General features: G+C 43.6%; 1 protein-coding gene across 2 annotated transcripts; it reads right to left on the reverse strand.

Moving 5' to 3' along the window:
• Positions 1-4,440: 4,440 nt before the first annotated feature.
• SEPSECS (Sep (O-phosphoserine) tRNA:Sec (selenocysteine) tRNA synthase) lies at positions 4,441-44,030 on the reverse strand. Of its 2 annotated transcripts, XM_083630583.1 has the most exons (12): positions 43,828-44,030; positions 40,202-40,356; positions 34,870-34,988; positions 34,614-34,772; positions 33,302-33,455; positions 26,607-26,709; positions 20,496-20,625; positions 20,283-20,374; positions 8,377-8,470; positions 7,215-7,305; positions 6,302-6,329; positions 4,441-5,540 (listed from the first exon to the last, which is right to left on the reverse strand). In XM_083630583.1, exons 1-12 carry the CDS (start codon positions 43,939-43,941, stop codon positions 5,469-5,471), a joined length of 1,311 nt encoding a protein of 436 aa, XP_083486709.1. In that variant the 5' UTR covers positions 43,942-44,030; the 3' UTR covers positions 4,441-5,468. The 2 variants fall into 2 exon arrangements, with proteins under 2 accessions (XP_083486709.1, XP_083486708.1); XM_083630582.1 differs by having other exon boundaries at positions 4,441-6,329; positions 43,828-44,020.
• Positions 44,031-72,089: the final 28,059 nt, after the last annotated feature.

Raw genomic sequence — 72,089 nt, forward strand, 5'->3', positions numbered from 1 at the left:
ACCTCACAGAGTGTTTGTTGTGGGGGAGGAAGAGAAAGGAGAATGTTAGCCGCTTTGAGACTCCTTCGGGTAGTGATAAAGCGGGATATCAAATCCAAACTCCTCCTCCTCCTCCTCTTCTTCTTCTTTGGAGTCACTTCCCTTTAGAACCCTTCTAAACACCAGTACTGATGATATTTTAGGGTTTGATAAAAGCATCTCTGTTCACTTTTCTGGGATTTAATGCCAGGAATTAATTAATGGTGGCCCTGGGGATTATCAGTAGAATTTTACATTTCTATTCCTGAGATTTTATTTTATCATTTTAACTTGTACACTGCCTTGAGACAGGCTGTAATAGGCAGTATAAAGGTAAAGGGACCCCTGACCATTAGGACAACTCCGGGGTTGTGGCGCACATCTCGCTTTATTGGCCGAGGGAGCCGGCGTACAGCTTGCGGGTCATGTGGCCAGCAGGACTATGCCACTTCTGGCGAAACAGAGCAGCGCATGGAAATGCCGTTACTTTCCCGCTGGAGCGGTACCTATTTATCTACTTGCACTTTGCTGTGCTTTTGAACTGCTAGGTTGGCAGGAGCAGGGACCGAGCAACAGGAGCTCACCCCGTCATGGGGATTCGAACTGCTGACCTTCTGATCGGCAAGCCCTAGGCTCTGTGGTTTAACCCACAGCGCCACTCGTGTCCCTTAATAGGCAGTATAAACTTTTATAAATAAATAAAACATGTTCTCTCGATTACCCCCATCAGAATTATTTTTGTTTTGGAACCAGCTTGTATGAAAAGCAGGATAGAAATTCAAGAAATATACAGCAACCCAACCAACTGTAAATGCTGATGTAAGACGGGAGCATTTGGTAAGCTTCTGGGCTTTATCCCTTTCTGCGAAAACTGATGATTACACAGTATAGATCACTTGGCTTGCATATGTTAAGGTGCAGTGCCAACCTTTTTACATTTGCAGCCTTTTTTGCTTCCTTGACACAAGGCTGCTTGCTGCATTTGGTAGGTTTTTATTTCTTCTCAATGTTCTGTGCTGCAGCAACTTCCCAAAACCAGAAAGATGTTTGCACATTTATATTATTTTTTTGCATTGAATAAAGGGATTCTCTTGCATTCCCAGGTTTTCTATTCAGTATAAGGACAAAAGTAGATGCAACACTGAATATGTCTTCATCAGGCACAAGGAGGACACTATTTTCCTTAGAACTGCAGAACATACTTTCCTCCCATACTGCGATCCCAACTAAAAGCACCCCCACATACACACAGAGCTGCTGGTAGCCTAAAAACAATTAATGTAACTTTAGGAATGGGGACTTAAATTTGCTTGCTTCCCAATTCCTTTCTCATTTCTTTTGTGCCATACCTTTTAGATTGTAAACCTGCAGCCAGGAACCACCCTTGTTGTTTGATCTCCTATCAGAGTTTGATAGGTTTAAGGCACCTACTTTATTATAAATGCTAACCTTTACATAGCTATAAAGGATTTGAAACTTGACGCTGAGGTCCAGCGCCGAGGGCCTTCTGGCGGTTCCCTCATTGCGAGAAGCAAAGCTACAGGGAACCAGGCAGAGGGCCTTCTCAGTAGTGGCGCCCGCCCTGTGGAATACCCTCTCATCAGATGTCAAAGAGATAAATAACTACCTGACATTCAGAAGACATCTGAAGGCAGCCCTGTTCAGGGAAGTTTTTAATGTGTGACATTTTAATGTATTTTTAATCTTTGTTGGAAGCCGCCCAGAGTGACTGAGGAAACCCAACCAGATGGGCGGGGTACAAATAATAAATTATTATTATTGTTTTATAAAGATGGAAGTTGAGGTCTTCAGGTGCTACTCCTCCCAAAGCTCCCAGGAATCACATCACATACACCACCCTAGCTAGGAAGAGTTACACCAGTCCACACCCTCCTTACGACCAATAATCCATGGGACTATGAGGACTCACATTTGTGAATGTAGGGACATTAATGCCTTTTACCAAGTGCGGTTGGTTTGACAGCTGTGGCCATTCCTGGACCGGGAAAGCCTTGCCACAGTAGATCATGCGTTGGTCATTTCAAAACTAGATTACTGCAATGCACGCTATGTGGGCTTTCCTCACACTTGATCTGGAAGCTGCAGTTAGTGCAGAATGCTGCAGCACAATTGCTGACAAGGGCAAGGCCTTTCCAACATATAACATCTGTGCTCAGAGATCTGCACTGCTTGCCGATTTCCTATTGGGCCAAGTTCAAGGTGTTACTATTAGTATATAAGCCCTTAACAAGCTGGGACCAGTTTACCTATGAGATCGCCTTGACCTGCACGTAGCTACTTGGCCACTTTTATTGGAGGAACTGGCACTCCGACAAGCGCCACATAATACCCGTTCTGCATTTGTAAGAATTCAATTGTTTCGTGTGGCAGCACCTGCACTGCCTCTTGAGATCAAACAGGTGTCTTCACTGTAGCCTTTTAGGCACCTGATAAAAAAGTTTCCTGTGTAGACAAGCCGACCCACATGCTTAGAAAGTTGAGCCGTTTGTTTGTATTTTAACTTTTGTATATTTCAATGTACGGTTGTAAATTTCCCCCAATTTTACTGTCTTATCTTTTGTAAACCACTCTGAGTTTTTGTCCACAACCAAGTGGTATATGAATTTTATGAAAAAATAAAGACCATATTTTTCGCTCTATAGGACGCACCAGACCATAAGAGGGGGAGAACAGGAAAAAAAAATTCTCCCCCTCTCTGCTCAGCGCCCCTTCAGTGAAGTGGCAGGAGAAACGGAGCCCCTTCCATTTTTCCTCCCGTTTCACTGAAGGGGCGTTGTGCAGAGAGGGAAAACTGTGCAGCGCCTCTCCAGCGAAGCGAAGCCTGGAGAGCAAGAGGGATTGGTGTGCACCGATCCCTCTCGCTCTCCAGGCTTCAGGCGGCTATCCGCAAGTCTTCGGAGCGCAGCGGGAGTTCCCACTGCGCTCCGAAGGCTTGCGGATAGCCGCCTGAAGCCCCCGGAGTGCAGTGGGCGTTCGCACTACACTCTGGGGGCTTCAGACGGCCATCCGCAAGCATTCGGAGCGCAGTGGAACTCCCACTGCGCTCCGAAGGCTTGCAGATAGCTGCCTGAAGCCCCCGGAGCACAGCAGGAGTTCCCTGTGCTCCGGGGGCTTCAGCAAAAGCAACACGACGCCTCTGGAGCGCGGGGGGAGCTCTCCCTCTGCGCTTCGGAGGCTTCGCGTTGCTATCGCTGAAGCCAAGGAGCCGGCATTCGCTCCATAGGACGCACACACATTTCCCCTTCATTTTTGGAGAGGAAAAAGTGTGTCCTATAAAGTGAAAAATACGGTAAATATGTAGGATCTATCCAGAAGGGCTGGCGCATTTCCACTTTGCTGACCTCGCATCTCCACTTCTGCACCCCAGTATAGAGCAGCAACACAGGCAACCATCTGCTACTGCTGGAGCCAGCCCTGGCGATCTGACACAGTTCAGGTGGCCTGGGGTTGGGAGTGGTGCATTAGGTTAGGGACAATAAGAATCACCTTGCTTGAATAGATTGAGATCTATCCAACTCACTCATTTCCAACTATGGCTAGCCATCAGATATCTCTAGAAAGCTCCTAAGCACAACATGAAGAATAAAACATCTGGCAATTTGACTATTAGTTATAGATGCAACTATCCTCCATGAATTTAACCCAACCATTTATCAGCTTTGGTGGGAGAACCAACGTTTTCCAGAAGTTGTTCCAGCTCTCCACACCAGTCATCGTTTTTATAACCCTCCAGTTCCCATCAGGACCAGCTGGAACAGCCAAAAATCAGGGCTAATGAGAGCTGCATTCCAAAATATCTGAAGGCCCCCAGGTTGGGGAATATTACTCTATCTGGCTTAAAGAGCAGTATGGTGTAGTGGATGAGTGTCAGAGTAGGGCCTAGGAGACCAGTGTTCAAATCTCCACTCAGCCAAGAAGACTACTGGGTGACCAGTCACTGCCTCTGAGCCTAACCTACCTCTCGGGGTTGCTGTTGGGATTAAACGAAGGAGAGGAGAACCATGTACACTTCCTTGAGCTGCCCGATGGAAAGGTGGAATATAACTCTAATAAATGAATATATAAATAGCAGAGAAGCTAAAAGTTCCTAAATGTTCATAGCCTTAAAGGGAATTTGCCTACTTAAGAAAATTGCACAATTAGCGTGAGCTGTCACATAATGTCATCAGCTTCCACGATGGTGAAAGCTGCCTTGTGGGAGACTTTATATAAAAGAGCTATCACATTACCATAAAAGCTGCACACCAGCCCTAAGCACAGGATTCTCAATTGAAATGGTGATATTGCACACATAAATGAAGAGGTCTTTTGAGTCATCCTCTCACAAATGATACGAAAATCGGGGAAAAGTGAGTTTTGGTGGGTGGCAAGGTGAGGGGTAGAAAATATTCACCACAAAAAACCAAGGAAAAACTCATAATTTATTCAATTAAGATGACCAGAGTGCCCACCTAAATTTACCTGAGAACATCCACTGATCGCAATTACTTATTCTCATGTCTACAGCAACCCGTTACAAATCAAACTCAATTATTTGAATTAAAGCTCTTAAGTCTAAAGAATTCAGAGGTTCTTCAGCATGCATAATAACCTTGTATTGAGTCTTGTGCGTGGGCGACCTTTGAAGCTGTCTTGTTCTCACTGGCAGAACTACACATCTTTTACCTTGCTTCCCTTATAATAAAGTTGATACTTCACTTTAAGCCGCACCTAAGGGTGCTGTGTGAGTGAAAATGGAACAGGAAGGTTGCAGCAAATAAGGTAGAGTGTAGTTATGTATGTCGTAACATCCCATATAACCAAGTTTGAATGCCAGACCGCAAAATACAGATGCGTAACACACAAATGTTATCTAGATGACTTTTCCTGACAAGAGAGAGAACAAGAAACAAACATTGCACCCCACGTGCCAATAGCACAATAACTCAGTACTGTTGCTGCAACAGTTATGAATCAGTCACTGAGTATCCTGGCTCCGTTATGCATAAATGGCAATCACACATATACTACAGTTGTAGTATACTGTTACAGGATTACAAGCAAGAATAGTTACTGCCATGTATTCTTTAGCACATAAAGGGTAGATTTATACGCAACTTCCATGGCTACCATTTCGTTCTGCCTGAATCTCACACCACTTGAGATAACCTTCTAAATTCGCTGACCGTAGGCAGTGCTACAATGCTAGGGGCCAACCCAGAAGTGGAAGGAATGCTAGCTGACTCTGACGATAACTCTGGACTTCAGAATTGCGTTTTGGTGTTACTGTCATAATATGGAATCCAATACCCGGAAAGCAGCAATGCATAATAACATATTAAAATCAGCTCAGGGGAGAAATGGTCCCCCTTTTGAGGCACTACAGCAGTGGTAGTCAATATGGCATCCTCCAGATGTTGTTGTACAACTCCCATGCCCCTGACCGTTGACTATGCTGGCTGTGGCTGATGGGAGCTGGGAGTCCAACAATCTCTGCACATCATGTTGGCTTCTCCTAAACTCTAAAACAGAACGCAAGGCACCATCACAGGGCACCATTATGCTTCCATCTGTAAGAGGTCTGTTGAGTCAAAAAAAAGCAAAGCCTACTGGACTACGGATGAATTAAAAATGAAATCCCTTTCCGTTTTCGCTCACATGCAAAATGGAGCTCATAAGGTAGAGAATAACCTGTTATCACTGAATAACCTGCGTTATACAGAAAGGAAAACTCCCTAACCAATGAACTGGTTTCTTAGGTGAAAATAAAGCCACGCTCCAATATTTATCATTCACAAGGAAATGTGAATGTGTAAACATAAAAAGGAAAGTGCAAGACCCACTGAAATGAATGGGAGCTGCACAACAGCACTTGCACACCTTCCATTCATTTAAATGGAATTAATGCATCACAGGAATGTGTCCTGCATCACTTAACATTTTGGTTATTTCTCCCCCATTAATTGTACTGCAGGTTGCATGACATGGCCCTGATAAAAATGCTGAACATCCTAAGTTGGGAAGAATCTTCCTTAAGCTATTTTTGGTCATCTTCTTCGACTAAATTGCACTTTTCCATACCGGAGGCCACTTCTTCATTCAGTGCTGGGGAACCTTTTTCATCGTTCTTCCCTTTGCTTAGAGCCTTCAAGCACTTATCAAGTCTTTTCAAGAACACATCAACATCTTCTTTCGTCATTCCAATGGCTGAAGCAGCATTGAGGTAGGCACAGTGGTATTTGTTTGTATGGGCCATGAAGCCTTTGAAAGTGTAACCACTCACTGTTTGCTGAGACCCAAGGGGAACGACCCTGAAAGGGGAGGGGAAAAGGGAAAAAAGTTACATACAGAAATACACCCAGAAATGAAACACAGAACAACCTAATTTGTTGAACTTTTCCGGGGTAATTATGGTGACTTAAAGGAAAGCAAGGGACGCGGGTGGCGCTGTGGGTTAAACCACAGAGCCTAGGACTTGCTGATCAGAAGGTCGGTGGTTCGAATCCCTGCGACGGGGTGAGCTCCCGTTGCTCGGTCCCTGCTCCTGCCAACCTTGCAGTTCGAAAGGAAGTCAAAGTGCAAGTAGATAAATAGGTACCACTCTGGCGGGAAGGTAAACAGTGTTTTCGTGCGCTGCTCTGGTTTGCCAGAAGCGGTTTAGTCATGCTGGCCACATGACCTGGAAGCTATCTGCGGACAAACGCTGGCTCCCTCGGCCTATAGAGCGAGATGAGCGCCGCAACCCCAGAGTCGGTCACGACTGGACCTAACAGTCAGGGGTCCCTTTACCTTTTTAAAGGAAAGCAAACCTACTAAGGGTCCAATCCAGACTCCCAACCACCAATGCTGGCAGTCACTGGCTGTGAGACCAACTTGGGATCCAGTTGATCCAGGGCCAGCTCAGCCCTTGGAATGCCACACTTTGCAACCTTCTGCAGGCAGGATACTACCAACGCCCCACATAAGGGAGGTTTGGGTTCCAGCTGCCCTCACCTGGGAGTGAGTGCCACTGAAATCAGTGGGATTTGCTTCAGAGTAAACATGCACAGAACCAAGTTGCATGCAAGCTCTGTCCTGCCAACCTCTGCATATCTTTTGGGTCAGTTTTGAGACTGGCTCCAACTGAAGTGAGGCTTGCTCCCGGAAAATTTGCTTCAATTCGTTTTTGAATCGGAGGCGTTAACGGAAGTACTTACCTTGCGCCAGACACTTGTCTGGTGAAAAGCATAGATCCAAGCTGCGTGACAGCTGTCCCACTTTGTTTATCTAGCTCTCTGAGCGACATAGCTGAAAATACAAGTTAAGAAGGTTACTGTAATTTATAATAATTCCTTTCTACAGCAAACACTAGTAGAAAGTTTTGGAAAAGTGTGTGTGTGTGTGTGTGTGTGTGTGTGAGAGAGAGAGAGAGAGAGAGAGAGAGAGAGAGAGAGAGAGAGATGCCTAAGTGTCCCATTCATATGGGGGTGGGGGGAAATCAGCCTATTTATTTATTTCCAACATTTCTATACAGTGGTATCTCGGGTTAAGAACTTAATTCGTTCCGGAGGTCCGTTCTTAACCTGAAACTGTTCTTAACCTGAGGTACCACTTTAGCTAATGGGGCCTCCTGCTGCTGCCAGACGATTTCTGTTCTCACCCTGAAGCAAAGTTCTTAATCCGAGGTACAAGTTCTGGATTAGCAGATTCTGTAACCTGAAGCGTCTGTAACCCGAGGTACCACTGTATTAGTCTTAACCACATCTACTAGGGAGTTAGGCTTCCTAGCAGGGGTGTCATCTTGCCCTCAGGATTGTGGGTACCCGCCGCTGCAGTACAGATGTCACACGCACACACCTGCACATAGAATTAATTTGTTCCAGACTTTTAAAAACAACCCCTAAAGCAGCAATTTAACATGAATTTTACTATCTAACGAGACCATTGATCCATAAAATGAAAGCAATAATCAATGTACTGTACTATAAAATAAATAAGACAGTACAGTGGTACCTCGGGTTAAGTACTTAATTCGTTCCGGAGGTCTGTTCTTAACCTGAAACTGTTCTTAACCTGAAGCACCACTTTAGCTAATGGGGCCTCCCACTGCCGCCGCACCGCTGGAGCACGATTTCTGTTCTCATCCTGAAGCAAAGTTCTTAACCTGAGGTACTATTTCTAGGTTAGTGGATTCTGTAACCTGAAGCATCTGTAACCTGAGGTATCACTGTAATTCCCATTAACAACAACAAATCCTTCCCTGGACAGTTCAGAAGTAAAAGTCACAAACGACATTTACCATGATATGATCACCCTCTGCTTTATTACACTGCAGATTTCTTCTCTGCAGATGCAACCATCCCACAATACTTTAATTACCTAAGGAGATGGGGTTGTGAGGTGTTTCCAGCAGCCTCTCGTTGTAAGCTTCCGCTAATTTCTTCACATTCTCCGAAAGGTAGGAAAACATTTCCTAGGGGGAGAGAAGGGGGATCAACTGCTTTTAGTTCTTTTTTTGGCTATTCTTCACCGGAAATTTGTGTCTTCACGTTTGCCACCAAGTATTTCCTACTTAATATTTAGATTACCGTATTTTTCGCTCTATAAGACGCACCAGACCACAGGACGCACCTAGTTTTGGGAGGAGGAAAACAAGAAAAAAAATATTCTGCATCTCAGAAGCCAGAACAGCAAGAGGGATCGCTGCGCAGCGAAAGCAGCGATCCCTCTTGCTGTTCTGGCTTCTGGGATAGCTGCGCAGCCTGCATTTGCTCCATAAGACGCACACACACATTTCCCCTTACTTTTTAGGAGGGAAAAAGTGAGTCTTACAGAGCAAAAAATACAGTAATCCATTAAAACAAAAGCAGCAGCAAGCAGGTTTGAGGTCAACAAAGACCAGGCGCTGCTGGCTAATCAAACAGCATTGAGGAAACCAACAGCAGTGTCTTCCCGCATCTTTTTACAGGAATTATTATTATTATTATTATTATTAGTTTTTAATATTTAATGCTGCATTGTTTTTAACACTTGATTGGGAGCTGCCCAGAGTGGCTGGGGAAACTCAGCCAGATGGGCGGGGTATAAATAATAAATTATTAAATTATTATTATTTTACAGGGACCAGCTGAAAGGATGTCGCCAAAGACCAGGGAAACTTAGTTGGTCCCAGATAAAGCTTGTATCCCAAAGTAGGTGCTTTCCCCCCCTGGGAAATCTGTGTTTTACCACTGAATCGGAGCAAATGGCAGAAAACCCAATTGCTGTTTGCTCCGATTCAGCAGCACAACACGGATTTTCCTGGGGAAAGCACCAGGAGGAGGAAGAAGAGTTTGGATTTGATATCCCGCCTTTCACTCCCTATAAGGAGTCTCAAAGCGGCTAACATTCTCCTTTCCCTTCCTCCCCCACAACAAACACTCTGTGAGGTGAGTGGGGCTGAGAGACTTCAGAGAAGTGTGACTGGCCCAAGTCACAATAAAAGAAAAGGAAAAAAAAACACTAGGACACAGACTTGTGCCTAGAAACACAGCACAAAAGGAAGTCTGGATGAGTCCTGAGTTCAAATCAAATTACTGTATTTTTCGCCCTATAGGGCGCACCGGCCCATAAGGTGCACCTAGTTTTTTTGGGGGGGGGAATAAAGGGGAAAAAATTATCCTCCCCCCAGGCGCGGGGCTGGGGCAGGGGAAGCCCAAGCTTCCCCCGAGCCCAGCCCCCAGAACAGGCTGCGCTCCCCAGGTTTCGGGCTGCAGGCAGCTGTCCGCAAGCCTTGGGAGCCCGGCGGGAACTCCCTCGGGCTCCCAAGGCTTGCGGATAGCTTCCTGAAGCCTGGAGAGCGAGAGGGGTCGGTGCGCACCGACGCCTCTCGCTCTCCAGGCTTCAGCGAAAGCCTGCATTCGCCCCATAGGACGCACACACATTTCCCCTTCATTTTTGGAGGGGAAAAAGTGTGTCCTATAGGGCGAAAAATACGGTAATTTCTCAGTCAGTGTAGTGGCATGAAAAATTTTGGAGGCAGGGCAGGGATTAGACCAGCCTCCTCTCGCAGATCCAACGTTATGAGGATTGAAGAGCAACCCATGTCCCACTCCTCACAAAAGCCAAGGAACAATATACACGCCATGGATAGTGGATTTGGCAGAAATCTTCACCCCTTGGCTAATCCCCCAAGCAAGACTACCACAAGGACGCCCAAACAAAGCAGCTTTCAGAGCTGAGCTTTTAGGAGCTTTTCGCAGCAGTAAAACCAGCTAATTTAAAACCAGGACGTTAAAGCTATTAATTAATTGTGGCTGGCTGACTGAAGTGACATGGTGAAACAAGGGGGAACGAAACAGTAAACACCCATGATTTATTAAATGATCTGCCTTTCAGAATTATATTTTTCCCCATTTTAATACGCGTCTAGATCTTACAAGCAGCTAACTAAGCAGTTTACCGTACAATAAATTAGTAGTGCCATGTATTCGGCAATAGTTTTTGTGAGGCCAAATCCATATCTAACCTCTATTAGAAAATCTGGCTACTCTGTGAGGAATTTACGAGGACTCCCAACACAAGTTTTACTTAAGAGAAATGTAACCGAATTCCATTGATTTTTCTGCATTGCAAGTGCTATATTTAACTCAAGACACAAAAGGATCTTATCATACTAGAAGAGTATTGAACAACTTAAGCACTAAAATGCCAGCTAAATTTCCAATGGGGGAAGTGAAGAGATTAGATTAAAAAGGCAAGTAAAACAATGCTTTATGCTAGATCAGCAGCGTTTGAGGGGGGGAAAAAAAGTTAGCTCTAAAATGTGTGGCATATCCACAGCTGTTAAACAAGTACAACCGAGTATGGATTTCAACAACCAGTAACCCAGAGATATTCACAAATTGCAGTTTTCACACAAAAGAAAACAGATGTCTCAAATGTGTGTGTGTCCCTTGTTACACAGTTTGAGTGAGTAGACGTGTTGAGTGAGTTATTTTCAGGAGCATTCGGCTGACTCTTTGTTAGAACAGAACCATATGCTACTCTGATGTACGGAGAAGCCAGGGTTTGGCAGTATGAGAATGAGCTTTGGGGTCACCTACTTCCCCCTCCCCTTTCCATTCCTTTTTCGTGCCAAGATTAGAAACTTCTAATCGCTTTTTGTGGCAACGTTTGCCTATCTAGATGAAGTGGCAAACCAATGGACCACAAAATGGAATCCAACGTTTTCTCTCTGCCTTCCTCCTTTCCCCATATGCCAAGATTAGAGAGCCAGAGTCTTGTGCCTGGTGCATGTTCATAATGCCAACCATGGTTTAGTGCAGGGGTCAGCAAACTTTTTTAGCAGGGGGCTGGTCCACTGTCCTTCAGACCTTGTGGGGGGCCAGATTATATTTTGGAAAGAAAAAAACACCAAATTCCTTTGCCCCACAAATAACCCAGAGATGCATTTTAAATAAACACACACATTCTACTCATGTAAAAACACCAGGCAGGCCCCACAAATAACCCAGAGATGCATTTTAAATAAAAGGACACATTCTACTCATGTAAAAATACGCTGATTTCCTGACCGTCCGCGGGCTGGATTTAGAAGGCGATAGGGCCGGATCTGGCCCCTGGGCCTTAGTTTGCCTACCCATGATCTATACTCTGGGTGTTAAGTAAGTGGGGAAGGGCTTTGGTTTTGTGACCCTTAGATTCTGGAAATAGATCCCTTGAGAGGCAGGTCTAACCTCTTTGCCACTAACCTTTTCAAGTCTAAATCAGTGCTTTTTTCCTAAAAAAAATGTTTAGGGGGTACTCTCATTTTCCTACTCATTGAAATACTGCCCCTCAGTGAGGCCAAAGTTAGATTCACAAAATGTTTAGGGGTATGCGTACCCTTGCGTCCCCTCCTGAAAAAAATCACTCGTCTAAATTAACTTGTTTTCTCTGCATGGTTACGTGTCATGCGGCTTTTCTGCTGATTGCACTTTAATTGTGTTGATCCTTTTAATTATGTTGCGCTTGTTCCATTCTTTAATATAATTGTATACTGCTTTATGGGACCTGAAGGTTCCATAAAGTGGCATACATTTTAATATATAATAAGCTTCTGGAGCAGTGCTGTTTGGCCTGTGCTTGATTTGTGTGAATGGAAGTTCCCAGTGTGCAGACAAAGCCCTAGACATGTGAGGTTTTCTTTTTCTTTCATTTGTAATCATTCACTTGAGCTTAATAGTGGACATGGTTTAGTGTTTCATCTAACTAGACTTTCCAAAATCTTAAGTGGAGCTTGAAAAAAAAAACCCCAGCAAATGAATGGTTGGGATCCAAAGAGCAATGCACAGGCGCTTTACTTACCCATAGGGCATTTTCTGCTTCCTTTCCAAGTATCGCCCCACCACTACCATAATAGTGGCTGCTGGAAGGAAATGATCTTTCTCCACCTGTGCAGGTGTGAAAGGGCTATTCCACACAGACAAGTGGGGAGTTTGGATCCTGCGTCATCTCAACCAGACAAGACAGATTACTGATAGAAAAGCCTGCCGAAAAGCACAACACAGCTCCTCCACTGCACAAGAGTTGCATGAAACTACTATGATAGACAGTGCAGTACAGTGGGTAAGGCTAGGTGGGCTAGCAATACCTGCATTCAACTATCCACTCAGCTGTGGAGCTCAATGGGTGGTTATAACTGGGATGGGAGAAGGATAGATTGCCATTTTAGGAGCAAACACTACCTAGCCCCTAGGCAGCCTGTTTATTTGTCAACAGTATTACAAAAGCACCGAAAGCCTCCAGTACTTTCTCTGGCCTTGCAAAAGGCTGTCATGGATCCATTTATCGCTCACGGAGGTGGAGAGCATGAAACATGTTCCTTTGCGTCATGCAGAGGTAGGAGGAATCTGGGCCGAGCTATCAGGTTCTGCTGCAGAGATTAACCTCCCCTCTGCAAGACACTGGCTAGGCTCTTTATTGATGCGAGCTCAAATAACCTGCAATAAGATTTGACATGAGGATAAGGCAAGAAAAGGGAGAAAATTATTCTGATTTTTTTTAATAGCCTGGCTTCTTTTTTTGAGTAGGTGTAGTGGAACCAATATAGAAAAGAGCACTCAATGTCAAGCTATAAATAGCTCCTGCTGAGAACATAATAGCTGTGCCTCAGCTTTCACAGAGCAAAAGGCAATAAACCACCACTATTAAATTTTACCATTCAGGAACACACACATTCGAAGTACACTAAAGAAAAGCAAGGTGATAGTTCTTATTTCTACAACAAATCTGAAACAAGAAACTGATTCACAACATTTAGAAAATAATGCTTATGGAGCAGAACTACTGTTTCAGTGAAAATATATGGTTGGGTTGCTTAGATTTGCTTCTTCACCAAAATCGTTAGCATCTAATTCTTTATTCGTTATATTAACTAAAGCAATAACAAATGAGTGACATATTAATCATTTTTAAAGATATATGGTCTTCATTGAGCTTTGTCATCTACCAAAGCCAAATTATTTGTGGTTCCAGGCAATTCAAAATGAACCTTAGTACCTGTGGTCCATTAATTCCTGCTAGTGCAATGGGACTTTTTTCCTCCTCTCTTCAAGTGCACTATGCTGTCCCCAGATATTCTTTGGAAGGTTTGAGAAAACACCAGAACAGAATAGTTTTTTGGGATGGTGTGAGGAGAAAGGTCCATTGGACAAGCAAAATCCTTATGCTGACAGAACCTTAGCCACAGCTCTACATTCAATACAACCCTAACTACAGTGGTGCCCCGCAAGACGAATGCCTCGCAAGACGGAAAACCCGCTAGACGAAAGGGTTTTCCGTTTTGGAGGTGCTTCGCAAAACGAATTTCCTATGGGCTTGCTTCGCAAGACGAAAATGTCTTGCGAGTTCCTGTGGGGGTTTTTTCCTCCCCCCCTTTTCCCCAAGCCGCTAAGCCGCTTATCAGCTGATCCGCTAAGCCGCTTAACAGCTGATCCGCTAAGCCGCTAAACAGCTGATCCGCTAAGCCGCTAAGCCACTTATCAGCTGATCCGCTAAGCTGCTAAGCCGCTTATCAGCTGATCCGCTAAGCCCGCTAAGCCGCTAATGGGCTTGCTTCGCAAGACGAAAAAACTGCAAGACGAAGAGACTCGCGGAACGGATTCTTTTCGTCTTGCGAGGCACCACTGTACTGACACTATGAATCTAACCCTCAGCTTTATAAAAGTATAGACTGACTTTTGAAACCTGTGTGTATGTGGACTGGAACAATACAATTGTTTTCATTTTTAATAGTATATTGGCGAAGAATCATTAGGAATTTCACTTACCAGCTGCACTGGCTCCCAGTGGAGTACAGGATCAGGTTTAAGGTGCTGGTTTTAACCTTTAAAGCCCTATATGGCCTAGGACCCTCGTACCTACGGGACCGCCTCTCCTGGTATGTCCCACAGAGAAATTTACGGTCTGCAAATAAAAACATTCTGAAGATCCCAGGCCACAGAGAGGTTAGGCTGGCCTCAACTAGAGCCAGGGCTTTCTCGGCTGTGGCTCCGATCTGGTGGAACACTCTGTCACAAGAGACTAGGGCCCTGCGGGACTTGACATCTTTCCCAGGGCCTGCAAGACAGAGCTGTTCCACCAGGCCTTTGGTAATGGCGCAGCCTGACCGCCTCCTCTGGCAATCTGCACAGAATTTTGCTTAATGGTTGCCATCAATTTGATTTTAATTTGATTTTAATTAATTTTATAATGAATGTTTTTAGAATGTTGGATTATTTTGATTGTTGTTAGCCGCCCTGAGCCCAGCTTCGGCTGGGGAGGGCGGGATATAAATAAAATTTTTTATTATTATTATTATTATTATTATTATTATTATTATTAATTTTATGCCAAGGTGCCACTATGGGACTTTACTAGAACAATTACAAATTAGCTGTTCCTGCTGGTACCTAGACCACTGCGCCTCAAATTTCTGGCCAGACTAGTCTCAACATTTCTGTATTAAAGACTGGTGCGTATTTCCCTCTTCTCAGACTACCTTTAACATGTAAGAGTAAGAACATATTGCCCTTGCAGGAGCTTTCCCTCCCTGCTTCTTCAACACGAGTCACTGATCTGCCTGGGCCTCCTGGCTCGAAGGAAGCAAACTCTGTACAACGACTCAAGCAGAGAAGAAATTGGCAGCCTCCTCTGAGTATGGTGGCGAAATCTGCCATGGATTTTCAGCAGGAGTGACTGACAGATCCCATCCCATCTGATGCGGTCAGAGCAGAATTGACATCAGCTTTCCTCACATCCCAACACACACACACACACACACAGAGAGAGAGAGAGAGAGAGAGAGAGAGAGAGAGAGACACACTTTGGGAGGAGTTAAGATCAGAGCAGTGAATCATGCAGTGATGTAGAGAGTGGCTTCCTTCGTATATGCACGCATGTGGGGTACTCTAAATTCACATGGCGCTTATCTTATTTATATCTTGTGACATGCACTGCTAAGAAACTACCGACCTAGACACAGTATATCTTGACATTCTTATTGCAACAGCAAATGGGGAGGCTGCGCCACATGTCACGTTCAACCATTTGTCTGCAGGCCACAGGTTGGAATTTTTTTGTTTTGCTTACACAAAGCAACCACACAATGGCACAGGCGTATTAGGCATGAATTAGAGAGGCTTCTATTTTAGGTAGCAGCGAGTCACTTTGTTTCTGCCTAACACGAGAATAGCTCTAAGCTTGCAAAACAATAAAATAATATATTAAATATTCAAGAGTTCAGAGATGCGAGAACTGAAGTAACATGCATTTGTCAAGAATCCCTTACATCAGCAAATCAGAAGATCTCCCACATCACGCTAGAATGGGGGAAAGCAATGATACAGTATTTGTTGATGTACTGCCAATTCAGGTCAATTATTAGAGATTCGTCAGATTTCCACAAATGCATTTCAGTTAAAGGAGAGGAAACCTTGCAAATATAATCTGGCTACCATTTTGTTTTCTTCTTCTTCCTCTAGGTCCCAGATGCATTTTGATGTCCCAAGTTTTGTTAGCCTACAAATACTCCCAGAACAGACCCTTTTAAAAAATCCCAATGCTTGAGAACCACTCTATTAAGCACCCTCTCCCACATATAAACACATTCCCTGAAGTGTTGCAGTCCAAGAAAGGGCAGCGACACGCATATAGCTGGGTCTCGTCTTACTAGTTTTACAAAGTTAGGAACAAATTTAGGAGATTCTATTATGAGCGAGACACACAGCGGGGATGCCAAATTAAAATTGTACTTCCAATTGTCGTTTTTGTGTTTCCTAGAGTTTAAAGATGTTGTGGTGTGATTAATGGGTTGTTGATCAGCTAGGCCCTCTGCAACTTCAAGTGCATCACAACACTCACAGTTCTTTTCCCCCTGCGCAGGGCTGGTTGTTGCACTGCGACTGCGCTTGTGGACCTGTTTGATTATTTTTAGCTAGGAATCAATAAGGGAAATCATACCCTATTGATCTTATTAGGCCTTGTTGCAGCCTCATTTATCACAAGGTGATGGCATCTCAACTGCAAGACTTGGTGGTGGTTTGCAGTGACATTCCTGAATTACTCTCATCATTTCTGGCAGGGAAGTGCTGGGTGGTTGCTTGCAGTTTTTGCTGCAAGGTCCCATTCCCCAAACATGCTGTGATCGAGACATGTCCACTACATGCTGCATTAACATCCAGCTCTCTTTTCCCAACGGTCTGACGTAGACCCAGCACACAGTTTCATTTGAGGCTGCGGTCAGGCACCTAACGCAGATAAACCAGGGTGACAGCAAATCAAGGCAAGCGTGGAAAAAAGATACTTGCAAATTTGAAATTAGAGGGCTAGGTAATCCTATTATCAGAAAAATCTTATTGGGTGGTCTTGGGTATGTCTAACCTATTATAGTCTAAGACCATAATTCAAACCCCAGACAGAATGGAAGGGCTCAGTGGGGTGGCATACAATACAATAATAATACAAAAATTATTTATATCCCGCCCTCCCCAGCTGAAGCCAAGCTCAGAGCGGCTAACAACAGTAAAAGTAACACAATTTACATAAAAACACAATTAATTGAAATACATTCTAAAATCAATTCATTCTAAAATCAATTCAGAATCAAATTAATGGCAACCGTTGGGCTAGCGTTCTATAAGGAATACCAAAGGAGGGGGTCAGACTGTGCCTCGGCCAAAGGCCTGGTGGAACAGCTCTGTCTTGCAGGCCCTGCGGAAAGATGTCAAGTCCTGCAGGGCCCTAGTCTCTTGTGACAGAGCGTTCCACCAGATCGGGGCCACGGCCGAAAAAGCCCTGGCTCTGGTCGAGGCCAGACTAACCTCCCTGTGGCCCGGGACCTCCACGATGTTTTTGTCTGAAGACCGTAAGGTCCTCTGTGGGACATACCAGGAGAGGCGGTCCTGTAGGTACGAGGGTCCTAGGCCATACAGGGCTTTAAAGGTTGTGACTCATGCAGACCAACCTGCAGCTTCCAGGATGGAAGGCACCAGGTTGGTCAGAATGTAATGCTAAACCATGACTTAGAACTACATGGGCAAGCCTGAGCAAAGCACCAGGCTCTCATGGCAGACTTCAGAAGGGCAGGGTGATCCATCGTCCAAACCCGGTTTGAAGTCTATATAATTTCTGTTTCATAATTTTTGACCTGGCAATATAACCCGAATCATGATATGCATGTGTGTTTGTGTGCTATGCAAAAATCACCACGTGGGAAAAACCGTGAAGCCATTTCTCGGTTCTTGCAGCCCCCGTTAACTCTGCTGGCACAGCTCTCCCCTGCCTCCTGCAGGGGCCAGCGAATCACAAGAGCAGGTGCCGGCAACAATCATGATGCGAGAAAAACAGTGAAGCCAGCCAATGCCTCTACATAGCTCCATCCTTATTTCAGGTAAAGGAAAAGGGACCCCTGACCATTAGGTCCAGTCGTGGCCGACTCTGGGGTTGTGGCGCTCATCTCACTTTATTGGCCGAGGGAGCTGGTGTACAGCTTCCGGGTCATGTGGCCAGCATGACTAAGCCGCTTCTGGTGAACCAGAGCAGTGCACGGAAATGCCGTTTACCTTCCTGCTGGAGTGGTACCTATTTATCTACTTGAACTTTGACATGCTTTCGAACTGCTAGGTTGGCAGGAGCAGGGACTGAGCAACGGGAGCTCACCCCGTAGCAGGGATTTGAACCGCCGACCTTCTGATCGGCAAGCTCTAGGCTCTGTGGTTTAACCCACAGCACCACCCGCGTCCCCCTTATTTCAGACATCGTGATATATTGATATATCACAATGTTTAGCTGGTGATATATTGCGGTGTTGAAAACCAGATACCACCCAGCTCTAGACTTCAGCCAATTTACCTTTTAGTTTCAAAGAATCTCAGCTTAGTGCTATTTGTGAAAACCTCTCCTCTTCTCCGAGGGGAGAGGTTGTGAGCGGGTCTTGCTTCCCATGCTTCACAGTGGGCGTGGATGGCCCACTGCGTCACAAAGTGTCTCTGACCTGCGTCATGCCCGGAGCCAGCCAATATGGCTGGCGGGGGGGGGGCATAGTTTGGCGCTCTTAAATGAGCGCAGGACTGTGGCTCAGCCTGTTTGTTTCCTGCACACACAGATCTCCCTCCCTCTAGTCTCATGCATTCCACACCTGACCTTGCTATGGACCTCGGTTGGTCACCTTGGTTGTCCAAGGGGCCTGGTAGGAATTTTTTCCACTTGGCAGATTGGCACCAACCATTTGTTTTTTCACCTACCTCGTAGCAAATTGTCACCGTTGGAAAATGTGTTATGTGTTGGAGGGGAGGTTGTGGCCATCACCTACCCCTCCTCTTGAAGGGTATTCTGTTAAAGGAATCCAGTGGTCGTGATTCCTGTCTGATGCCCAGGTAGTGGCTAGGGCCATGGCCCGACCCCAGTGACTCTAGGGGAAAGCTTCCAGTTGATTTGCATCAACGATCTCCCCCTACAGGTTGTTAACCCTTGTGTGCCTCCCTACAGAGCGGGCAGGAGTCAAGTATAGTCAGTTTGGATCCAGTGCCTAAGCCAATACCACTCACATTCTGTAACCAATAAAGTTGTGGCCTTTTTTAGCCCATTAACCTAAATTACTTGTGGCCATGTGTCTTATTTCATCACAAAGCGGGGAGCGGGGCCTCGACTCACAACAAGGAATCTTGGTATAGAACAAACAACCATTTGCTAATCAAGCTGGAGGAGAGGCTAATGTTCTTCCTGGGGTGGGGAAGAGAGAAATAAGTTATAAATCATTTCTTTTCTCATTGGGGTGGTAAAAGGGTAAAGGGACCCCTGACCAATAGGTCCAGTCGTGACCGACTCTGGGGTTGCGGTGCTCATCTCACTTTATTGGCCGAGGGAGCTGGTGTACAGCTTCCGGGTCATGTGGCCAGCATGACTAAGCCGCTTCTGGTGAACCAGAGCAGTGCACGGAAATGCCGTTTACCTTCCTGCTGGAGCGGTACCTATTTATCTACTTAAACTTTGATGTGCTTTCGAACTGCTAGGTGGGCAGGAGCTGGGACTGAACAATGGGAGCTCACCCCGTCGCGGGGATTTGAACCGCCGACCTTCTGATCGGCAAGTCCTAGGTTCTGTGGTTTAACCCACAACGCCACCCGCGTCCCTTCTTTCTCATTGGGGAGAGTAAGCTATTTGAGTTTCTTTCATAACCCATGATCTGAAGTTCGTTTGATTGGCAAGCTACCATTGTTGTAAATCAAGATTCCTGGTTTGAACATTCCTGGTTTGTACATGGGAGAAAGCAAGAAGAGGGGGGAGTGCCCCAGCCTCACTGAGACTCATCCATGTAGCGCTGAACTGTGGATGAACTTTGCATGCATACCAGCCCACTGTGGAAATATGGCACATCCAGTGGTACCTCGGAAGTCGAACGGAATCCATTCCGGAAGTCTGTTTGACTTCCTAAACATTTGGCACGGCTTCCGACTGGCTGCAGGAAGCTCCTGCAGCCAATCAGAAGCCACGTAAGCCACGTCAGACGTTCGTGTTCCAAAGAACGTTCGCAAACTGGAACACTCACTTCTGGGTTTGCGGCGTTCAGGAGCCAAAACGTTCGACTCGCAAGGTGTTCGGGATCCAAGGTACTGAGAAAATAAAGCCTTGGTTGCCAGCCCATTTAAAAACAACAACAAAGACATAGCTACAGGCCAAACAAGAAAGCTTCATGTGCCTATTGCAGCTGAGGCTCCAAAAATGTTTGTTACATGTTTATTACAACTTAAGATGTAATTTGCCATCAGTTAATTTTGAAATATTACCTTTCTTTCTTTTAGCAGCTGCTGATACCCCTTTGTGCCCAAGGTCAGCAATGTAATGAGAAGATCTAATGAAGGAGAGGCTGATGCTCTTCCTGGGGGTGGGGAAGAGAGAAATAAGATATAAATCATTTCTTTTCTCATTGGGGAGAATAAGCTATTTGAGTTTCTTTCAGGGTTGTTTCCTGAAGAAAAATCCATTTAAAAACTATATACCTGGGTACATTTTGCTGATCTCCTGTATGAAGGAGTCACTGAAGCCAGCAATGATAGCACCACCTACTGGAACCATGAAGTTTTTGTCCAAACTTTGCACAAACGCATCAATTCGACCTCTTCGTGCTCCCTAAAAAGACATACACAGAATCAAGATGAGAACCAAGGGGACTGATCCTTAATATATGTGATTAAACAAGGAGCTGGTCTTCAAAAAATCCAGTTTTAGCTTATTTTATATCTACTGCTTTTTGTATTTTTACTGTTGCTATGATAATTGCTTTTGTTTCTGATGTTTTTGATCGGTTTTATATTTGTTTTATGGTTCTCTTTTGCCGGCTAATTAAAAGATAAATAAACCCAGTAGGCGGATGAACAAAGTATTAGTCAAAGCCACTAACCATCAGTACAGCCTACCAGGAAAATTAGAATTGTCAGTCCTTCTTGGCACATATTTATTTAAAGCAACTCTTTAGCTGCAAAGGCTCCCAGACAGCTCACTAAAATCGACAGTCTGCCTCCAAAAGAAAAAGAGATAGGGAAGGAGGAGGAAAGAAAGGAAACTCAGGCATTTGTTCTTAAACGTCTTGAAGTTTTTTAGAATGACCAGTTGGAAGGGAAATAGTTCTGGGAGAGGAGGAGCCAAAAATAAGTGTGTTGCATAGCTGTCAACTTACAGATTTGAAAATAAGGGACCAGCAGCCTCGAAAATAAAGGATCAGCAGCCAAAATAAGGGATTTTCAGAGCACAGGTATGTTCAGCTTCTGAGCCCCTCCGAGCCAAAGGCAGAAAGCCCAGCCAGCAGCCAAACGAAGCCTCAAGCGGTGGTTCCCACAGTGCAACAACCCAGCAAAGGGGATGCAGCAAGGAAAACCACTGTCACCTCTCTGCTGGGAAGCGCTGAGCAAAGGCGAGTCCCCAGGCAACGTGGCCGATTTGATCGGCACAAGGCATGCAAGCTCCACCCCCCAGTTGTTCTTAGAGTCCTTATTGGGTGAGCAACGCAGCCAAGCAACACAGCTGGAGCCTCCCTGGCCGGCAGGGAGGGAGGGAGAGGAGCTGCTTCCTTTGAAACCTGGGAAATTTAAGGGACATCATCAATAAGGGACAGCAGAGGGACACGGCGCTGGGATAAGGGAGTTTCCTGCCAAATAAGGGACGGTTGACAGCTATGATGTGTTGTCAGCTGAACTGAACTGACACTGAGAATGGCCCTGCTTCCGTAGTAGCCTGATAAAATGACTCCTGCTCAGTGACAGTTGAGGGAGGGAAAGAACCAAAGGCAGCTAAGTCTCTTATCAGGGTCTTGCACAATTCCCATTCACGTCAATGGAGCTTGATACAGGAGAAGTGTCTGGTAGATTGTGCCCAGGTTTCTTTACAGGGGCTCCTTTGTTCCTTGTTAAAACTATTTTGGAAAACCATGTTAAACAATAGAGATTAAAACCACAGGATGGGTCTCTTGCAACACCACTCTTCTCCAAAACGTGCCGCGAGGTTTTAGCCACAAAATTCGTGTTCACTAAGAGACCTTTCTGTAAGATCACAAATGCATATCTCAATTTACAGTTGGAGGATCACCTTCTCTAAATTAATCTGCATTCTCAAGCTGAACTGTTTAGGAAGCGCGAGTCTTTTAACAGAAAGATTTATTTACATTAACGTATTTCTAGCCCACTTCACCAAGGCGACTTAGGAGGCAGCTAGCATTTTAAGAATAGAAAACATGCTAAGATAGAACAGCAGAATAAAATAATCCAGCTAAGATCCTAAAATCGGCAAGGAATAAAACAACAGAACAACATACGCTAAATTAGAACATCTGTGCAGATAAACATATCGTCCCCCACCACCCATTATAGGCACTAAGTGTGCAGTCAGATGGTGTGTGCTCCACAAGCAGGGTGCCAACACATAAAAGGACCTGTTCTCCTGTTCCCCACCTCCTTCTCCTTATCTGGTGGGAGAACTCAAGACAATGACCATCTCAGATAGCATCAGGGGATGCATTGTCCCAGAGTTGATCCCAAACTACACAGGGCTTTATAGGTTATGGTAAAACCAGTCCTTTGAATTGTACGTAGAATTGCACACAGAGCCATTCAGGCTGCATCTAACAGCACCTCCAGTCTGTGACCTTGACCCTCAAGGAGTGGAAATCTATTCAAAAAGGTTTGAACACTTATCTCCCAGGTGTGGTCAACCATCTACCAACACTACCACCCTGCCTGGATTGAGCTTTAGAGTGACATTCAGCTCTATTTTGAGTACAGTGGTCTTTGGTTTACAACCATAATCCGTTCTGGAGGTCTGTTTGTAAACCAAAACAGGTTGTAACCCAAGGCGCGCTTTCACCAATGGGGCCTCAAAAAAAAAAAATTGGTCATAATCCAAAAAAATGGGTTGTAATCCAAAAAAGGTTGCAAACTGGGACATGCACTTCCGTGTTTGTAATCCAAAACTTATGCAAACCAAGACGTATGCAAACCAAGGTACCACTGTAGATCCATTGAGATTAATGAGCACAACTAAGTTATATATTAATTTTAATAGGTCAACTCTGAGTACAACTTAGTTGACTACCACCCCAAGAACCCACATGTTTACTATAAATTGTGCATCTCCCATCAGCAAAGCAGATCCGTTTTCCCAATGCAAAGCAGAAAACATTTAAAAATATAAGTAAAAGTGATCCCTTTGAATGTCTTAACATAAATCATAAACAAACAGGAGCAAAACAGAAAGCACTGTGCAACCCAGTGGACTAATGGACCAATTGTGCTACTCAGTATTTTCTTGACAAGGCTATCATTAGAAGTGATTTATTATTTCCATTACAGGTGATGTAGAAAGTTAAATTGTTCTTCACATTTTGATCTCAGCATTCCTATGTAACAGTGGAGCTTTCCACAATACAAATGTTAATTTGGCTACAGCCAGCTCTGAAAATATGTTTGTGAGGATGGGAAGAGTGGTGAGTGTCCGGCCTATTTCTTGTTGATTGTCTGCCATACTACTGTCTTCACACGCATCTCATTTCTGGCGTTCAAGGCCTGAGGGGAAAAAAGATAGGGTGGGCGCAAGACCCACCTGGTTCCGCAGCGCCAGTTCTTACCTTCCTCAGGCAATTTAATAACAAGTCTGTGTTACAGAGGTCTCTCATCTTCAAGTTCTTTCATTAGATAATTCTTTTATCTCTGGAATTTTCTGCCCTGACACATCAAGATTACCCCCACCCCACTCGGTTCTATGTGGTGCAGCCACCGTAAGATCGTCCCTCCCCAAACCATGTTTTGTAAATCAGGATCCACCCTTGAGGGTGTATACCTACCTCAAAGCAAATTCCCACAATCCTGATCTTGTTGGTATTAATTATAGTTTTGTTCTGCGTGTGTTGGCGCTAGCTTGTTTTCTCATCCGACAGAATCTAATGCCAGAAGCTGGAGTAGGTTAATATCAGTGTATGTTGAACAGTTAGGGAAGGAAGGTGTCATGGGTGCTGTGACATAAGGGATACAGGGAAACAGATCCCACACCAAGGTGAATTCCCCACTTCAAATATTGTAATGCAACCCTTGTTTTGCCGTATGCCTTTATCCACCACAGGACAAGAATTGTTGTTGTTGTTTGGTCGTGTCCGACCCTTCGTGATGCCATGCACCAGAGCACGCCAGGCACTCCTGTCTTCCACTGCCTCCTGCAGTTTGCTCAAACTCATGCTGGTAGCTTCGAGAACACTGTCCAACCATCTCGTCCTCTGTCGTCCCTTTCTCCTTGTGCCCTCCATCTTTCCCAACATCAGGGTCTTTTCCAGGGAGTCTTCTCTTCTCATGAGGTGGCCAAAGTATTGGAGCCTCAGCTTCACGATCTGTCCTTCAGGGCTGATTTCCTTAAGAATGGATATGTTTGATCTTCTTGCAGTCCATGGGACTCTCAAGAGTCTCCTCCAGCACCATAATTCAAAAGCATCAATTCTTCGGCGATCAGCCTTCTTTATGGTCTAGCTCTCACTTCCATACATCACTACTGGGAAAACCATAGCTTTAACTATACGGACCTTTGTTGGCAAGGTGAGGTCTCTGCTTTTTAAGATGCTGTCTAGGTTTGTCATTGCTTTTCTCCCAAGAAGCAGGCGTCTTTTAATTTCGTGACTGCTGTCACCAAGAATTGCATCTTTCCAAATGCAGCTTTTTAAAAGTTCAGATTCCATAACTACGTATGTGATTAAAATATCCTTAACAAACAGATTTCAGCAACAATCTGAGCCACATTCCTAAAATCCCAAGAAGTCTGGCCTATCTTAACATAGGGGTCACCCCCAAATGGAGGGAGGGGGGAGATCAAGAAAGCAGAAAGCTTATGAAAACTGGCTAGCCAGATGGCTAGACAAGGACTACTGATGCAGAAAAGTTCCACAGTATTTATACTCATACTCAAGATAGGCAGTTGGAAAGGGGCACAAGACTCTTGCCTCAGCAGGCATCTCCATCACATGCTGCTAAAGGGCAGGTGTTAACTCAGTCTGCTGCTTCTGGCTGCATCTCCATAACCGATACATCAGCGCAATCACACAGAGACAACAGCGGCAAATCTGAGCAGCTCAACAATTTAAAGGAGCTCAAATTTTGCAACAAAGGAAGTTTCACAAACAGTGACATCGTTTTGCATGAACAATTGCTGGTGGCAATAGCCCCCAAATTGGGAAAACCATATGCGAGAGCTCAAAATGGCCTTAATATTGGGTGAATTTATTTGTGGGCTGAGCTGCCCGTCGGTTTAGAAAAATTAGATGGATGCCAATTCATACGCAGGAATCACATTATTAAACAACAATAATAAACACCTAGTATTTATATAGCACATTTTCAGTCTTTTAAGACATGTATATATCTTTACAAAAAATCTCTCATGTCGGTATTATTATCGTCACACACCCCAGCATCATACTGCAGGTGCAAAGTTTGGACTGGTAGCAGCAATTCCACCTTGCAAGGGGGGGAGCCCATTCAGATTCCCTATCCTCCAGGAGACTGATTCAGGAAACTGAGGATTCCTGAATGTTCCGGGGGGGGGGGGGCGGTCTTCCAGTGGAGAAAGCTGATGATCCTATAGAAGCCCTGGTTTTCTGTGTGAGTGTCTGGAGGCGGTTGGAGGATGGATGGCGGCTAACAGATTGAGGTTGAATCCTGACAAGACAGAAGTACTGTTTTGGGGGACAGGGGGCGGGCGGATGTGGGGGACTCCCTGGTCCTGAATGGGGTAACTGTGCCCCTGAAGGACCAGGTGCGCAGCCTGGGAGTCATTCTGGACTCACAGCTGTCCATGGAGGCACAGGTCAATTCTGTGTCCAGGGCAGCTGCTTGCCAGCTCCATCTGGTACGCAGGCTGAGACCCTGCCTGCCCGCAGACTGTCTCGCCAGAGTGGTGCATGCTCTGGTTATCTCTCGCTTGGACTACTCAATGTGCTCTATGTAGGGCTACCTTTGAAGGTGACCCGGAAACTACAATTAATCCAGAATGTGGCAGCTAGACTGGTGACTGGGAGCGGCCGCCGGGACCATATAACACCAGTCTTGAAAGACCTACACTGGCTCCCAGTACGTTTCCGAGCACAATTCAAAGTGTTGGTGCTGACCTTTAAAGCCCTAAATGGCCTCGGTCCAGTATACCTGAAGGAGCGTCTCCACCTCCATCATTCTGCCCGGACACTGAGGTCCAGTGCCGAGGGCCTTCTGGCGGTTTCCTCGCTGCGAGAAGCAAAGTTACAGGGAACCAGGCAGAGGGCCTTCTCGGTAGTGGCACCCGCCCTGTAGAATGCGCTCCTACCAGATGTCAAAGAGAAAAACAACTACCAGATTTTTAGAAGACATCTGAAGGCAGCCCGGTTTAGGGAAGCTTTTAATGTTTGATGGACTACTGTATTTTAATATTTTGTTGGAAGCCGCCCAAAGTGGATGGGGAAACCCAGCCAGATGGGCGGAGTATAATTAATAATAATAACAACAGAAACACAGTATTGCCAGCTAGAAAGCTCCAAGTTTCAAAGTCTGGTGTAAAACTCTAGTTAATCTAGAGACACAACATCCAAGATAAAGGTAAATGTCCCTTACCTGCTGAATGAGATGCATACATTTGGAGGACTGGACTCCATATGCATTATTGACAATGTGGGGGATGTCATATCTTGCACAAATCTCGGCCAATTCTTCCAATCTGCAAATATAAAATTGAAATTTGGGCAAACACAGTCAAGGAGAGAAAAGTAATAGAAGGAACCTGGGAGGAAAGACTGAAATAAATTAAAAGGAAATGTAAGGGAAACAAAGCAGAGTATCTCAGTTAGCCTCCTACTGCTTAAGATGGGATAGAAACAGTTCAAACAGTTCAAATAGCTGCATAACCTACAAGGGGATTATGGAAACCCGGTGACATATTTGGCGTTGACTTTGAACAGATGAGCATATCACCAAAAGCTTTTGCAGCTTCCTAAGTTTCATGCTGTTTGAGACCAAAGCCCTATGGTATTAGTTCAAGAGTTATTTAGATGTTAGCTAAAGTTGCATTCTTATCTATTTTTCTAATGAGTATTTGGACTAAGAATTCAGTTTAAAAAGCACTTATTTTACAGTCCAATACAGTGGTACCTTCGTTGTCGAATTTAATCCGTTCCAGGAGTCTGTTCGAAGCCCGGAGCCGTTCAAAAACCAAGGTGCGGCTTCCGATTGAGTCCAGAAGCTTCCTGCATTCAATCGGAAGCTGCGGAATACATTTGGCTTCTGAAAAATGTTCACAAACCGGAACACTCACTTCCGGGTTTGCGGCGTTTGGGAGCTGATTTGTTCGGGAGCCAAGCCATTCAACAACCCCGGTACCACTGTAGTGGTAATTATATAAACATAGTTGTAATTATTTAGAGGCGTTCAATTTCTTTTTAAATCACAACCTTCCCATCTATCTAGATTTCGACTTCAATGGGGACCAAACATATAATGCAGGCATAGGCAAACTCAACCCTCCAGATGTTTTGGGACTACAGCTCCCATCATCCCTGACCACTGGTCCTGTTAGCTAGGGATGATGGGAGTTGTAGTCCCAAAACATCTGGAGGACCGAGTTTGCCTATGCCTGATATAAAGTCTGTTGTGAAAATTAAATAGTTCAGGACATATTGAAATGATTTAAACCAAAAAAAATCCAACTTTCTGATTAGGGCATTTTGGGGGGCAGGGGGAAAATATGCCTACTAATTGAATGCTAGAACAGCTGAAATACTTGAACAGTACCTAAAGATCTTAGGGTGCAGCTCCCATGTCTTTTATACTACAGAATCTAGGTCTAGTTATGGGAACAGCTGTGAAATTAAGGACTATGCAGCTCCATAGGTGCTTCTTCTCCTGACCCCTCCAGCCCCCTGGGAGCCCTCAAAGTCAGTGTGGGGAGCACACAGGAGAAGGAAAGAAAACGGATGTCCCAATTTTTTTGTCTGATTCACTGTACAGCTGCAGCGCTACCAAGAACTGTATACCGCTATAACATCCTGTCTACTGGACTGCCTACATATGTACAATTTTCACAACAATTAATACGATTCATAACCTATTGTGTCATTGTGTAATGCTCAATTTCATGACACTTTTTTTTGCTTCTCATTCATTCTTTAACATAGGAAATCAGGCTTAGGTTCAATGTACCATATTTAGCAGGGGGATAACGGATTTGGTTTTAAGAGAATGTAAATGTAGATTCTAATGGCTTTTTCAAACTCAGAAACAACTTAAAACCAAGTTATTTTAGGGAGCACTTGGTATAATTTCATTTATTCAAAAATCCATTTATATAAAATCATCCATTTTTAATCCACCCTGGCCCAAGAGATGAAAAATTGCGCCTCTGAGCTATAAATCCAATCCAAGCTAATTTGGCAGCAATTAAAATTATCATTCTCTTCCTACAGCCTTAGTTTAAATGAGCTGGTAATCTATGTGCACAAGCAACTAATCCAAAGTTCACTCTATTCTGAAGTAGGTCTTTACTACTGTAGTGAAGCAAGTGGAGGAGTATGAAGCCTGAACTGCAAAAATCAGGTTATTATTTAAAGTACCAGTGGGGGGGGGATAGGAGAAAGGGTTTCAAAGGGTACACAGCCACACACACACACACAATCAGAGATAAAACAGTATTATGAAAACTACCCCCCCAATTATCTTTGCCCAAAAAGAGGTACACCGATAAGACTAAAGTCTCAAAAGGGATATACGATTATTATAAGCCTGGGAAATACTGGTGCAGTAGATAGCATGTTGAACATGTATCAGAGAGGCTTGGGGTCAAATCCTCATTCAGCTACGAAGCTCACTGTAGCCTAGTAATGTTCAGACATAATGCCAAACTGCAGTATGATGGCAGTTTAACAATGAGCAGACACAAGCTGCAGGTTTCACATGCCTGCTTCCTCTTCCTTTTCCCAAAGTGTGGGGTGATCAGTGCTTGCCTACAAACCAGTACCAACCCCAAGTGAAGCCATTCCAAATATTGTTTTTAAAAATGTTACAGCCCATTTACTAAGCATGCCCTGCTTCAGTAGCCAATGCAAGGTAGACTGCTGCATAGCAACTGAACCACCACTTTTCTCAACATTTAATGGTTTGAGAGTTCGGGCAGCAATCATTAAGTTTGATGTTATAGACTAGGATGTCCTCCTTGCAGGAACCTCAATTACTTTTGCTCTTGGTTGCAGGAGCTTTGAACAGTAGGTTGCAGAGATGCCATTGTTCAAAGAGATTCAAAGGGCCACTCTCAAATGTATTTAAAGTGAAATGCGGAAGGAAAAGAATGTTTTAAAACCATCTGCTGTGTGCTTTATTTTATATAGATATGTAAAAGGTAAAGGTACCCCTGACTGTTAGGTCCAGTCATGACCAACTCTGGGGTTGCAGCGCTCATCTCGCTCTATAGGCCGAGGGAGCCGGCGTTTGTCCGCAGACAGCTTCTGGGTCATGTGGCCAGCATGACTAAGCTGCTTCTGGCGAACCAGAGCAGTGCACGGAAATGGCGTTTACCTTCCCGCCAGAGCGGTACCTATTTATCTACTTGCACTTTGATGTGCTTTCGAACTGCTAGGTGGGCAGGAGCTGGGACCAAACAACGGGAGCTCACTCCATCGCGGGGATTCGAACCACCAACCTTCCGATCGGCAAATCCTAGGCTCAGGTAGATCTGGCTACTGAATGTTTGCAGAATGTAGTAGTTTAAGAATATGGGCATTTGCCATCTCTGGTTTAGAACAACAGCTGGAAAAATAGGTCGCAATCCAATCAACAAGTAAGGTGCATTTAGAACCACTCAAATCAATGTGCACACCTATTTCTGGTTTGGTTTGCATTGTAACTGCATGATCTTATACATGCTTACTGAGAAGTAAGAGTTCAATGGATTGCAGTCTAAGGGTAGAACAAGTGAGCTGGCTGAGGAGATAGGTGCTCCTGAGAAATAATTATATGAAGTATGAAACTTTGGAGGAAGGAATACAATTATGCCTGAACTTTCCTCAGGCAGGGGTCCCTAACATGGGAGTTCAAATAATCTTTACATGCAAAGAAATAGTGCTGGAAGAAATGACCACATAAAAGTTATAAAAGGAAAATGCCATTTCATCTGATACCTAGACAAAATGTTATAGCAAAGTTGAAATATATTTTCTGAGGTTGCAGCAATGGGGGCAATCCCACTGAAAAGATAAATGTGTGACCTTCAGGGGTTGACAGTAGTCCTTTAATAAAAAAAAGGCCCTTCAAATGCCATTGAATATTTTAAATTCATAGTTTCAGGAATGAGACAGCGCACAACAATGTACCGGACTACAAAGCTGCCGGCAGAGAAATGAACGGCAAATTGCAATGGCCCGAGATTAGGTTATTTTTATTTTCACATTTCAATTCAGATTTTTTTCCCAACTCAGTTTAGACAACATTCGCGGCACAAAGACAGAATTATTAGACCAACTTTATATCCTTTTACCACATACTTGTACACACGTTTATTAAATCAATAAATAAACAATATATTTAAAAAACCAATTCAGTCTAGCCGAAACTAATTTACAGTAAAAGGAAAAAAAGATTCTTACTCAGAAGTTCAACTTTTATATGTGACTATATTTCTAAAGAAGGGACACGGGTGGCGCTGTGGGTTAAACCACAGAGCCTAGGACTTGCCGATCAGGTCAGCGGTTTGAATCCCCGTGACGGGGTGAGCTCCCGTTGCTCGGTCCCTGCTCCTGCCCACCTAGCAGTTCAAAAGCACGTCAAAGTGCAAGTAGATAAAAAGGTACCGCTCTGGCGGGAAGGTAAACGGCGTTTCTGTGCGCTGCTCTGGTTCGCCAGAAGCGGCTTAGTCATGCTGGCCACATGACCTGGAAGCTGTATGCTGGCTCCCTCGGCCAATAAAGCGAGATGAGCGCCGCAACCCCAGAGTCGGTCACAACTGGACCTAATGGTCAGGGGTCCCTTTACCTTTTTATATTTCTAAATGCAAAGACTTCCAGAGGAGGACTGCAAATTCCAGCTAGTACTTGACACTGAGGCTGGTGTGTGTGTGTGTGTGTGTGTGTGTGAATTTTCAAACTTTTCGCCTTTAGGAAATGCTTTCCTAGCTTGCCTGCCATGAAATTTTGGACATACCAGACACCCACACACCCATGTCCTGTGGGAGAAGATGGGTACTGGTACACAAGCTGTTCTGCAGGGAAACTTGTCAGTCATTACTGATACATTCGCTGGAGAATATCCCTTCCACTAGCTTTCTGTGAAACCCCAGAAGTTCCTTGGACGCAGTCTAAAACTACTATCCTATCTGCCCCATAATATATAGCTAGGTCAAGGATCATATGCAGAACACTCTGGATTAAGATCACAGGATGCAAAATCCTATGGATCTGCCATTTTTGAAACAGCTGAATTAAAAAATATATAAAAAGGTCATATGAAAACGAGGAAGAAAAAAGAAGTAAGGCAAGATAAAGGTCTAAAAAATAGAGAGGAAGACTATCTTACGCTAGGAGATACTTTTTTTGACCATTGCTATAATATGTGACAGTGGTAAATGTGTTAATAGGAATCACTAAACCTGTAAAACTCTTGCCTGTGCTCATTACGTAACTGCAGATACATATTTGCATGCATGAAGGAAGTTATTTACACAGTTTATACTACAGATCATTTTTACCACCACTACTTGAAAGACAATCCAATTTAGAGGATAAATTTTCTTACCCTCTGCAACCGCAATCACAATTTATTAGTTTCTCAGCCGACTCTTTGTCTCCCATCCACAAGCCCAAATCATTTACCCACAAAATTGGAATATGGTTCAAGTTTGAATAGAAAAGCAGACTTGAAGTGTTATATTTTGTGGAGTCCAGAAGTGTTCCAAACAAATTTTTGCTGACAACCACAGATGAAGAGTTCACAAAATGAATAGTGATGCATTTTTACGGAATTTAAAATTTTGTTAATTACCTTTGTTTTAACTGCTCGGAATGGAATGGCTTAGGCTGCAATCCTAGCTCCACATACATGGGCGTGAGCCCCACTAAATTCAACAGAGCTTACTTACTTCAGAGTAGGCATGATTAGGATTGCACAGTTAGTCAACACTTCCTATAAGATTATCAAATGAGCATCAACAGAGAGGTAGCAGAAACATTAGACGTTAAAGAAGTTGTTTCTCTTTCAGTAATTCCAGCAGCTAAAGATGATATCCATCCTAATTAGAGGCCCTCAGGAAAAGCAATTTGCAAGAATAACTTTACTCCAAAGTACAGTTGTGGAGGATCATTAATCTAAAGCAGGTATGATAAAAATCGTTTGCCTGACTTTTGTTCCACCTGGTAATATTCATATCCTAGTTAAGAACTCCCTCCTGTCTTTCCATGAATTGTTGAATACTAACATGCAAATATTCTGACATTTAAGATTTCTCTGCGCAAACAAGCCAGCACAACAGAACCTTACCTATAAAATGCTAGTTTTTTAAGTGTAGGAGGTTTCGCTTTAATACAAGAGAGCATTCAAACATACAATTCCTTACCTGTAGTCTAGAGTAGTATCGTAAGAGCTGTACAAAGAGATTCCCCCAGTCTTGTGGTTGAACTCTTACTCTAGCAAGGATACAGTCAGCTTAAAACCAGACCATAAAATGTATCTCAGTCATAGATCTCCATCAAATATCTGGCAGACTGTGTCGATTACATCCTCCTTCCTGAGTTCCTGGCCCTGTGAACCTCTTGTTTCTGCCAACTTTCTCCCCACTTTCCTTCCTGGATAAAGTATGTTCCATGGTCTTCCTCGCAGCTCTGGAGAATTCCCAGTCTTTCTTTCCTAGTTCCCATCCCCATCTCCCCTACAATGCTTTCATTAGTTTGAGGCCTGCTCATGATCCTGTCTCTCTATTTTCTATGCCCTCCTGTCCCTCTGCCTGTGGTGACTCATTCTAGGACATGAGAAGCTCAACCAACGACAGCCAGAGACCCTTCTCCATTATCTGATCCCTCGTGGACAGGCATAGGCAAACTCCAGCCCTCCAGATGTTTTGGAACTACAATTCCCATCATCCCTAGCTAACAGGACCAGTGGTCAGGGATGATGGGAATTGTAGTCTCAAAACATCTGGAGGGCCGGAGTTTGCCTATGCCTGCAAGTCTTGGAGATTAGGGAAACTTAGTCAATCACAGCCAGTAGCATCATTACTACCCTCAAAGTCAAATATAAATTATAGCTACCCAAAGTTTACATGTTGCTTTATTTACCTGTCAGGCACCCTTGGAGCAAAACATGATGTGGTAGAATGAACACAGAGTATATTATCAGCCTCAAGATCCTGGATTTTAGCTTCCACTGCCTTGAGGTCTGTACGCAGCTCGTCACCTTCTAATACATTTTCTACCACCACGGGCTCAAAACCTAGTCCAGCCAACAAAAACAATGTATGAGTGGGCATCCTGGATTCTCCTACAATTTAATCTTCACTGTGTCCCCAGTGTGCCTCCTTTGTTTGATTTTATTCTCATTGCTTACTACAGAGACAACTATTCTATTTAAAATTACAGAGACTATTCTATTAAAATTAGTATTAAACTTTAATATTAGCCACTATGGATATCAGTAAATAAACTGGTATTGCACCATCAGTCCAAGAAATTATCTCACTGGCACCCGCCATACAATATCCCATGGAAAATTAAAATTAAGAGCAAGACCTGATGTTCAAACATAAGATATAGCAGACAGGGCTACTCTCTCTAGACTCAATTTAAAATATTGCTAGCAAAAACGTCCTGCAAGATGGAGTAAACATCCAGCTTCCAGTAAAAAAAACTGGAAGATGGACATAATATTCTAAGTGTGACAACAGTGGTTTGAACACTCTGAAAAGAAATGCTGCAGAATATAGCAAAGGTGTTGAGGCAGCTTACATCACACTTGACGTAAATCTCAAAAAATTCACAAACGTATTGCAAGTTAGCCTTTCAGGAGCTTATTGGTTATTTTCCTTCTTAGCAGCTATTGCAGATTTTGTGGATCTCTACCACAGGTGCTTGTCTGCAAGTTCTTAAATCAGCCTCTGGATAAGCTGTTAAGATGCTACAGAATGTTCACACACATTCTCACTCTTCAAATAGAAGGTGAGCAATAGAATATTGAAAATCAGTACGATTTCTGCCGAGAAGTGTAAGGTTTGTGTGGCTTTAGAAAAATCCTCACATGACCCAGGGACAAAAGAGACTGTGTGTTTCAAAGACAACTGGGAAGCCAGAAAACTATAGAAGAAGAGAAGGAAGGAAACTGAATTTTGCATATAATTACTTAAAATCATAGCTTGTTTCAGGCTTCCAGAAAGTTATATATATTGCAGGCCTACACAATTTCTGACCTACCATGCAAAAAACAAAAACAAAACCTCTAGTCATGTATTGCAAGGTATTTGACAAGCCCCCTCCTTTTATTGCAGTCCCAGGAAGGCATCAACAGCTAGAGGTTTACCAAGAATCAAACAACATGTTCAGAGCTTGTGCTAAGCAAGCAACAAGAATCCCCAGCACTCCACACAAACCCTTTTACCTGCAGTGATCATTGACTTGAAACAGGATTTCTGGTCTATACGGGGCCAGATAATGTATTTTGCCTTTGGTCTCTTGTGCCGCAGGGTTAGGAAACATAATGTTAGGCTCATGCCAGTTGCCATGGGGACCACAAAGCAGCTACTTGCTGTCCTGACACCTGCAGGTAAAAGACAAAAATCAGATGTGAAAAACAAATGCTCTTAAAATATTGCAAGTACCTGTAAGGGAACACATGCGCTTGGCTCCACACTTACCGACAAGTTTTATGATATCCAAGGCAACTGAATTAGTAAGTTTGTTCAAGAGACTGGAGCCTGCAGCTTTTGGCTGAACAGCAGAAATATCGCCTGACCTTCCAATCCCATGGATCAACCTGGAAATGAAACAGAAGGTTGGGAGGGAAATGCAACTTTTAACATAAAAATAGACATTCAGATACAGAGTTTTGCACCAGGACTTAGTGAGAACCAACTTTGTATTGTACTGGCATTAACTTCAAAATATGTGACTTGGCACTGTGGGTTAAATAACAGAGCCTAGAGCTTGCCGATCAGAAGGTTGGCGGTTTGAATCCCCATGACAGGGTGAGCTTCCATTGCTCGGTCCCTGCTCCTGCCCACCTAGCAGTTCAAAAGCACGTCAAAGTGCAAGTAGATAAATAGGTACCGCTCCGGCAGGAAGGTAAACGGTGTTTCCGTGCGCTGCTCTGGTTCGCCAGAAGCGGCTTAGTCATGCTGGCCACATGACCCAGAAACTGTACGCCGGCTCCCTTGGCCAATACAGTCGGTCACGACTGGACCTAATGGTCAGGGGTCCCTTTACCTTTACCTATGTGGCTTACTGTAAATTCAGTTATTGTATCTACCGCTATGTAGACCTACAGAACTTGTGACCCACCAATTTGAAGGCAGCCAACACCTGTCTATGGCAGCTTGGCAATTTAACCAGTTCTGCTGCCTGCCCTGCAAACACAAGAGGGGATGCTGAGCACCTGGAAGGCACCAGTGACCTAGTGTGCATTATTATGGTATGCTAAACTCTGGTTTACCTGCACCATGTGAACATGCTGACTCCAGTAGAGGAGTTTGCATTCACTTTGCTACTTGATGGTCCTTTCAGCACAGAGTGGCATGGCAGCTGAGTCAAGGTTCGTGATTAAGGTCTCTTTGTCTTAAGCATGATCTGTGGCCAATATCTCTTCCATGGTTACATGACACAGAATGAAACGAACTGTCTAGGTTCCCTGTCTCCCTCTACTACAGGATGCTCTCGCAGTTGCCTTTGTGCTTCAACGCTTGATGGTTCCTCAATAGATTCCAAACATTGTTGTTGTTGTTTAGTCGTTTAGTCGTGTCCGACTCTTCGTGATGCCATGGACCAGAGCACGCCAGGCACTCCTGTCTTCCACTGCCTCCTGCAGTTTGGTCAAACTCATGCTGGTAGCTTTGAGAACATTGTCCCACCATCTCGTCCTCTGTCGTCCCCTTCTCCTTGTGCCCTCCATCTTTCCCAACATCAGGGTCTTTTCCAGGGAGTCTTCTCTTCTCATGAGGTGGCCAAAGTATTGGAGCCTCATCTTCAGGATCTGCCCTTCCAGTGAGCACTCAGGGCTGATTTCCTTAAGAATGGAGAGGTTTGATCTTCTTGCAGTCCATGGGACTCTCAAGAGTCTCCTCCAGTACCATAATTCAAAAGCATCAATTCTTCAGCGATCAGCCTTCTTTATGGTCCAGCTCTCACTTCCATACATCACTACTGGGAAAACCATAGCTTTAACTATACGGACCTTTGTTGGCAAGGTGATGTCTCTGCTTTTTAAGATGCTGTCTAGGTTTGTCAATGCTTTATTCCAAACATTACAAGCCCCTCAACCCAATGTTTGCCTTCCTTAAGGAGCTGTGCAAGGTAAAACAAGACTCTGAGCTCTGTCGAAGTCTTCTGTGCATGCCAGAGGACCTGAATGCAAAGGATGGGTAGTTCCATTTCACATGGAGGTTCCTTGCAAGGACAGAAGCAAAATAGGTGTCTGCATTGATTCTGCCTTCTGCTAAGCCAAGAAGGGAGACATATTGATCCCATTCTCCCCAGTTCTTTAACACACACAGAAGATTTAGGTAAGGGGCAGGTGGCAACCACATATAAGGAGTGGGCATGCCAAAAAACGTGGAGCTCTTTGTCATTCTATCACTTACAATTATTCCAACACTGTAAGAATTATAATTCTTACAGTGTTGGAATAATTGTAAGTGATAGAGTGTCACTTAGAATGACAGCTGGAACAACAAATGCATACTGTTTGGAGCAGCAAAGTAAGCTTATATTTAAAAATGTGTTGGCTGTAAATTATACAACAGCCCAATCGAGTGCCAGATGACCTGGGACTTTAGGCCCTTAGAAGCTGAGTTTGCCCATAAGCTCTGCTTCATTTGAATAAAATCAATTTTAATGGGCTTTTGTTCATGTTAGCCGCAATTAATCTGTCATAAGGGTCATTTAAAAATGCAACTCCCATAATTCAATATATGCATGTAACTGATGTTTAATATGTTTTTGTTTTAATATATGGGATAGAAGAAATTCTGATTAGTGTGCTGGTGAAGGGTAAATGTTCCACTGTAAAACTAATTAAGCTGAAGTGGAAGAGAAGAATACATCATTTATTTCTTCATCCAAAAATTCAATTTCACTATGCTAATATTTGTTAACATAGCAGCAAAGAAATTATTTTCACATTTTTAGCATACCAAGCAGGGGTTCGTATGTTCAAAAAGATATAAAAACCTGCTCATACAAGCAATCTACTCGCATTAGGAACACGACATCTGAGAAAAGGACCTGTTTGTAATTGTGGTCTCTCTTTTCAGGAACCATGAACCTACTGTTACCGTTTAGGATGAGAGAGAACAGGTACACAGTTAAACTGAAATACCTGTCCTTATGTCCTTAAGATGAAACCAACTCGGTCTGTTCTGGCAGCACTTACCATGTGTGAAGTTGGAAGAAAGAGGTACTTTAGCAGAAGGTTGCACCTACTTCTTACAGTTGGCTGACCTTCTGTTAAGTAATGGTGTGAGGAACGCCATGAATATATCCCCCAACTGCTGTATGCATCTCCCATCCTACCCTTAACTCTTTTGCCTTGGATGAAGGGAATATTGGAATAACGAAAATTATTTCTGCTCATAACACAATATCAAGCTATAAATGTACAGTATAAGCAAATTCAGAAATTTGCAAATGGACAAAACCCAAACCCAAAGCCATATATTTGTGTAATGAGATTTCACCTGCAATCCACGAACTGGACCAGTGCTACACAACTGCAATACAGTGGTACCTCGGGTTAAGAACTTAATTTGTTCTGGAGGTCCGTTCTTAACCTGAAACTGTTCTTAACCTGAGGTACCACTTTAGCTAATGGGGCCTCCCGCTGCTGCCACACCACCGCCACACAATTTCTGTTCTCATCCTGAAGCAAAGTTCTTAACCTGAGGTACTATTTCTGGGTTAGCGGAGTCTGTAACCTGAAGCATCTGTAACCCGAGGCACCACTGTACTGTTATCTGTCTGCATTATGGATACGGTTGGTGTGCATGGCTGAGATCTGTATGTTAGAGAGTACTAAGGATGTGTTTGGGAGACGTTACTATGAAGGAAAGCATGGGTATAGCTTCTACTTCAGTGATTTTGTTTAGCTGCTAATAATGTTTTATAAGATGCAGGGTTTTTAATGTATTTTTCTATTTGATTTTTACTTCTCTTTTTGTAATCTTTAAGAGGATATTTTGTTTCAACAGTGATTATGTTGTTTTTAAATGTGGGTTATTATTGCATTTTTGTATACGATTTGTAATTTGTATATAAATAAATCTGAAAATCTATTCTGGTATTCAGTAATGTAGTACTTCAAATATTTTAAAATATGCTGTAAACTGCTTAAGATTTTTTTTTAAAGAAAATCTAATATGGTATACTAATGATCTAAATAAAACATTAGTGTGACACCATCCTTCGTGAGAAAATAATGGTGAAACAACTAGTATACCCCATTATATATATTTTTGCTACTCTAGTAAGCATTGGAATTGGCCAATAAACCAGGTTAAAGTGCCAATCTTCTGGTTTAAGTGATATGTACTGAGTTTGTTGCGCTATTTGTTTTAAAAATGAAAAGCAGATTTAAACAAAATATCTGTGTAAAAAAAACCCAAGCAACTTGAAAAAGCAGCAGAAAAGTAGAGCTAGCTATCATAACCCATAAGAACCATTCTAAAGATGATACTGGTACTTATTAAATGAATCAAAATGTCAGAAAATGCTGTGAAGATTTTTGAATTTTCAGTTGTTAAACAATGGAACTAAGATTGAAGAGCTCAAGGTGGAACATGGGAGGAAGTAGTCAACATTCAAACAAGACTCTTATGTGCTATGGAGGTTTCAGAGTGCACCGAAGGATGCTGGGAAGAAGGAATATACTGTTACCTGCTACCCCTACTTCTGAGTAGTGAAAGATTCCAGATTTCAGGAATACCAGCTACACTTATCCAGGGTCTGAGTTTCCTTTTGAACAACGAGGAGCAGCAGAAGCTGTGTTGTCCTTATGATATATGGTTTATTTACACATATTTACAACCTAAGACTACCATAGAGGGATCTTCAGCATTACAATGCAAGAGGTTATGGCTTCTCCATAGTCAGTGTTGGATTAAGACACCAGAATCCTGCTTTCTGGCTCTCTCCCCAGTCCACTGCTTAGTAACTCTGTTGCTTAACTCCTAACTGCCATTCTAAACGCTAACCTTTCCGAAAACACCAGCATTGTTTTTTAAACTAAACCTCTTTGAGGAAGGAAGGAAACCCACTCATTTCCAAGTGAGATATGCTTTCGATCCTTTGTGTTGCCTAAATGGTTCATCCCTAGGCTAACACCTCAAAAGGAAATTATCTGAGTTAGTCAGCTTTTATACTTGGCTTAACGAGGTCTAGCACATGGCTTAGATCAGGGGTTGGCAACGTGCGGCCCATGAAGACCATTTTACCGGCCCACGAGCCACCCCCGAACCGAGCCGCCCACTCACTGAGTCACCCGCACACTGCTAAACCAGACTCGCTGAGCGGCACTGGAAATCGCGTCTGCGCACACGCAGATACTGGAAATCACATCTGCGCATGTCCAGATGCTGAAAATCGCTTCTGCGCAGGCATGATTTTCAGCGTCTGGGCATGCGCAGAAGCAATTTCTGGCGCCACGGACATGCGCAGACGTGATTTTCGGTGTCGCACTGCCCTGGTCTGGCCCACGGATAATCTCCGTGGGAGTGATCCAGCCCATGACCAGTAAACCTTGCAGACCCCTGGCTTAGATACACACTGGGTATCACCTCCAAGAAAACTAGGTTTCACACCCCAAACCTTAATTACCGGTAAATTCTAGCACCCATAAACACATAGCAATACAATGGCTGAGCCCTCATTTTGGGGAATATAAAATCTAGTTGTTACCTAGCTATGCACATTCCTTCACGGGAGGAAAACAGGTATAAAAGAGAAATAAGTCACTTGTCATATTAAAAAAGCCATATTTACCTGTAATGCCGGCGGGCTACTAGCCCTGATGCCACTCTTCCTTCCCTCTCACCCACACCACAGTTGCCTAGGAAATTATTGCTGTCCATAATTGCCAGTTCATGGAGAAAAAGTTCAATAGTGCTTTCATCCCATCCATCTTCAGGACATTTGCCCTTCAGAAAACAGTACAATTAAATACAGTACAGTTAAAGTACATACATAAAGTACATTGTTGTTGTTTCATTTTCTTAGATAGGCTAAACTAGAATAAGGAAAAATGAAACTGTAACTTGAAAAAACCACATGTTTTTAATTGAAAAGTACTCTATTACTGCAAAGAAACTTCTTTTTAAACCCACCATTGGCATTTAGTTTCATGCAGAAAAATATCAAGGGGTTCAAACTCACACCATTAGCCTTGCAGGATTGCAACATTGGCTCACTTCTGGTGCTGTACCCATGGTTTGGAGGTGAACATGCAGCAGGTTTGCACACTTCCTTTCCCCCTCTCAAATGCAAATTTCGAACTCCCTTCTATGGCTCATTATAACCACAGTTTAGGGTTACATCTTCATTGGGGCTAAAAACAACAGTTGACCAGGATTGCCTGAAACCACAATTTCTTCCCAAATCCTGCTAAGCTCTAAACCACAAGGCTTAATTAAAGCAAAACGTAGAAAAGAGGGGGGGAAATCACATGCAAGAGGGGTAAGAGTGCACATATCCAATCTCAATTACAGTTTAGATTAGTTTAGTTTAGTTGTTTAGAAAACAGTGAAAGACTGTCTGAACTGAGGCACCATTTCCAATATAGCAGGGGTGGCCAACTCCCAAGAGACTGCGATCTGCTGGCAGTGATCTACCCCCTTTTTTGGAGTTCAGGTCAAAATTGTTGAGCTTTTTTTAGGAAGGAAAGCCCTGTTTTGGCAAATTTTGGATGCAGGGCATATTTTGAACTTTTTCTAGGGGAGCAAAACTTGTACAGCTTGTTTGAGGGGAGCCAGTGATCTACCACACACATCCAGTGATCTACCGGTAGTTCACCATCCACCTGTTGGATGTGCCTGCAATATAGCTACCACTTTTCCTTGAATTTCAAAGCTAACAGGGAAACCTAGTCCAGAAGCAGAAGGATGAAGTTAACACTATCTCAAGCTATGTTCACAATTAAGTGTGCATATGGAGATGACACATTATTTTGAGGATGGAAAAAGACTGTGCAAATTATCCAAGGTTATTTTCTTCAGTAAAGTGTCTTAGGTAGGTAGAGAGTAAGCAAACAAATTCAGTGGGACTTTCTATGAATGCTTACTCAATAGTATTAGGTTACGTATTAAGCTGGCCGGACCTAACAGATGTAACTAACACGTCAGAAGAACAAAGGTTTCTGACAGCTCTGCCAAAAATAAGGTATTATTACTTCCTGCCTTTCCTCCTATGCATCTCAATGGGCCTGGCTAGGTATGGAAAATCACAAAATACATATGATACAAAACTCCCCACTGTTTATAGTGTGCTTCTTCTATGAGTAGACAATTCTCAGACCCATACCATACATTTTAAGAACACCCCACAAGCATTTAAAACACATGATTTCCCCCAAAGAGCCCTGAGAAACTATAGCTGCCCACTCACAGAGCTAGAAGACCCAGAACCCTTAAAAAACTACAGTTCCCGGCGTTCTTTTTTTGGGGGGGGGTCACACACTTCAAATGTGTGTTGGATGCACTTTAAAGTGCATTCAGAGGCGTGGCAGAGTAAATGGCCCTTAACTGCAAAGAGACAAAGGCTGCCAGTAGCTAAAACCATACCAAGGCGCCAGTGGGAAGCTTCCGACCTCGCTGCTATGCGGACAAGCCACCTTAAGGTCCATAAATAGCAACACCCTAGGGGTCCCGGGCCCTAAGGAAGTTAGATTAGCCTCAACCAGAGCCAGGGCCTTCTCAACACTGGCCCCGGCCTGGTGGAACGCTCTGTCTCATGAGACCAGGGCCCTGCGGAAAGAAATCAGATTCCGCAGGGCCTGTAAGACAGAGTTGTTCCACCTGGCCTTTGGCTTAGAATCAGTTTGATTCCCTCCCCCTCTTTCTTTTTTTCCTTTCTCCTCCGGTGAAGAGGCTGCATCCTAATGTTTTAATGTTGTATTTTAATCCTGTTTAAATTGTATTTTAATCAACTTGTTTTTATTATTGGTTGTTAGCCGCCCTGAGCCCGGTCTTGGCTGGGGAGGGCGGGGTATAAATAAAATTTATTATTATTATTGGCCTCCAGGGTTTTACATCACTGAATCAGAGGCACTCCCACCACAACTACGCTCCGAAACAGAACGGCCGGGATGGGGTGTCCTTTTGCGCCCAGGGCTGCATAAGAGCCGTGGCTCAGTGGCAGAGTGCCTGACTTGCCATGTTCAGTCCCCGATGGCACCTCCAGGTGGAGTCTAAACCCTGAGCAGGGGTCAGCAATTTTTTTCAGCAGGGGGCCGGTCCACTGTCCCTCAGAACTTGTGAGGGGCCGGACCATATTTTGAAAAGAAAGAAAGAATGAAAGAATTCTTATGCCCCACAAATAACCCATTTTAAATAAAAGGACACATTCTAGTAATGTAAAAAAACGCTGATTCACAGGCCAGATTTAGAAGGCGACTGGGCTGGATCTGGCCCCTGGGCCTTAGATTGCCTACCCATGCCCTGGAGAGCTGCTGCCAGTTAGTGTGGACAATACTGGGCTAGATGGACTAAATGACTCTGTAATAATAATAATAATAATTTATTTATACCCTGCCCATCTGGCTGGGTTTCCCCAATCACTCTGAGCGGCTCCCGGCAGAATATTAAAAACACAATAAAACATCAATCATTAAAACTTCCCGATACAGGGCTGCCTTCAGATGTCTTCTAAAAATCAGATTAAAAGGTAAAGGGACCCCTGACCATTAGGTTCAGTCGAGGCCGACTCTGGGGTTGCAGCGCTCATCTCGCTTTATTGGCCGAGGGAGCCGGCGTACAGCTTCCGGGTCATGTGGCCAGCATGACTAAGCCGCTTCTGGCAAACCAGAGCAGCGCATGGAAATGTCGTTTACCTTCCCGCCGGAGCGGTACCTATTTATCTACTTGCACTTTGACGTGCTTTTGAACTGCTAGGTGGGCAGGAGCTGGGACTGAACAATGGGAGCTCACCCCGTCGCGGGGATTCAAACCGCCAACCTTCAGATTGGCAAGTCCTAGGCTCTGTGGTTTAACCCACAGAGCCACCCGTGTCCCAGAAAAGTCAGATATTCCTCCTTAAATTAGCCTTTTATTCAGACCATGAGGACTAGAACCTTGCTTTTTGTTGTTAGGCAGCTCCCTACCTTCTGTGTTCCATGACAGGCATAGGCAAACTCAGCCCTCCAGCTGTTTTGGGACTACAACTCCCATCATCCCTAGTTAACAGGAACAGTGGTCAGGGGATGATGGGAGTTGTAGTCCAATCTGGAGGGCCGTTTGCTTATGCCTGTTCCATGAGGAGAATGACACCTCGGGGGGCGTGGCCTGTAAAAGCAGGCAGCCTGGTGGGCGGGCCTCCCGGAGACGAGGCCACGCCCCCACCCCCGCTTTCCCTCATAAAGAAACGACGAGCAACTCCTCGCCGGCCCGGCTTTTTACCTGCTCCAGCAAGGCCCGCAAGCGGAGCTCGTGCGCGCGGCGCCCCTGCGACCCCTGCCGCACGTAGGCCGCGTTCACGAGCCTCTCGCTGGCCACGAAGTTCTCCGTATTCATGGCGGAGGAAAGCGAGGGAATGAAGAGGCGGGGCTGGGTTTCCGTGCGCGTGCGCACTCCGCGCGCGACGCTTTCATCGGTAGAGGGCAGTGAGAGAGAAGGCCGCTCTCGACGTTGTAAGAACGTGAGCGACTGGCGCCCCCTATCGGAGAGGAGGACGAAGGGGAAGGCACTCGCCGCCCGCTTTCCCAACGGCGCCGCACCACAGAACGCGGCTTTCGTTCTGCGCACGCGCAGTTAGGTCAGTGATGGGGCTCTACAGATGTTGGACCACAGTATCTTCATCCCTGGAGTCTCTTGACAACATCTGGAGGGCCAGTGGGTCCCTCCTGCTGGTTCCCTTAGCCCTGGTGCGGAGGAACTCCCGTAGCAATGCTATTATTATTATTATTTCATTTATTAAAGCCTTTATCAGTAGATTTCAGGGCAGTTGACAGCCATTTATCGCATTTGTTAGTCGCTTTATATCTTGCCCAGGGCAAAGTTACCAGGAGTGAGCGACCTTTCCGATTTCACAGGTCTCTTTCTCAGGCCAAACATTTTAAAGAAGGGGGCTGGGCAGAGAACAGAAGGAAGTACTGCAGACAAAAGGTGCCACCATGTCTTGTTTTGAGTGTATCTGAATGAAAACTTTGTCAAGGAGCTTTCAGTCAAGTTAACGAGTCTGGGCAGGTCGTCAAAATGAGCAAAAAGTGCCCAAGGTGTAGTGATCATGTGGACAGAATCCTTAAAAGATGCTAAGCATGGGCATGTTGTTGTTTAGTCGTTTAGTCGTGTCCGACTCTTTGTGACCCCATGGACCAGAGCACGCCAGGCATTCCTGTCTTCCACTGCCTCCCGCAGTTTGGTCAGACTCATGCTGGTAGCTTCGAGAACACTATCCAACCATCTCCTCCTCTGTCGTCCCCTTCTCCTTGTGCCCTCCATCTTTCCCAACATCAGGGTCTTTTCCAGGGAGTCTTCTCTTCTCATGAGGTGGCCAAAGTATTGGAGCCTCAGCTTCAGGATCTGTCCTTCCAGTGAGCACTCAGGGCTGATTTCCTTAATAATGGATACTTTTGCTCTTCTTGCAGTCCATGGGACTCTCAAGAGTCTCCTCCAGCACCATAATTCAAAAGCATCAATTCTTCGGCGATCAGCCTTCTTTATGGTCCAGCTCTCACTTCCATACATCACTACTGGGAAAACCATGGCTTTAACTATACGGACCTTTGTTGGCAAGGTGATGTCTCTGCTTTTTAAGATGCTGTCCAGGTTTGCCATCGCCTTTCTCCCAAGGAGCAGGCGTCTTTTAATTTCGTGACTGCTGTCACCATCTGCAGTGATCATGGAGCCTAAGGTTTTCCATCCCTCCCCCCCCCCATTTTAATTATTAGTTTTGTGCATCCCCTCCCTGTTTTGCTATATTTTTAACGACTGGACATTAAAATTGAGTTTTAAAGTTGCCCTAACCTTGTTTTCTTGCATGGGATCAAAGTTTTGTTTTTAGAATTTGAAGATCTGTGGCCCTGATAATAATTTGACAACGTATCATCTGGAATTAATGTGCTCAGAATTTAGTGATGTAAATACATTTGTTTTCAAACAGGAAATATTTTTGCTTCATGATGCTGTTCTGCAATACCGCCTACAGTATGTGTTGAATATGTATCACAAGAGGGCGCCATCATACAACTCAGTCACACACTAATTTATTTTCATTATATTGCCTTTAATCCTCCTACAGCCACGATTGAACACAAGGCTAAAAAAAGAGAGAAAAGCTGACATATCTTTTAGGTACAACAAGTTAAACAACAAGCATGAAATCTCCTTTAAGTCATATAAATGCATTATATATGTAAGAATACATATAATTAATCTATTACCAATTACTGAATCATGATTTTTGGTAGTGGTTCCCGCTTTATGGCATGTCATCCCTGGTGGTGATATGTCTGTTGATCTCAGTATTAATATTCCTCACTCATTATTGAAATTCAGGAGAAATTTAGCAATATTCCTGTTTACTGATTACTAAGTGTGCAAGTGTGACATTATTAGCTGTGGGGATATTTGAGAGTTTTTGATTGTTTTATTATCATTTTTTTAAAAAAAAATGCAGTGTTTTGCTGTTTGCCATCCTGGGCTTCTTTATGACAAAGGGAAGGATAGAAATTTTACAAAATTACAGTTTACAAAACTTTTGCATCATTCATTTTCATAAAATGCTTTACTCAAAAACTTTAGCATCTTCCATAACTAAACAGAAAAAAGCTTTTAAAATACAACTAATAAAAATTTCTATTTTACAGGTACATCATTCCATTCCTTACCCCTAGGGCATGTCCATTAATTTCAGTGCAATCGTGTGCATTACTCATATCCTGTGGTGGCTGGTGACTATTGGAACTGGTCGGACAGAAGGAAGGAAGGTCACCAGGAAGTCAATGACAGGCAGGGGAGCCAATTTCTAGTTTTGTCTTCTTTCTCCTCCATGCTGAGTTCTCCAAAGGGAGGAAGGTGCCACCCCTTGGACTGGGTGTGAGTAAGATGATAGGCAGGTGGCGGCTGGTTCAGATTATACCAGGGGTCAGCAAACTTTTTCAGCCGGGGGCCGATCCACTGTCCCTCAGACCTTGTGAGGGGGCTGGACCGTATTTTGGAAAAAAAAATATGAACGAATTCCTATGCCCCACAAATAACCCAGAGATGCATTTTATTTTATTTTTGTAAGTATTTTTATTAAGCAGTTTCAACATAACAAATTATCAAATCATATAATCACATACATTATTTCCCCCCTTTTTTCCTCCCCCACTTCCATCCCTCCCTCCCTCCCCCCCCCCACCAGGGACTTCCTTCAGCTCCTCTCTCTGATTTCTCTGCACATATTATTCTCTGCATGTTATAAAACTATACATATCCTTGCCTTGTCTATCTATCTATCATGTTATCAACCAATAAATTTGTGTATGTTTATTCAAAACCTGCCAAGGAGTCCAGTTCATTTGTTGTCTTTTTAGATAATTTGTAAAAAGTTCCCATTCTTTCTTAAAGTCACAGTTGTTCTTGTCCCGCAGAGATGCATTTTAAATAAAAGGACACATTCTACTCATGTAAAAACACTCTGATTCCCGGACCATCCATGGCCAGCGCTCAGGCCGCCCAATTTCTGCGTTCTGCTGCTTCTGTTTAGAGTTCCAGCCAGCTCTTCCCTCCAAGTGCATTACACACAAACACACACACACACACACACACACGAAACACAAGTTCTCCCAAGCATAGTAATATTTCTCAGTACCCTCCTTTGGCTGCACTTGAGGTGCACCCATCATCGTGAGTTCACGGTAAGGAGGAACAATAACATTGATGGGGTAGATGAGATTGGGTTTCTGGCCCAAGGTCACCCAGACGTCCAGATCTCCTCTGGATTGTTGTGTAATGTGGATAGCAAGCTCTTCTTGCCCTTCTCCTCCAAATCAGTTCAGTGCGTTCCCACACGTTACCTTCTCCCAATCCAGAGCTTTTCATACCCTTTCCTTTTTGAAATATACCAAGCATGCCCCCCAACATTTCTCTGATGAAAAGAGGGACGCCCCATTCCATAATGATAATTTTATTCTTTATACCCCACACAACTGACTGGGTTGCCCCAGCCACTCTGGGCGGCATCCAACATGTATAAAAACATAATAAAACACTCGACGTTTTAAAACAACCCTTCACTGTACAGGATTGCCTTCAGACGACTCGGGAGTCGGAGAACTCCATACCTCCCAACATTTCTCCACTGAAAATAGGGACACCCTAAGGAAAAGAGATTAACAGTAATCCTTCGAGTGGGTTGATTGGTTTGGCTATGCGTTGGTTAAGTGGTTAATTGGTGAGCTATGAGATGAAGGGGAGGGGCAGATGCCTTGTCAATCAAAGAATGCCTTGTCAACCAATCCGAGACAGCTTTGTCAATCCCAGCAGCCTTGGCAACCAATCCGAGGCAGCTTTGTCGATCCCAGCAGCAGGTATAAAAGAGCATGGCCTGGCCTGCGCCAATCGGTTGCAAATGCTCCCCTGAAAGGTTTGAAACAGAAGGCTTTTTATCACAGGAGAAGAAATCAGCCCTCCACAACCTGAGCTGCGGAAAAAGATTTTTTTTTTTTTAGGAGATATTTATTAAGATTTTCCATTTTCTACAAACCAAGAAAAATATTTTTTTGAAAAAATCCCTGAGGCCCGGGATCACAATTTCCGCAAAAATCTCAATTTCTCCAATTCACTCAAAAATGGTGCCAATCAGTTGCAAATGCTCCCCTGAAAGGTTTGGCGGTCGAAACAGAAGTCTTTTTATCACAGGACAAGAAATCAGCCCTCCACAACTTGACCTGCGGAAAAAGATTTTTTTGAAAAAATCCCTATGGCCCGGGGTCACAATTTCCGCAAAAATCTCAATTTCTCCAATTAACTCAAAAATGGTGTTAAATGTTTGTAAATGATCGCCTGAAAGGTTTGGCTGTCGAAACAGAACGCTTTTTTTTATCACCGGAGATGAAATCAACCCTCCATAACTTCACCTGCTGAAAAAGATTTTTTTCATAAAATCGCTTAAGCCCCGGGGACATAATCTCAGCAGAAATCTGACGTTCTCCAATTCACTAAAAAATGGTGCCAATCGGTTGCAAATGCTCCCCTGAAAGGTTTGGCGGTCGAAACAGAAAGCTTTTTATTACAGGACAATAAATCAGCCCTCCACAACTTGACCTGCGGAAGAAGATTTTTTTGAAAAAATCCCTAAGCCCCGGGGTAACAATTTCCGCAAAAATCTCAAGTTCTACAATTCTAAAATGGTGCCAAACAGTTGCAAATGCTCCCCTGAAAGGTTTGGCGGTCGAAACAGAAGGCTTTTTAATCACAGGAGAAGAAATCAGCCCTCCACAACTTGACCTGCGGAAAAAGATTTTTTTGAAAAAATCCCTTAGCCCCGGGGTCACAATTTCAGAAAAAGTCTGACGTTCTACAAATCACTCCAGGATGGTGCCAAATGGTTGCAAATGCTCCCCTGAAAGGTTTGAAACAGAAAGCTTTTTATCACAGGACAAAAAATCAGCCCTCCACAACCTGACCAGCGGAATTTTTTTTTTTTTGAAAAAATCCATTAGCCCCGTGGTCTAAATTTCCGCAAAAATCTCAATTTCTCCAATTCACTCAAAAATGGTGCCAAATGGTTGGAAATGCTCCCCTGAAAGGTTTGGCGGTCGAAACAGAAGGCTTCTTATCACAGGAAAAGAATTCAGACCTCCAGAACTTCACCTGCGGAAAAAGGATTTTTTTGAAAAAATCCCTAAACCCCAAGGTCACAATTTCAGAAAAGGTCTGACATTCTCCAATTCACTCTAAAATGGTGCCAATCGGTTGCAAATGCTCCCCTGACAGGTTTGGCGGTCGAAACAGAAGGCTTTTTATCACAGGAGAAGTAATCAGCCCTCCACAACTTGAGCTGCGGAAAAAGATTTTTTTGAAAAAATCCCTAAGCCCCAGGGTCACACTTTCCGCAAAAATCTCAATTTCTCCAATTCACTCAAAAATGGCGCCAATCGGTTGCAAATGCTCCCCTGAAAGGTTTGACGGTCGAAACAGAAGGCTTTTTATCACAGTACAAGAAATCACCCCTCCACAAATTGACCTGCGGAAAAAGATTTTTTTGTAAAGATCCCTTAGCCCCGGGGTCACAATTGCAGCAAAAATCTCAATTTCTCCAATTCACTCAAAAATGGTGCCAATCGGTTGCAAATGCTCCCCTGAAAGCTTTGAGACAGAAGGCTTTTTATCACAGGACAATAAATCAGCCCTCCACAACTTGACCTGCGGAAAAAGATTTTTTTGAAAAAATCCCTAAGCCCCGGGGTCACAATTTCATCAAAAATCTGACTTTCGGCAATTCACACAAAAATGGTGCCAAACGGTTGCAAATGCTCCCCTGAAAGGTTTGGCAGTCGAAACAGAAGGCTTTTTATCACAGGACAAGAAATCAGCCCTCGACAACTTAACCGGCAGAAAAAGATTTTTTTGAAAAAATCCCTAAGCCCCGAGGTCACAATTTCAGCAAAAATCTGACATTCGGCAATTCACTCAAAAATGGTTCCAATTGGTTGCAAATGCTCCCCTGAAAGGTTTGGCGGTCAAAACAGAAGGCTTTTTATCACAGTAGAAGAAATAAGCCCTCGACAACTTAACCGGCAGAAAAAGATTTTTTTGAAAAAATCCCTAAGCCCCGAGGTCACAATTTCAGCAAAAATTTGACGTTCTCCAACTGTGTCAAAAATGGTGCCAAACGGTTGCAAATGCTCCCCTGAAAGGTTTGGCGGTCGAAACAGAAGGCTTTATATCACAGGACAAGAAATCAGCCCTCGACAACTTAACCGGCAGAAAAAGATTTTTTTGAAAAAATCCCTAAGCCCCCAGGTCACAATTTCAGCAAAAATCTGACGTTCTCCAATTGACTCAAAAATGGTGCCAATTGGTTGCAAATGCTCCCCTGAAATTTTTGGTGGTCGAAACAGAAGGCTTTTTATGACAGGACAAGAAATCAGCCCTCCACAACTTGACCTGCGAAAAAAGATTTTTTTGAAAAAATCCCTAAGCCCCGGGGTCACAATTTCATCAAAAATCTGACTTTCGGCAATTCACTCAAAAATGGTGCCAAACGTTTGCAAATGCTCCCCTGAAAGGTTTGGCGGTCGAAACAGAAGGCTTTATATCACAGGACAAGAAATCAGCCCTTGACAACTTCACCGGCAGAAAAAGATTTTTTGAAAAAATCCCTAAGCCCCGCGGTCACAATTTCATCAAAATTCTGACTTTTGGCAATTCACTCAAAAATGGTGCCAAAGTATTGCAAATGCTCCCCTGAAAGGTTTGGCGGTCGAAACAGAAGTCTTTTTATCACAGGACAAGAAATCAGCCCTCCACAACTTGACCTGCGGAAAAAGATTTTTTTGAAAAAATCCCTATGGCCCGGGGTCACAATTTCCGCAAAAATCTCAATTTCTCCAATTAACTCAAAAATGGTGTTAAATGTTTGTAAATGATCGCCTGAAAGGTTTGGCTGTCGAAACAGAACGCTTTTTTTTATCACCGGAGATGGAATCAACCCTCCATAACTTCACCTGCTGAAAAAGATTTTTTTCATAAAATCGCTTAAGCCCCGGGGACATAATCTCAGCAGAAATCTGACGTTCTCCAATTCACTAAAAAATGGTGCCAATCGGTTGCAAATGCTCCCCTGAAAGGTTTGGCGGTCGAAACAGAAAGCTTTTTATTACAGGACAATAAATCAGCCCTCCACAACTTGACCTGCGGAAGAAGATTTTTTTGAAAAAATCCCTAAGCCCCGGGGTAACAATTTCCGCAAAAATCTCAAGTTCTACAATTCTAAAATGGTGCCAAACAGTTGCAAATGCTCCCCTGAAAGGTTTGGCGGTCGAAACAGAAGGCTTTTTAATCACAGGAGAAGAAATCAGCCCTCCACAACTTGACCTGCGGAAAAAGATTTTTTTGAAAAAATCCCTTAGCCCCGGGGTCACAATTTCAGAAAAAGTCTGACGTTCTACAAATCACTCCAGGATGGTGCCAAATGGTTGCAAATGCTCCCCTGAAAGGTTTGAAACAGAAAGCTTTTTATCACAGGACAAAAAATCAGCCCTCCACAACCTGACCAGCGGAATTTTTTTTTTTTTGAAAAAATCCATTAGCCCCGTGGTCTAAATTTCCGCAAAAATCTCAATTTCTCCAATTCACTCAAAAATGGTGCCAAATGGTTGGAAATGCTCCCCTGAAAGGTTTGGCGGTCGAAACAGAAGGCTTCTTATCACAGGAAAAGAATTCAGACCTCCAGAACTTCACCTGCGGAAAAAGGATTTTTTTGAAAAAATCCCTAAACCCCAAGGTCACAATTTCAGAAAAGGTCTGACATTCTCCAATTCACTCTAAAATGGTGCCAATCGGTTGCAAATGCTCCCCTGACAGGTTTGGCGGTCGAAACAGAAGGCTTTTTATCACAGGAGAAGTAATCAGCCCTCCACAACTTGAGCTGCGGAAAAAGATTTTTTTGAAAAAATCCCTAAGCCCCAGGGTCACACTTTCCGCAAAAATCTCAATTTCTCCAATTCACTCAAAAATGGCGCCAATCGGTTGCAAATGCTCCCCTGAAAGGTTTGACGGTCGAAACAGAAGGCTTTTTATCACAGTACAAGAAATCACCCCTCCACAAATTGACCTGCGGAAAAAGATTTTTTTGTAAAGATCCCTTAGCCCCGGGGTCACAATTGCAGCAAAAATCTCAATTTCTCCAATTCACTCAAAAATGGTGCCAATCGGTTGCAAATGCTCCCCTGAAAGCTTTGAAACAGAAGGCTTTTTATCACAGGACAAGAAATCAGCCCTCGACAACTTAACCGGCAGAAAAAGATTTTTTTGAAAAAATCCCTAAGCCCCGAGGTCACAATTTCAGCAAAAATCTGACATTCGGCAATTCACTCAAAAATGGTTCCAATTGGTTGCAAATGCTCCCCTGAAAGGTTTGGCGGTCAAAACAGAAGGCTTTTTATCACAGTAGAAGAAATAAGCCCTCGACAACTTAACCGGCAGAAAAAGATTTTTTTGAAAAAATCCCTAAGCCCCGAGGTCACAATTTCAGCAAAAATTTGACGTTCTCCAACTGTGTCAAAAATGGTGCCAAACGGTTGCAAATGCTCCCCTGAAAGGTTTGGCGGTCGAAACAGAAGGCTTTATATCACAGGACAAGAAATCAGCCCTCGACAACTTAACCGGCAGAAAAAGATTTTTTTGAAAAAATCCCTAAGCCCCCAGGTCACAATTTCAGCAAAAATCTGACGTTCTCCAATTGACTAAAAAATGGTGCCAATTGGTTGCAAATGCTCCCCTGAAATTTTTGGTGGTCGAAACAGAAGGCTTTTTATGACAGGACAAGAAATCAGCCCTCCACAACTTGACCTGCGAAAAAAGATTTTTTTGAAAAAATCCCTAAGCCCCGGGGTCACAATTTCATCAAAAATCTGACTTTCGGCAATTCACTCAAAAATGGTGCCAAACGTTTGCAAATGCTCCCCTGAAAGGTTTGGCGGTCGAAACAGAAGGCTTTATATCACAGGACAAGAAATCAGCCCTCGACAACTTCACCGGCAGAAAAAGATTTTTTTGAAAAAATCCCTAAGCCCCGAGGTCACAATTTTAGCAAAAATCTGACGTTCGGCAATTCACTCAAAAATGGTGCCAAACGGTTACATATGCTCCACTGAAAGGTTTGGCGGTCGAAACTGAAGGCTTTCTTTCACAGGAAAAGAAATCATCTCTCCACAAGTTAACCGGCAGATTTTTTTTTTTTTGAAAAAATCCCTAAGCCACGGGGTCATAATTTCATAAAAAGTATGACTTTCGGCAATTCACTCAAAAATGGTGCCAAAGTGTTGCAAATTCTTCCCTGAAAGGTTTGGGGGTCGAAACAGAAGGTTTTTTATCACAGGAAAAGAAATCAGCCCTCGACAACTTAACCGTCAGAAAAGATTTTTTTGAAAAAATCCCTAAGCCCCGGGGTCAGAATTTCAACGAAATTCTTACTTTCGGCAATTCACTCAAAAATAGTGCCAAACGGTTGCAAATGCTCCCCTGAAAGTTTTGGCGGTCAAAACAGAAGGGTTTTTTATCACAGGACAAGAAATCAGCCCTCCACAACTTGACCTGTGAAAAAAGATTTTATTAAAAAAATCCCTAAGCCTCGGGGTCACAATTTCATCAAAAAGTCTGACGTTCTCCAATGCACTTAAAAATGGTGCCAATCGGTTGCAAATGCTCCCCTGAAAGTTTTGGCGGTCAAAACAGAAGTCTTTTAATCGCAGGAGAAGAAATCAGCCCTCCACAACCTGATTTGCGGAAAAAGATTTTTTTGAAAAAATCCCTAAGCCTCGGGGTCACAATTTCAGAAAAAGTCTGACGTTCTCCAATGCACTTAAAAATGGTGCCAATCGGTTGCAAATGCTCCACTGAAAGGTTTGGCGGTCAAAACAGAAGTCTTTTAATCGCAGGAGAAGAAATCAGCCCTCCACAACCTGACTTGCGGAAAAAGATTTTTTTGAAAAAATCCCTAAGCCCCGGGGTCACAATTTCATTGAAATTCTGACTTTCGGCAATTCACTCAAAAATGGTGCCAAACGGTTGCAAATGCTCCCCTGAAAGGTTTGGCGGTCGAAACAGAAGGCTTTTTTTCACAGGACAAGAAATCAGCCCTCGACAACTTAACTGGCAGAAAAAGATTTTTTTGAAAAAATCCCTAAGCCCCGAGGTCACAATTTCATCAAAAATCTGACTTTCGGCAATTCACTCAAAAATGGTGCCAAACTGTTGCAAATGCTCCCCTGAAAGGTTTGGCGGTCGAAACAGAAGGCTTTTTATCACAGGACAAGAAATCAGCCCTCCACAACTTAACCGGCAGAAAAAGATTTTTTTGAAAAAATCCCTAAGCCCCGGGGTCACAATTTCATCAAAAGTATGACTTTCGGCAATTCACTCAAAAATGGTGCCAAACGGTTGCAAATGCTCCCTTGAAAGGTTTGGCGGTCGAAACAGAAGGCTTTTTATCACAGCATAAGAAATCAGCCCTCGACAACTTAACCGGCAGAAAAAGATTTTTTTGAAAAAATCCCTAAGCCCCGGGGTCACAATTTCATCGAAATTCTGACTTTCGGCAATTCAATCAAAAATGGTGCCAAACGGTTGCAAATGCTCCACTGAAAGGTTTGGCGGTCGAAACTGAAGGCTTTCTTTCACAGGAAAAGAAATCATCTCTCCACAAGTTAACCGGCAGATTTTTTTTTTTTTTTGAAAAAATCCCTAAGCCACGGGGTCATAATTTCATAAAAAGTATGACTTTCGGCAATTCACTCAAAAATGGTGCCAAAGTGTTGCAAATTCCTCCCTGAAAGGTTTGGGGGTCGAAACAGAAGGTTTTTTATCACAGGAAAAGAAATCAGCCCTCGACAACTTAACCGTCAGAAAAGATTTTTTTGAAAAAATCCCTAAGCCCCGGGGTCAGAATTTCAGCGAAATTCTGACTTTCGGCAATTCAATCAAAAATGGTGCCAAACGGTTTTAAATGCTTCCCTGAAAGGTTTGGCGGTCGAAACAGAAGGATTTTTTATCACAGGACAAGAAATCAGACCTCCACAACTTGACCTGCGAAAAAAGATTTTTTTGAAAAAATCCCTAAGCCTCGGGGTCACAATTTGATTGAAAATCTGACGTTCTCCAACTGAGTCAAAAATTGTGCCAAACGGTTGCAATTGCTCCCCTGAAAGGTTTGGCGGTCGAAACAGAAGGCTTTATATCACAGGACAAGAAATCAGCCCTCGACAACTTAACCGGCAGAAAAAGATTTTTTGAAAAAATCCCTAAGCCCCGGGGTCATAATTTCATCAAAAATCTGACTTTCGGCAATTCACACAAAAATGGTGCCAAACGGTTGCAAATGCTCCCCTGAAAGGTTTGGCGGTCGAAACAGAAGGCTTTATATCACAGGACAAGAAATCAGCCCTCGACAACTTAACCGGCAGAAAAAGATTTTTTTGAAAAAATCCCTAAGCCCCGAGGTCACAATTTCAGCAAAAATCTGACTTTCGGCAATTCACTCAAAAATCGTTCCAATTGGTTGCAAATGCTCCCTTGAAAGGTTTGGCGGTCGAAACAGAAGGCTTTTTATCACAGTAGAACAGGGGTGTCAAACTCAAATTCATCGGGGGCCGCATCAGCAGTTTGGTCACCCTCAAAGGGCCGGTTGTATATTGCCAAACACTGTTTATTACACATATGGCAAACACAAGGCATTAACTTTTTTTTAACTTTTCTGACTAGATGGCTGACATCGTTTTCCTGAGGTCAGTCCATCGATGTCTGGCGTTAGGTCTTGTGCTGTAGCAATCCGCAAAACAGCATGGAGGTTATCATCAGTGATGCGTGATCTGAGCTTGGTCTTGTTCAGATTCATGACTGAAAACATCTGTTCACATAGATAGGTGCTCCCAAACATGGACAGAACACGTGCAGCTTGAAGTCGGAGCTGTGGCATCAAAGCAGGGGGGAGGAGACGGTAAAAGTCGTCGACTGTCACATCCTGGAACTTCACTTTCAGGCTGCTGTTGCACTGAAGTTCTATTAATTCCATTTGAAGGTGATGTGGTGCACTGTCAACATCGATGTTGAAGGGATTGGCAAAGCTGGTAAAGGTTAAGTTTTGTTTTTTAAAGTCAGAAAAGCGTCGATTGAATTCATCAATCAGCCGATTCACTTTGGTACCCAATCGAGCACATGAAAAAGTACCTGGGAATGAGGTTGAGATGCTCTGGCAGATAGGAAAGTGGGCAAGACTGTCTTTTTCAAGCTGTGACTTCCATAGGCGCAGTTTCTCCTGGAAAGCTGTTATTGCCTCATACATTGAGGTTATGACTTGTTTGCGGCCCTGCAGCCTCAGATTCAGTTGGGCGAGATGCTCTGTTATGTCACACAACATGGCAAAATCGCACAGCCAGTTTGGATCTGACAGTTCTGACAAGGGCTTCCCTTTACTTTGCATAAAAAGAGTAATTTCTTCCAAAAGCTCAAAAAATCTCTTGAGAACTGTGCTCCTACTCAGCCACCTTATTTCTGTATGGTATGGCACATCTGTATGTTCCATGTCCACCTCCTTCAAAAATTGTTGGAACTGACGATGATTCAGACCCCGTGCACGTAGAAAATTCACTGTTTTTGTGACTGTGGACATTATGTTATCCAGTTGCAGAACCTTGCCACACAGAGCTTCTTGGTGGATAATGCAGTGATAAGTTATCAGCGGCGTGTGGCAATTACTTTTTTTCATTCTCTCTTTTAACAGTCCAACCAAGCCATTTCTCTCCCCACACATTGCTGGAGCGCCATCAGTAGTAAGTCCCACCAACTTTTCCCAAGGTAATTTCATTTTATTTACGGATTCCTCCACTGCATTGAAGATGTCCCTCCCAGTTGTTGTCCCATACATGGCGACCACATCCAAGAGCTCCTCACTGACCGACAAGTCTTCCTTCACACCTCTTACAAAAATAGCTAGATGAGCTGTATCAGTATTATCAGTGCTTTCATCAACAGCTAATGAAAATGCCAGATAACTGCATGCCTCTTCAGCCAACTTTGTTTTAAGATTACAGGCTAGGTCCCTGACTCGGTCTGTGATGGTGTTTCTTGACAAGCTGACATTGTTAAAAGCCTGTCTCTGCTCAGGGCACACCTGTTCACATACCTTCAGCATACACTGCTTTACAAATGCACCTTCTGAAAAGCACTTTGAAGCTCGCGCAATTTCTTCAGCCACAAGATAGCTGGCTTTCACTGCTGCATCATTTTTTGCTGTCATTTTTGCAAAAATATTCCGTTGCGAATACAGGCTACCTTTTAATTCTTGGACCTTTTGTTGCTTTTCCTGGTGGCTAAGGTTAGCAAATTTGGCTCCATGTTTGGTCTCAAAGTGCCGGCGTAAATTGTATTCCTTCATCACTGCCACTGCCTCATAGCAAATAAGACATACCGGCTTGTCTCCATTAATCACAAACATGTATTCGCTTTCCCATCTCTCCTGAAATTGCCTTCCCTCTGCATCAACTTTTCTTTTCTTGGACATTTTTGGGTTATTTGATTGTAGTTTATGGTCCCTATACCACTGTAAAGGGACATGGAAGTGGTCAGTATATCCAAAGTTTACCGCTCAGACTTTTAAGCAGAATAATAAGCAGACCCTCCCTAATAAGCCACATGACTTGTGTTTGACACCCGTGCCTTAGGTATTGTTGCTTCAGGGAATTATACACGGCTTTATACACGGGAATTATACACGGTTGGATGGCGGCTAACAGATTGAGGTTGAATCCTGACAAGACAGAAGTACTGTTTTGGGGGGACAGGAGGTGGGCAGGAGTGGAGGATTCCCTGGTCCTGAATGGGGTAACTGTGCCCCTGAAGGACCAGGTGCGCAGCCTGGGAGTCATTTTGGACTTACAGCTGTCCATGGAGGCACAGGTCAAATCTGTATCCAGGGCAGCTGTTTACCAGCTCCATCTGGTACGCAGGCTGAGACCCTATCTGCCTGCGGACTGTCTTGCCAGAGTGGTGCATGCTCTGGTTATCTCCCGCTTGGATTACTGCAATGTGCTCTACGTGGGGCTACCTTTGAAGGTGACCCAGAAACTACAACTAATCCAGAATGCTGCAGCTAGACTGGTGACTGGGAGCGGCCGCAGAGACCACATAACACCGGTCTTGAAAGACCTACATTGGCTCCCAGTACGTTTCCGAGCACAATTCAAAGTGTTGGTGCTGACCTTTAAAGCCCTAAACGGCCCTGGTCCAGTATATCTGAAGGAGCGTCTCCACCCCCATCATTCTACCTGGACACTGAGGTCCAGCACTGAGGGCCTTCTGGCGGTTCCCTCATTGCGAGAAGCAAAGCTACAGGGAACCAGGCAGAGGGCCTTCTCGGTAGTGGCGCCCGCCCTGTGGAACGCCCTTCCAGCAGATGTCAAAGCGATAAACAACTACCTGACATTCAGAAGACATCTGAAGGCAGCCCTGTTTAGGGAAGCTTTTAATGTTTGATGTATTTTAATATTCTTTTGGAAGCCGCCCAGAGTGGCTGGGGAAGCCCAGCCAGATGGGCGGGGTATAAATTATTATTATTATTATTATTATTATTATTATTATTATTATTATTAATCCCGTGAGTCCTGTATCTAGCAGTATTTTGCTTTTGTCTTCCCAGTACCCACATGCATCACGCCAATTTTATTCCAGGCAGTAAGTACTGGTACCTTACTCAAGACTGGTTAACGTGCTGTAACTACCAAAGCCTGATTTCCAATACGTGCTTTCGCGTGTGTGGGTGGCATTTTAATCTGCATTAGTGACTGACAAGGTGAAACTGGAGCAGGGTAGTGATTCTAAATCACCACCGCATTCAGAATAAAGGTTTGCCATCGACTGGTGTATTTGTCTCATCAGTATTGTAACAATTCGATTCGGACCATTGGTCCATCTAGCCCGGCACTGCCAGGCACTGACTAGCAGCGGCTCTGCAAGGGTTAAGGCAAGAGTCTTTCCCAGCCATATCTGGCGACAGTGAGGGTTCAGTACGGCTGACTAGCAGCGGCTCTGCAAGGGTTAAGGCAAGAGTCTTTCCCGCGCTAAACAGCCTCTCCCCAGCGAGGGGTTGCTCGCAGAGCACAAATGGTCACGTTCAGACCAATCCACAAACTCCTTATGTTGCGTTAGCGGCTGATGTGGCTCGGTAGCCTGCAAATAGTTTAAACTGCCACTTCTTGAACAATAGACCCTGCGACAGGAGTAACCACTCTATTATGTCGACAAGCAAGGTCGAAGTTCCACTGGGATTTATTTAAGTGTTTGCTCCGGAGGAAGCGGTTTGCGGATCGTGGCCCTAATGCAATTCCCAGCTAGTTTCCCCATCCCAATTTAATTATCCTTATGGGATTTTTATGATTACCAGGAGCTTTCCTCGCCTTGCAACTGCCTCTCTGCAAAAAGTGAACACGTGCCTTGGGAGGAACGAGACTTCTTTAGAAACCAGCACGCTTTTTCGTGTGGTTGCTGCTGGTGCCAACCGGGGAGGCGCGGAGAGAGGAACCTATAACTTGATATAGGTTTTCGGAGAACTGCTTTTCGGAGAAAGCTCTGCAGAGCGAGCCGCTAAGCAGGCGTGAATCCGGCGCTCTGATCCCCCGAGCTCGGCTGGCGCGCCAAAACTCCACCGCCCGAAAAGGGAAAGTCCTCTGTCGCCTCGCCATTGGCTAGCAGGAATGGTCGTGGCTTGCTATTGGGCAGCGTGGAGGGGAGAGCCCTCCTTTAGGAACGTACTTTGGCTTGTCTGGCATTTTTCTCTCCTGGGGGGGGGGGGAGAAAGAGGTGGGACGGCGCGTGCCTCCTTTCCCGCTTTGCTGCTTGTGCGGAGGGAAAGCCCAGCCTTGTTTGCACAACCTCGAGCCAGTCAGTCACGTAAAAGCATCTGCCCGCCCCCGCCCCCGGGGCCGTCCTCCTTTTCTCTGAATGTGCGGTGCTGCCACCCCGCCTCCCCGCCCCGGTCTTTCCCTCAATGAATACACACAAGCTTTCTCCTTAAAAAAAAAAAGCGCTGGCAGCCGGCAGCGGCTACGCGGGCCGCATGAGGAGGTCTGCCGGGCCGGATTTGGCCCGCGGGCCTTGAGTCTGACACCCGTGCAGTAGAAGAAATAAGCCCTCGACAACTTACCCGGCAGAAACAGATTTTTTTGAAAAAATAGCTTAGCCCCGAGGTCACAATTTCAGCAAAAATCTGACGTTCTCCAACTGAGTCAAAAATGGTGCCAAACGGTTGCACATGCTCCCCTGAAAGGTTTGGCAGTCGAAACAGAAGGTTTTTTATCACAGAACAAGAAATTAGACCTCCGCAACTTGACCTGCGAAAAAAGATTGTTTTTTTAAAAATCCCTAAGCCTTAGGGTCTCAATTTCGGAAAAAGTCTGACTTCCGGCAATTCACACAAAAATGGTGCCAATCGGTTGCAAATGCTCCCCTGAAAGGTTTGGCGGTCGAAACAGATGGCTTTATATCACAGGACAAGAAATCAGCCCTCGACAACTTAACCGTCAGAAAAATATTTTTTTGAAAAAATCCCTAAGCCTCGGGGTCACAATTTCAGAAAAAGTCTGACGTTCTCCAATTGACTCAAAAAATGGTGCCAATTGGTTGCAAATGCTCCCCTGAAATTTTTGGCGTTCGAAACAGAAGGCTTTTTATGACACGACAAGAAATCAGCCCTCGACAACTTAACCGGCAGAAAAAGATTTTTTTCAAAAAATCCCTAAGCCCCGGGGTCACAATTTCATCAAAAATCTGACTTTCGGCAATTCACTCAAAAATGGTGCCAAACCACAATTTCATCAAAAGTATGACTTTCGGCAATTCACTCAAAAATGGTGCCAGTCTATTGCAAACGCTCCCCTAAAAGGTTTGGCGGTCGAAACAGAAGGCTTTTTATGACAAGAAAAGAAATCAGCCCTCGACAACTTAACTGGCAGAAAAAGATTTTTTTGAAAAAATCCCTAAGCCCCGCGGTCACAATTTCATCAAAAATCTGACTTTCGGCAATTCACTCAAAAATGGTGCCAAACCACAATTTCATCAAAAGTATGACTTTCGGCAATTCACTCAAAAATGGTGCCAATCTATTGCAAATGCTCCTCTGAAAGGTTTGGCGGTCGAAACAGAAGGATTTTTTATCACAGGACAAGAAATCAGACCTCCACAACTTGACCTGCGAAAAAAGATTTTTTTGAAAAAATCCCTAAGCCTCAGGGTCACAATTTGATTGAAAATCTGACGTTCTCCAACTGAGTCAAAAATGGTGCCAAACGGTTGCAATTGCTCCCCTGAAAGGTTTGGCGGTCGAAACAGAAGGCTTTATATCACAGGACAAGAAATCAGCCCTCGACAACTTAACTGGCAGAAAAAGATTTTTTGAAAAAATCCCTACGCCCCGGGGTCATAATTTCATCAAAAATCTGACTTTCGGCAATTCACACAAAAATGGTGCCAAACTGTTGCAAATGCTCCCCTGAAAGGTTTGGCGGTCGAAACAGAAGGCTTTTTATCACAGGACAAGAAATCGGCAGAAAAAGATTTTTTTGAAAAAATTCCTAAGCCCCGAGGTCACAATTTCAGCAAAAATCTGACGTTCTCCAACTGTGTCAAAAATGGTGCCAAACGGTTGCAAATGCTCCCCTGAAAGGTTTGGCGGCCGAAACAGAAGGTTTTTTATCACAGGACAAGAAATTAGCCCTCCGCAACTTGACCTGCGAAAAAAGATTGTTTTTTTAAAAATCCCTAAGCCCCGGGGTCACAATTTCGGAAAAATTCTGACTTCCGGCAATTCACACAAAAATGGTGCCAATCAGTTGCAAATGCTCCCCTGAAAGGTTAGGCGGTCGAAACAGATGGCTTTATATCACAGGACAAGAAATCAGCCCGCGACAACTTAACCGTCAGAAAAAGATTTTTTTGAAAAAATCCCTAAGCCTCGGGGTCACAATTTCAGAAAAAGTCTGACGTTCTCCAATTGACTAAAAAATGGTGCCAATTGGTTGCATATGCTCCCCTGAAAGGTTTGGGGGTGGAATCAGAAGGTTTTTTATCACAGGAAAAGAAATCAGCCCTCGAAAACTTAACCGTCAGAAAAAGATTTTTTTGAAATTGAAATTTTTTGAATTCTGACTTTCGGCAATTCAATCAAATATGGTGCCAATCGGTTGCAAATGCTTCCCTGAAAGGTTTGGCGGTCAAAACAGAAGGCTTTTTATCACAGGAAAAGAAATCCCTCGACAACTGAACCGGTAGAAATTTTTTTTTTTTTAAAAAAAATCCCTAAGCCCCGGGGTCACAATTTCATCAAAATTCTGACTTTTGGCAATTCACTCAAAAATGGTGCCAAACAATTGCAAATGCTCCCCTGAAAGGTTTGGCGGTCGAAACAGAAGCTTTTTTATCACAGGAAAAGAAATCAGCCCTCGACAACTTAACCGGCAGAGAAAGATTTTTTTGAAAAAATCCCTAAGTCCCGGGGTCACAATTTCATCAAAAATATGACTTTCGGCAATTCACTCAAAAATGGTGCCAAACGTTTGCAAATGCTCCCCTGAAAGGTTTGGCGGTCGAAACAGAAGGCTTTATATCACAGGACAAGAAATCAGCCCTCGACAACTTCACCGGCAGAAAAAGATTTTTTTGAAAAAATCCCTGAGCCCCGAGGTCACAATTTTAGCAAAAATCTGACGTTCGGCAATTCACTCAAAAATGGTGCCAAACGGTTACATATGCTCCACTGAAAGGTTTGGCGGTCGAAACTGAAGGCTTTCTTTCACAGGAAAAGAAATCATCTCTCCACAAGTTAACCGGCAGATTTTTTTTTTTTAAAAAAAATCCCTAAGCCACGGGGTCATAATTTCATCAAAAGTATGACTTTCGGCAATTCACTCAAAAATGGTGCCAAAGTGTTGCAAATTCTCCCCTGAAAGGTTTGGGGGTCGAAACAGAAGGCTTTTTATCACAGGACAAGAAATCAGCCCTCGACAACTTAACTGGCAGAAAAAGATTTTTTTGAAAAAATCCCTAAGCCCCGGGGATCACAACTTCATCAAAAATATGACTTTCGGTAATTCACTCAAAATTGGTGCCAATCGATTGCAAATGCTCCCCTGAAATGTTTGGCGGTCGAAACAGAAGGCTTTTTATCACAGGAAAAGAAATCAGCCCTCGAAAACTTAACTGGCAGAAAAAGATTTTTTTGAAAAAATCCCTAAGCCCCGGGGTCACAATTTCAGCAAAAATCTGACTTTCGGCAATTCACTCAAAATTGGTGCCAATGGGTTAAATATGCTCCCCTGAAAGTTTCGGAGGCCGAAACTGAAGGCTTTTTTTCACTGGACAAGAAATCAGCCCTCGACAACTTAACTGGCAGAAAAAGATTTTTTTGAAAAAATCCCTAAGCCCCGGGGTCACAATTTCATCAAAAATCTGACTTTCGCCAATTAACACAAAAATGGTGCCAAACGGTTGCAAATGCTCCCCTGAAAGGTTTGGCGGTCGAAACAGAAGGCTTTTTATCACAGGACAATAAATCAGCCCTCGAAAACTAAACCGGCAGAAAAATATTTTTTTGAAAAAATCCCTAAGCCCCGGGGTCACAATTTCATCAAAAATCTGACTTTCGGCAATTCACTCAAAAATGGTGCCAAACTGTTGCAAATGCTCCCCTGAAAGGTTTGGCGGTCGAAACAGAAGGCTTTTTATCACAGGACAAGAAATCAGCCCTCCACAACTTAACCGGCAGAAAAAGATTTTTTTGAAAAAATCCCTAAGCCCCGGGGTCACAATTTCATCAAAAGTATGACTTTCGGCAATTCACTCAAAAATGGTGCCAAACGGTTGCAAATGCTCCCTTGAAAGGTTTGGCGGTCGAAACAGAAGGCTTTTTATCACAGCATAAGAAATCAGCCCTCGACAACTTAACCGGCAGAAAAAGATTTTTTTGAAAAAATCCCTAAGCCCCGGGGTCAAAATTTCATCGAAATTCTGACTTTCGGCAATTCAATCAAAAATGGTGCCAAACGGTTGCAAATGCTCCACTGAAAGGTTTGGCGGTCGAAACTGAAGGCTTTCTTTCACAGGAAAAGAAATCATCTCTACACAAGTTAACCGGCAGATTTTTTTTTTTGAAAAAATCCCTAAGCCACGGGGTCATAATTTCATAAAAAGTATGACTTTCGGCAATTCACTCAAAAATGGTGCCAAAGTGTTGCAAATTCTTCCCTGAAAGGTTTGGGGGTCGAAACAGAAGGTTTTTTATCACAGGAAAAGAAATCAGCCCTCGACAACTTAACCGTCAGAAAAGATTTTTTTGAAAAAATCCCTAAGCCCCGGGGTCAGAATTTCAACGAAATTCTTACTTTCGGCAATTCACTCAAAAATAGTGCCAAACGGTTGCAAATGCTCCCCTGAAAGTTTTGGCGGTCAAAACAGAAGGGTTTTTTATCACAGGACAAGAAATCAGCCCTCCACAACTTGACCTGTGAAAAAAGATTTTATTAAAAAAATCCCTAAGCCTCGGGGTCACAATTTCATCAAAAAGTCTGACGTTCTCCAATGCACTTAAAAATGGTGCCAATCGGTTGCAAATGCTCCCCTGAAAGTTTTGGCGGTCAAAACAGAAGTCTTTTAATCGCAGGAGAAGAAATCAGCCCTCCACAACCTGATTTGCGGAAAAAGATTTTTTTGAAAAAATCCCTGAGCCTCGGGGTCACAATTTCAGAAAAAGTCTGACGTTCTCCAATGCACTTAAAAATGGTGCCAATCGGTTGCAAATGCTCCACTGAAAGGTTTGGCGGTCAAAACAGAAGTCTTTTAATCGCAGGAGAAGAAATCAGCCCTCCACAACCTGACTTGCGGAAAAAGATTTTTTTGAAAAAATCCCTAAGCCTCGGGGTCACAATTTCATTGAAATTCTGACTTTCGGCAATTCACTCAAAAATGGTGCCAAACTGTTGCAAATGCTCCCCTGAAAGGTTTGGCGGTCGAAACAGAAGGCTTTTTATCACAGGACAAGAAATCAGCCCTCCACAACTTAACCGGCAGAAAAAGATTTTTTTGAAAAAATCCCTAAGCCCCGGGGTCACAATTTCATCAAAAGTATGACTTTCGGCAATTCACTCAAAAATGGTGCCAAACGGTTGCAAATGCTCCCTTGAAAGGTTTGGCGGTCGAAACAGAAGGCTTTTTATCACAGCATAAGAAATCAGCCCTCGACAACTTAACCGGCAGAAAAAGATTTTTTTGAAAAAATCCCTAAGCCCCGGGGTCACAATTTCATCGAAATTCTGACTTTCGGCAATTCAATCAAAAATGGTGCCAAACGGTTGCAAATGCTCCACTGAAAGGTTTGGCGGTCGAAACTGAAGGCTTTTTTTCACAGGAAAAGAAATCATCTCTCCACAAGTTAACCGGCAGATTTTTTTTTTTTTGAAAAAATCCCTAAGCCACGGGGTCATAATTTCATAAAAAGTATGACTTTCGGCAATTCACTCAAAAATGGTGCCAAAGTGTTGCAAATTCTTCCCTGAAAGGTTTGGGGGTCGAAACAGAAGGTTTTTTATCACAGGAAGAGAAATCAGCCCTCGACAACTTAACCGTCAGAAAAGATTTTTTTGAAAAAATCCCTAAGCCTCGGTGTCACAATTTCAGAAAAAGTCTGATGTTCTACAGTTTACTTAAAAATGGTGCCAATCGGTTGCAAATGCTCCCCTGAAAGTTTTGGCGGTCAAAACAGAAGTCTTTTTATCGCAGGAGAAGAAATCAGCCCTCCACAACCTGACTTGCGGAAAAAGATTTTTTTGAAAAAATCCCTAAGCCCCGGGGTCACAATTTCAGGAAAAATCTGACTTCGGCAATTCACTCAAAAATGGTGCCAAACGGTTACACATGCTCCCCTGAAAGGTTTGGCGGTCGAAACTGAAGTCTTTTTATCGCAGGGGAAGAAATCAGCCCTCAACAACCTGACTTGCGGAAAAAGATTTTTTTGAAAAAATCCCTAAGCCCCGGGGTGATAATTTCATTGAAATTCTGACTTTCGGCAATTCACTCAAAAATGGTGACAAACGGTTGCAAATGCTCCCCTGAAAGGTTTGGCGGTCGAAACAGAAGGCTTTATATCACAGGACAAGAAATCAGCCCTCCACAACTTGACCTGCGAAGATAGATTTTTTTGCAAAAATTCCTAAGCCTCGGTGTCACAATTTCAGAAAAAGTCTGATGTTCTACAGTTTACTTAAAAATGGTGCCAATCGGTTGCAAATGCTCCCCTGAAAGTTTTGGCGGTCAAAACAGAAGTCTTTTTATCGCAGGAGAAGAAATCAGCCCTCCACAACCTGACTTGCGGAAAAAGATTTTTTTGAAAAAATCCCTAAGCCCCGGGGTCACAATTTCAGGAAAAATCTGACTTCGGCAATTCACTCAAAAATGGTGCAAAACGGTTACACATGCTCCCCTGAAAGGTTTGGCGGTCGAAACTGAAGTCTTTTTATCACAGGACAAGAAATCAGCCCTCCACAACCTGACCTGCGGAAAAAGATTTTTTGAAAAAATCCCTAAGCCCCGGGGTCATAATTTCATTGAAATTCTGACTTTCGGCAATTCACTCAAAAATGGTGACAAACAGTTGCAAATGCTCCCCTGAAAGGTTTGGCGGTCGAAACAGAAGGCTTTATACCACAGGACAAGAAATCAGCCCTCGACAACTTAACCGGCAGAAAAATATTATTTTGAAAAAATCCCTAAGCCCCGAGGTCACAATTTCAGCAAACATCTGACGTTCTCTAATTGACTCAAAAATGGTGCCAATTGGTTGCAAATGCTCCCCTGAAATTTTTGGAGGTCGAAACAGAAGGCTTTTTATGACAGGACAAGAAATCAGCCCTCCACAACTTGACCTGCGAAAAAAGATTTTTTTGAAAAAATCCCTAAGCCCCGGGGTCACAATTTCATCAAAAATCTGACTTTCGGCAATTCACTCAAAAATGGTGCCAAACCACAATTTCATCAAAAGTATGACTTTCGGCAATTCACTCAAAAATGGTGCCAGTCTATTGCAAACGCTCCCCTAAAAGGTTTGGCGGTCGAAACAGAAGGCTTTTTATGACAAGAAAAGAAATCAGCCCTCGACAACTTAACCGGCAGAAAAAGATTTTTTTGAAAAAATCCCTAAGCCCCGCGGTCACAATTTCATCAAAAATCTGACTTTCGGCAATTCACTCAAAAATGTTGCCAAACCACAATTTCATCAAAAGTATGACTTTCGGCAATTCACTCAAAAATGGAGCCAGTCTATTGCAAACGCTCCCCTAAAAGTTTTGGCGGTCGAAACAGAAGGCTTTTTATCACAGGAAAAGAAATCAGCCCTCCACAACCTGACTTGCGGAAAAAGATTTTTTTGAAAAAATCCCTAAGCCCCGGGGTCACAATTTCATTGAAATTCTGACTTTCGGCAATTCACTCAAAAATGGTGCCAAACTGTTGCAAATGCTCCCCTGAAAGGTTTGGCGGTCGAAACAGAAGGCTTTTTATCACAGGACAAGAAATCAGCCCTCCACAACTTAACCGGCAGAAAAAGATTTTTTTGAAAAAATCCCTAAGCCCCGGGGTCACAATTTCATCAAAAGTATGACTTTCGGCAATTCACTCAAAAATGGTGCCAAACGGTTGCAAATGCTCCCTTGAAAGGTTTGGCGGTCGAAACAGAAGGCTTTTTATCACAGCATAAGAAATCAGCCCTCGACAACTTAACCGGCAGAAAAAGATTTTTTTGAAAAAATCCCTAAGCCCCGGGGTCACAATTTCATCGAAATTCTGACTTTCGGCAATTCAATCAAAAATGGTGCCAAACGGTTGCAAATGCTCCACTGAAAGGTTTGGCGGTCGAAACTGAAGGCTTTTTTTCACAGGAAAAGAAATCATCTCTCCACAAGTTAACCGGCAGATTTTTTTTTTTTTGAAAAAATCCCTAAGCCACGGGGTCATAATTTCATAAAAAGTATGACTTTCGGCAATTCACTCAAAAATGGTGCCAAAGTGTTGCAAATTCTTCCCTGAAAGGTTTGGGGGTCGAAACAGAAGGTTTTTTATCACAGGAAGAGAAATCAGCCCTCGACAACTTAACCGTCAGAAAAGATTTTTTTGAAAAAATCCCTAAGCCTCGGTGTCACAATTTCAGAAAAAGTCTGATGTTCTACAGTTTACTTAAAAATGGTGCCAATCGGTTGCAAATGCTCCCCTGAAAGTTTTGGCGGTCAAAACAGAAGTCTTTTTATCGCAGGAGAAGAAATCAGCCCTCCACAACCTGACTTGCGGAAAAAGATTTTTTTGAAAAAATCCCTAAGCCCCGGGGTCACAATTTCAGGAAAAATCTGACTTCGGCAATTCACTCAAAAATGGTGCCAAACGGTTACACATGCTCCCCTGAAAGGTTTGGCGGTCGAAACTGAAGTCTTTTTATCGCAGGGGAAGAAATCAGCCCTCAACAACCTGACTTGCGGAAAAAGATTTTTTTGAAAAAATCCCTAAGCCCCGGGGTGATAATTTCATTGAAATTCTGACTTTCGGCAATTCACTCAAAAATGGTGACAAACGGTTGCAAATGCTCCCCTGAAAGGTTTGGCGGTCGAAACAGAAGGCTTTATATCACAGGACAAGAAATCAGCCCTCCACAACTTGACCTGCGAAGATAGATTTTTTTGCAAAAATTCCTAAGCCTCGGTGTCACAATTTCAGAAAAAGTCTGATGTTCTACAGTTTACTTAAAAATGGTGCCAATCGGTTGCAAATGCTCCCCTGAAAGTTTTGGCGGTCAAAACAGAAGTCTTTTTATCGCAGGAGAAGAAATCAGCCCTCCACAACCTGACTTGCGGAAAAAGATTTTTTTGAAAAAATCCCTAAGCCCCGGGGTCACAATTTCAGGAAAAATCTGACTTCGGCAATTCACTCAAAAATGGTGCAAAACGGTTACACATGCTCCCCTGAAAGGTTTGGCGGTCGAAACTGAAGTCTTTTTATCACAGGACAAGAAATCAGCCCTCCACAACCTGACCTGCGGAAAAAGATTTTTTGAAAAAATCCCTAAGCCCCGGGGTCATAATTTCATTGAAATTCTGACTTTCGGCAATTCACTCAAAAATGGTGACAAACAGTTGCAAATGCTCCCCTGAAAGGTTTGGCGGTCGAAACAGAAGGCTTTATACCACAGGACAAGAAATCAGCCCTCGACAACTTAACCGGCAGAAAAATATTATTTTGAAAAAATCCCTAAGCCCCGAGGTCACAATTTCAGCAAACATCTGACGTTCTCTAATTGACTCAAAAATGGTGCCAATTGGTTGCAAATGCTCCCCTGAAATTTTTGGAGGTCGAAACAGAAGGCTTTTTATGACAGGACAAGAAATCAGCCCTCCACAACTTGACCTGCGAAAAAAGATTTTTTTGAAAAAATCCCTAAGCCCCGGGGTCACAATTTCATCAAAAATCTGACTTTCGGCAATTCACTCAAAAATGGTGCCAAACCACAATTTCATCAAAAGTATGACTTTCGGCAATTCACTCAAAAATGGTGCCAGTCTATTGCAAACGCTCCCCTAAAAGGTTTGGCGGTCGAAACAGAAGGCTTTTTATGACAAGAAAAGAAATCAGCCCTCGACAACTTAACCGGCAGAAAAAGATTTTTTTGAAAAAATCCCTAAGCCCCGCGGTCACAATTTCATCAAAAATCTGACTTTCGGCAATTCACTCAAAAATGTTGCCAAACCACAATTTCATCAAAAGTATGACTTTCGGCAATTCACTCAAAAATGGAGCCAGTCTATTGCAAACGCTCCCCTAAAAGCTTTGGCGGTCGAAACAGAAGGCTTTTTATCACAGGAAAAGAAATCAGCCCTCCACAACCTGACTTGCGGAAAAAGATTTTTTTGAAAAAATCCCTAAGCCCCGGGGTCACAATTTCATTGAAATTCTGACTTTCGGCAATTCACTCAAAAATGGTGCCAAACTGTTGCAAATGCTCCCCTGAAAGGTTTGGCGGTCGAAACAGAAGGCTTTTTATCACAGGACAAGAAATCAGCCCTCCACAACTTAACCGGCAGAAAAAGATTTTTTTGAAAAAATCCCTAAGCCCCGGGGTCACAATTTCATCAAAAGTATGACTTTCGGCAATTCACTCAAAAATGGTGCCAAACGGTTGCAAATGCTCCCTTGAAAGGTTTGGCGGTCGAAACAGAAGGCTTTTTATCACAGCATAAGAAATCAGCCCTCGACAACTTAACCGGCAGAAAAAGATTTTTTTGAAAAAATCCCTAAGCCCCGGGGTCACAATTTCATCGAAATTCTGACTTTCGGCAATTCAATCAAAAATGGTGCCAAACGGTTGCAAATGCTCCACTGAAAGGTTTGGCGGTCGAAACTGAAGGCTTTTTTTCACAGGAAAAGAAATCATCTCTCCACAAGTTAACCGGCAGATTTTTTTTTTTTTTGAAAAAATCCCTAAGCCACGGGGTCATAATTTCATAAAAAGTATGACTTTCGGCAATTCACTCAAAAATGGTGCCAAAGTGTTGCAAATTCTTCCCTGAAAGGTTTGGGGGTCGAAACAGAAGGTTTTTTATCACAGGAAGAGAAATCAGCCCTCGACAACTTAACCGTCAGAAAAGATTTTTTTGAAAAAATCCCTAAGCCTCGGTGTCACAATTTCAGAAAAAGTCTGATGTTCTACAGTTTACTTAAAAATGGTGCCAATCGGTTGCAAATGCTCCCTGAAAGTTTTGGCGGTCAAAACAGAAGTCTTTTTATCGCAGGAGAAGAAATCAGCCCTCCACAACCTGACTTGCGGAAAAAGATTTTTTTGAAAAAATCCCTAAGCCCCGGGGTCACAATTTCAGGAAAAATCTGACTTCGGCAATTCACTCAAAAATGGTGCCAAACGGTTACACATGCTCCCCTGAAAGGTTTGGCGGTCGAAACTGAAGTCTTTTTATCGCAGGGGAAGAAATCAGCCCTCAACAACCTGACTTGCGGAAAAAGATTTTTTTGAAAAAATCCCTAAGCCCCGGGGTGATAATTTCATTGAAATTCTGACTTTCGGCAATTCACTCAAAAATGGTGACAAACGGTTGCAAATGCTCCCCTGAAAGGTTTGGCGGTCGAAACAGAAGGCTTTATATCACAGGACAAGAAATCAGCCCTCCACAACTTGACCTGCGAAGATAGATTTTTTTGCAAAAATTCCTAAGCCTCGGTGTCACAATTTCAGAAAAAGTCTGATGTTCTACAGTTTACTTAAAAATGGTGCCAATCGGTTGCAAATGCTCCCCTGAAAGTTTTGGCGGTCAAAACAGAAGTCTTTTTATCGCAGGAGAAGAAATCAGCCCTCCACAACCTGACTTGCGGAAAAGATTTTTTTGAAAAAATCCCTAAGCCCCGGGGTCACAATTTCAGGAAAAATCTGACTTCGGCAATTCACTCAAAAATGGTGCAAAACGGTTACACATGCTCCCCTGAAAGGTTTGGCGGTCGAAACTGAAGTCTTTTTTATCACAGGACAAGAAATCAGCCCTCCACAACCTGACCTGCGGAAAAAGATTTTTTGAAAAAATCCCTAAGCCCCGGGGTCATAATTTCATTGAAATTCTGACTTTCGGCAATTCACTCAAAAATGGTGACAAACAGTTGCAAATGCTCCCTGAAAGGTTTGGCGGTCGAAACAGAAGGCTTTATACCACAGGACAAGAAATCAGCCCTCGACAACTTAACCGGCAGAAAAATATTATTTTGAAAAAATCCCTAAGCCCCGAGGTCACAATTTCAGCAAACATCTGACGTTCTCTAATTGACTCAAAAATGGTGCCAATTGGTTGCAAATGCTCCCCTGAAATTTTTGGAGGTCGAAACAGAAGGCTTTTTATGACAGGACAAGAAATCAGCCCTCCACAACTTGACCT

Source organism: Podarcis filfolensis, assembly GCF_964270895.1.
Source record: "Podarcis filfolensis genome assembly, chromosome: 9".
In the NCBI taxonomy this organism is placed as follows: Eukaryota; Metazoa; Chordata; class Lepidosauria; order Squamata; family Lacertidae; genus Podarcis; species Podarcis filfolensis.

Bases quoted from the DNA above. Each gene is read 5' to 3' on its own strand.
- SEPSECS (XM_083630582.1), bottom strand. From the start codon at position 43,941: ATGAATACGGAGAACTTCGTGGCCAGCGAGAGGCTCGTGAACGCGGCC. The intron at 26,710-33,301 runs GTAAATAAAGCA...TTATATTTGCAG, and splicing joins GCTCCAAGGGTGCCTGACAG to ATTGGAAGAATTGGCCGAGA. The intron at 8,471-20,282 runs GTAATATTTCAA...CTCTCCCCCTAG, and splicing joins AGCTGCTAAAAGAAAGAAAG to GAAATGTTTTCCTACCTTTC.